This window comes from Gobio gobio (assembly GCF_949357685.1).
Source record: "Gobio gobio genome assembly, chromosome: 25".
NCBI lineage: Eukaryota > Metazoa > Chordata > Actinopteri > Cypriniformes > Gobionidae > Gobio > Gobio gobio.
In genome coordinates, this window is record NC_137121.1 from 37,465,199 (window position 1) to 37,537,287 (window position 72,089).

At 38.3% G+C, this 72,089-nt stretch overlaps 10 protein-coding genes and 1 pseudogene across 11 annotated transcripts; 10 read left to right on the forward strand and 1 right to left on the reverse strand.

Annotated features, from left to right (window-relative positions):
• Nucleotides 1-9,459: 9,459 nt before the first annotated feature.
• Nucleotides 9,460-14,233, reverse strand: LOC307121845 (uncharacterized protein; the record flags this gene model as incomplete). The annotated part of the gene is made up of 7 exons (XM_079809603.1): nt 9,460-9,599; nt 10,294-10,337; nt 10,942-11,009; nt 11,609-11,670; nt 12,890-13,055; nt 13,327-13,461; nt 14,156-14,233. 7 exons carry the CDS (start codon nt 14,231-14,233, stop codon nt 9,595-9,597), a joined length of 558 nt encoding a protein of 185 aa, XP_079665729.1. The 3' UTR covers nt 9,460-9,594.
• Nucleotides 14,234-23,377: 9,144 nt separating this feature from the next.
• On the forward strand, nt 23,378-24,004 carry LOC307121842 (histone H1-like; the record flags this gene model as incomplete). Its single annotated transcript, XM_079809601.1, has 1 exon — nt 23,378-24,004. The coding sequence occupies one exon, from the start codon at nt 23,378-23,380 to the stop codon at nt 24,002-24,004; it is 627 nt and encodes a 208-aa protein (XP_079665727.1).
• A 1,052-nt stretch (nt 24,005-25,056) lies between these two features.
• On the forward strand, nt 25,057-25,587 carry LOC307121850 (histone H2A; the record flags this gene model as incomplete). Its single annotated transcript, XM_079809608.1, has 1 exon — nt 25,057-25,587. The coding sequence occupies one exon, from the start codon at nt 25,057-25,059 to the stop codon at nt 25,441-25,443; it is 387 nt and encodes a 128-aa protein (XP_079665734.1). The 3' UTR covers nt 25,444-25,587.
• A 731-nt stretch (nt 25,588-26,318) lies between these two features.
• Nucleotides 26,319-26,630, forward strand: LOC307121865 (histone H4; the record flags this gene model as incomplete). Its single annotated transcript, XM_079809622.1, has 1 exon — nt 26,319-26,630. One exon carries the CDS (start codon nt 26,319-26,321, stop codon nt 26,628-26,630), a length of 312 nt encoding a protein of 103 aa, XP_079665748.1.
• Nucleotides 26,631-38,895: 12,265 nt separating this feature from the next.
• On the forward strand, nt 38,896-39,270 carry LOC307121859 (histone H2B-like; annotated as a pseudogene). Its single transcript has one exon. The product of its transcript is annotated as a histone H2B-like (transcript).
• A 9,220-nt stretch (nt 39,271-48,490) lies between these two features.
• LOC307121854 (histone H2A) lies at nt 48,491-48,877 on the forward strand (the record flags this gene model as incomplete). Its single annotated transcript, XM_079809612.1, has 1 exon — nt 48,491-48,877. One exon carries the CDS (start codon nt 48,491-48,493, stop codon nt 48,875-48,877), a length of 387 nt encoding a protein of 128 aa, XP_079665738.1.
• Nucleotides 48,878-49,737: 860 nt separating this feature from the next.
• LOC307121849 (histone H3.2) lies at nt 49,738-50,148 on the forward strand (the record flags this gene model as incomplete). Its single annotated transcript, XM_079809607.1, has 1 exon — nt 49,738-50,148. One exon carries the CDS (start codon nt 49,738-49,740, stop codon nt 50,146-50,148), a length of 411 nt encoding a protein of 136 aa, XP_079665733.1.
• Nucleotides 50,149-51,028: 880 nt separating this feature from the next.
• LOC307121860 (histone H2B-like) lies at nt 51,029-51,403 on the forward strand (the record flags this gene model as incomplete). The annotated part of the gene is made up of 1 exon (XM_079809617.1): nt 51,029-51,403. The coding sequence occupies one exon, from the start codon at nt 51,029-51,031 to the stop codon at nt 51,401-51,403; it is 375 nt and encodes a 124-aa protein (XP_079665743.1).
• Nucleotides 51,404-60,993: 9,590 nt separating this feature from the next.
• On the forward strand, nt 60,994-61,380 carry LOC307121855 (histone H2A; the record flags this gene model as incomplete). The annotated part of the gene is made up of 1 exon (XM_079809613.1): nt 60,994-61,380. The coding sequence occupies one exon, from the start codon at nt 60,994-60,996 to the stop codon at nt 61,378-61,380; it is 387 nt and encodes a 128-aa protein (XP_079665739.1).
• Nucleotides 61,381-66,078: 4,698 nt separating this feature from the next.
• LOC307121847 (histone H3.2) lies at nt 66,079-66,489 on the forward strand (the record flags this gene model as incomplete). Its single annotated transcript, XM_079809605.1, has 1 exon — nt 66,079-66,489. One exon carries the CDS (start codon nt 66,079-66,081, stop codon nt 66,487-66,489), a length of 411 nt encoding a protein of 136 aa, XP_079665731.1.
• An 885-nt stretch (nt 66,490-67,374) lies between these two features.
• Nucleotides 67,375-67,749, forward strand: LOC307121862 (histone H2B-like; the record flags this gene model as incomplete). Its single annotated transcript, XM_079809619.1, has 1 exon — nt 67,375-67,749. The coding sequence occupies one exon, from the start codon at nt 67,375-67,377 to the stop codon at nt 67,747-67,749; it is 375 nt and encodes a 124-aa protein (XP_079665745.1).
• Between the last annotated feature and the right edge of the window lie 4,340 nt (nt 67,750-72,089).

Below are 72,089 nucleotides of genomic sequence, written 5' to 3' on the forward strand. Positions count from 1 at the left end.
AGAACAAATTAGAAGCTGTTCTTCTGCTCGGGGATGCATTTGTTGAAGGGATACAGGTAAGTTTCATTCTTGTTATACAGAAATGTGTAAAAAATTAACTTCAGTTAGTTAATACCTATGTTTCACCCATCTATGTTTCATTACATGCTATGTCCATAAAGAAACGTAACACAGAGTCACAAACTCCGAAGCCTGAAGTCACAGGACGGTCCAAAGTGACCTGGTGGAAGAGGGACAGTGATGGGCTGCGTGTGACCACCAGCAAACGGAGGAAAAAAGCTTCCTCTCCTGGTTAGTGTCCATCTTATAAAATTAATTAAAGAAAATGGTAGTGGAGAGTGATGACGTGTGATTTGGTTTGACAGTACTGTTGGTACTTAATATTCTGTATACTTATAATGATTATAACATTATAATGCCAAATAAATTTAGGTTTGATAGTTTCCATGTTGAAAGTTTGCCAAAGGTTTCAGTGTTTATTTTTGTATATCTGGCAAAGAGTTCGAAAGAATTGTTCTAATCTGTTTTTGTTTTTTTTCTTCCAAACAGTTGGTACTTCTCCATGTGCTAGTTCCTCCATCCCAACTTCACCATGTACTAGCTACCAATATCCTGGTAAGTAGAAAACTACTAGAGTTAAGTTAAAAGGAAGCCTCTCATTGTACCTGCACTTTTGCTATGTTTAGTAACCAGCCAGCTAACAATGTTCCTTCCAAAATGCTACTGACAGCCAGCACATACACATAATCTTAAGGGTCATGAGTTTGATTGCCCATTTCCAACTATCCTTTCACTCTCTGCTATCACTGGACTGTCCCTGTATTAAAAGCAATGGAAATTCCACAAAAGAAGTCAGTGATAGTGGAATTGCAATGTTGGATTTCTGTTATGTTTGTATTTTTCTATTTCTCTTTTTGAAGATTGCAATATGCAGAGGCTTAAGGATCTTCTACAGGATTCAGAGAGCATTGATGGGCAAGATTTTTCTCAGCAGACACCATTGTCCAGTTGGTCTCAAAGACAGAAAGAGGCCCAACAATGTTGGCAACAGGCGAGGCCACAAAACATTGACAACTTGTTGTCTGCTGAGAACATCTTCCAGATGACCTGCAATCACTGTCACGTGAAAGAAGCCATCATCCGTTGTGGGGAATGTTTGCCCTCAGAGTGGTTTTGTGCTGAGTGTGATCAATTGGTACATAAACACCACACTCTGCACAGTAGGCAAACCAGCATGTTTGGATTTTATCAATACATTCCTCCAACAGAGTTTGTGAAACTCCATGATGGCAAGTACATCGTCTGTGAACAAGGTTGGTGTCTCTTCTTCAATTGATTTGCCTTTTTTCCCCATAGCAGACAACATAAGTAAATCATGCATTATATTTTCGAAGTATTTGCACACAATCCAAACATTCTTTAATGTCATCCTGATGGTCTTTTGCTCTTGCAGAGTGTTTGCTGCCAACAGCCTTTCCTCAAATTATATGCTCCTGTGACACTCGTGATGTTGACATCTCTGTTGGTAGATCCGTCATACTGGTTTGCATAAATGGTAGGATTGCGTAAAAAATATTGTTTATCTAACACATTAGTTCCTTGTTATTTATTTGTCTTTCATGTGCTCTCAGGCCGTTACAATCTTCACGTTCCGGTGCTAACATGTAAACATTGCAATAAGCAATGGGCTCCAGAAGTTGGTGACTTTGTAAGGAGTGGTTACTGGCCCGCTACCATGCAAGCACAGACATTGTTCCACCAAGATCTGTTCCATTCCTTTGAGGCTATGAAGACAACGGCTCCAGGAATGTCAGTGAAAGCCTTCACAGCAATGTTGGACCAGAGAACAAAGCAGTTTGGAAGAGTGAGTTAAAATGTGAAGATGAAAGACAAAATGCCTTTATTTTTATTATTAATATTATTATTAAAGTAGCTATAAGGCTGGACAGTATGGCAAAAATGGTGGTTGAGTCTGTGCAGGGCGTAAATTTAAATATACCTACATATGTAGTTCAAGGTCCACAAGTGGCTAAAGTATTTCAGATTTCTGAAATTAACTGAATTGAAGACCATACTAGACAGCATTGTCTTTTGCATCCTTATTAGATTTGAAAAGTTACATTGACAAAACATAAATAGGTTATATTGTAGTCTATTGTCATTGAAAGCTGTACTAAATTTGTTTATTTCAGACTGGCAATGTGAATGCAGACACTTTTCAGAGGAGCTTTCTGCAATATGTGTACTGCAACTCTGAAGTGAATCAACTTCTGGGAAAGGAGCCATTTGTCTGTCCAGCCTGTAGCCCTGAAATGGTGGCTGTTTCAGTGGATGGCAACAGAAAACTCTACAGGTTCCAGAAAACAAACCAGTGAGTTTTGTGTGCACATTAAAAACAGCCAATGTAGTTAATGTATGTACTTGCTATTAACATTATCATCATAATATAGTTCTAATTTTGTTATTTCACAATAAGCTGTTGATACTGTAGCTGCTGTATATATCTATGTTAGGCTTTGTAACCTTGTTTTTAAGTGCCATATAAATACAATAATTTCTTACTACAGTGGTTATCCAGAATTCATTTTCTTGTAGGAGTGAAGAGCCCGGGTTCTTTGATGGAGTGTTTTTAGCCCAAGACTCTGAGGTGTCCAATTTTGTTGAGGAAGTTCGGGGCGCTGTCAAGAGTGTAAGTTTTCAATCAGGCTGGGCAAAGGGTATCTCATGCCTTCTTAGATGTTTGGAGTCTTTGATTTTGTGTTGAGATGGCAATGGCAGGGTGCTGAGGTTAGCGATGCAATCAAACTTTCACAAAGAGTGAAGTTGTAGCTGCATGGGGAGAAAAAAAGCTAGATTCTAATCTAGGGAGTTACAGATGGAAGATGGGTCAGGCAATTAAAGAAAAAATCTTGACTGTAATTGTTGGTGTGTTTGATCGTACATCCCTGCTAGTTAATGTTCTTGAATGAACTACTCTGATATGTTGAGACAATTTACTTTGATAGACATCAGGAAAGGCGATGTGTGGGGAATCCCACTGGACAGCAGCAAGAGAAACATCAAAGCAGGCCAACAAGTTGGATGAAGAAGGTGTAGAAATTGCTGTGTGTAGGCATGGATTCCTCCTCAAAGGTTGGTAATGATCTTGATAAATTGCATTTAAAAAATATTTGTAGATAATGATGATCTGTAGCCTTTACTTCAGTGTCCAATGTGCTCTTCTTATTTCTATTTTCCAAAAGGTCTGAATATGTATAGAGGAGAAATCTTTGCATATCCAATGTTTCTCCAAAAAGAGTTCCAGGGTGCTACATTTTTGGCCATGGATGTGACCTGTCGTTATGTGCCATACCTGGAGAAGGTGTCAGAGGCTCTGACTCATCTTGAACCTCTTCAGAAAATGAGACATTGCTTGTCCGTGATGCATGCCAAAGCCCACAATACAAAATGCGAGGTAATGCATTTAACTATATGAATTTTATATTTCAGAGAATGATGTAGCCAACAATTAATGTAAAGTGCCACAATGAATTACATTGTGACCCAAACAACAACCCAGGAGTATGTTAACATGAGCCCCTATGTGCTCTCCTCTACACCTGGTGACCTCGGGATATGTATCAATCTTGGTAACCCTGTTGTCCACACTGTTTAACAACTTCACTGCTTCCTGTAGATTTTGTGGAATGCAAGGAACCAGGAAGGTGCTGGAACCACTCTTGGTGAAGAAGTAGAACAAGTGAATAGTTTTCTCTCCAGATGTGCCCTGACCACAAAGTATATGGCCAAGTCAGGTTTGTAAGCTTCTTTGCCCCCTGTTAGCCTGCAAACGTACCATTAAAATTTTACAATTTATTATGAATTTCTTTTGTTCTTTACAGTAAGAACTGATATGCTTACTGTCCATGCTATTGGGTGGAATCAGCGTAAAGATAATGGCCTCCACATTGCCTTGTCTTCCAGATTCAAAAAGGTATGCTTTGTTATGTTTAAAATAGTGTATACTTTTTCAATACAAAACTTAAACAGTTACATTTGAACTTAAAGTCCACTCAAAATGCATCACACTGTTACCCACAAGTAGATATTGTAAGGGTGCAGGACCTCAGCTATGTATATGTAGTTGAATATGTTGTTGTATTAAATCAGGCAGGGACATATACTTTTTTGATTCTTTTAAAGGATTCTTTTATGAAATGACAATGAATGAACAATGATTTTGTATTGCTGTTTTGCAGACAGTAGAAAAGACCTTAGATGTAACAGAGAGCCTGAAGAAGATGCAGGAACAGTTTCATTGCTGTGATGACATGCTAAAACAGTGGGTTGTTGATGTCAAGCAGTGGGCCAGTAGAGGTAAGGACAATGTTTTTTATACATAAACACTGTCGGAGTAATTTAATATATGTTTTTAATGTATGTAGCCAAACCTCAACACACACCTTGACAATAGGATCGCCATTGGTTAGTCATTTTTTTGGTTTACTCACCAGACTGATTTCTGCCCTATTGCACTATGCCCGTTAACGTCATCTTTTGTGTGTGTGTGTGTGTGTGTGTGTGTGTATATGTGTATGTATATATATATATATATATATGTATGTATATGTATGTTTCTGTAAAAAAAAAACAGATAATAGTAATAGATCATAGTAATTATTATTAAAAGATAATAACACTACTACCAATTCTACTACCAAACAATATAATTTGAGGTGGAAAATGAGAGGCTAAGCACAATGGTCCAATAGGACCCAATATCCAGGGCTCCATGTCGGTCTGTAGCTGCTTTACAATGTGTAATTAACAGAACTTAAGTGTGTTTGAAACATTTTTCTTTCTTCATATCTTTAATGTAGGAAATGCAGCAAGCAGTCCTGTTGATGCTCATGGTTTGCAGATCTCCATCGAAGCACTCTTTGTGAGCATTTGTCAGAAGAAGCACTACCTTTATAGACAGAATGGTATGGATTAGTAAATGGAAGTGATGTAGATGGAAGATATATTGGTTCTGTTCATCAAATGCCATAGCAGCTCTTTTGTAATAGCATTGTTTTTGCTCTTATTACAGATCGCAACAAAAGGCGTCAGAAGATAAGTCAGAAGATTGCCCAAGAAAAGAAACGCTTGCTAGAAGAGATCCAGCGATACAACCAGCAACCTGATGGTGATCTTGTGGACACAATTTCAGTTGTGCAGAAACTCTCCAACAAGGCTGCAGAGAGCATGATCTGGCCTTGGCAGGAACAGAACACAGGTGTTGTATGAAGATTTAACTTTTAGTATTTATTTAAAATGTATCCTCATCAAATTTGTTTATTAATGTATGATGTTTTCATTCCTGCAGATGGTGTCGACATTATCACCAAGAAGAAGCTCTTTGACCAACTAATGCTTGTCTCACGACTGACAGAAGAAAAACAGATCCTTGTGAAGGAGATGATGCAGCACTGTCAGTACCTTAAGGACTCAGTAGAGAAGGTTCAGTCACTGATGGCCACCGTTTCAGTGAGCACACAAACAGGAAGTAAGTCAAACTACCTGACTTCATGCATTTTAACATTCATAGGTCTAACTATTTTCAAGTGAAAAGCAATCATGCTAGTATTGGCTCAAAAACTAAGGATACATAACCTTCAAAGTTTATTTTAATTTGATTTTGTAATTAAGATTTGTCTTAACATAAATCAGCTCTCTCTGATTAAATGTTTAGTGTGATGGTAATTACATTATTCTTTATGTGTGGACTTATAGGATATACGAATGGATTCACAGAGGAGGGGTCCAAGGGCCTCATCAGTCTACTTAAGAGAAGACTGCAAGACCTCAGACAAAAACAGCAGACTGTAGCATGCACATACAGAGGCATTCTCCAACCAACTCCTAGGCTGGTGGAAGAGGAGGAAGGGGAAATGGATGAAGAATTGGATTGGCTACGTGACATCAGCTCTGATGATGATGATGATGATGATGATAATGATGATGATGATAATGAGGATGCACAGGTGGGGACTCAAGTCACTTGACTTGGGACTCAAGTCAGACTCAGGTCACAGTTATAATTGCTTTTGCTTTTACTTGTACTTTGATTTGAAAAGGTTTATAAAGTCTTGACTTTTATTTTCATGGAATTGTGATACTCATGGTTATGCAACTGATAATGTATGTAAATAATTGCTGACACCTGTATATATGTAAACAGAAATACAAATGTGATTTGTCATCTGACTGTTGAGTTGACTTTGGCTCATCAACCCTTAGGATAAGAGAGAACTGGGAACTTTCAGATTCAACCTGAACTACCAACATTTTGGAACATTTGAGGTCACAGTCACAGCAGGTCCCATATTAAGATGTACAAAACTTACATACTGTACACAGATAGATACTGGCAGTGTAACATACTACAAAACTGACTATGTAGAACTATTGTAGAGGCTTAGTTAACCACGTTATACTGAGGAATGGTTGGCAGGGTTGGGTCTGATTACTTTGAAATGCACTGAATACAAACATGACAATAATAGTAGTAATCAGTTATGGCAATAATAGTAATCAGTTATGCAATATACATTTTAGCAACAACCCAAGTTGGAATATTATTTTAATGAGTTAATGTATGACTCATGACATGAGGAACTAAACCATGTATTAATGATCACTGCATCAGCAACTAATGAACATTCTATATGATTAATAGGTTAAGTAATATATTAATTGCTATTAATTAAATATATCAAGTGTTAATTCCCTAATAACATTATATTAACTAATAATGTAAATGAATGCGTTAATTATCACAATGGGTCAAAGCCATGCATTTCAACTTCCAGTTGTCTGCTTTAATTAATTATTAACTAACGATTTGCAAAATCATGTTACGAATTGTTGAGGCACATGACTATTTACTAATTTAAAATTAACTCAAAAGCCATAACCACAATGGCATATTACTTAACAATTAGCTAATGACCAGTGCAATTGTATTTTGTAAATATAAACAAAGTTATAATTTCATGCCTGCAACACTCAACAAAAGTTGGGACAGAGGCATGTTTACCATTGTGTTACATCACCTTTCCTATTAATAACACTTTCTAATCGTTTGGGAAGCCACGCTTTTGTAGCCTGTGCAGAATGAGGCCTGGAATTGTCCTGCTGAAATAAGCATAGAAGAGACATTGCCTTGATGGCAACATATGTCTTTCTAAAATCCCAAAATATGCCTCTGTGTCAATGGTACCTTCACACACATGTAGCTCACCCATTCCATGGGTACTGGTGCACAAATATCCCAACTTTTCTGGAAATGGGGTTTGTAGTTTCTCACAGTGACAGGTGTTGGAAGGAGGAAAATGTTAACGGAAAAACTATTTGCCCTTTTTTGTACACATACAAACTAAATCTTTAAACAGAGAAATAAATACAGAGGATGCAACAGGGCCTACATTACCTATGTGTATTGTACTCTTGGTTTTGAATACCAATAATAATACTACAAGTACAAGAGGAGATGACTATCCATTCTAGACCATGGTCTTTTGGTGTATTTTTTACCATCACAGCAGCATTAACATAAATAGTTATGCATATAAGCCATGTGTGTCCCAAACAGAAATACACATATTTTGTGTGTGGCGTGTGTTTGTGTCTGGACCAGGTATTCCTCATGTTTTGGGGTCATAAATCTGTTTATAAAGTCAGAAACAAACAAACATCTTCACTTTATATATTGACACTTCAAAGTGCTCTCTGAAACTAGACCTGAGATGGCCTTGTGTCCATGAAATAAGAAAATTAAAACTTTGTTGTACAGCTAAACCAAATATATTTTTGGAAAGGTCTTGTCCTAGAGAGTAACATTTGTTAGTATGAAAATTCTATATGTCTCCTGGTTTGAAATACTGACCGTTGAAACTTCACCTTGGTGCATGTTTGAAGGCTTATAATTCAGCAACAAAAGGGGCTACAGGTATGGGACAAATTGTTATAGAGAGCTCTTGACCTCAGCTATCATACTGAGGTATATACAGTATAGTCAACAACTGGGGGCGCTGTCAAAAATGGTTAAAATTGATTTAAACCCACATAACAATTATATATTTAAAATCTGATTACATAGATGTGTTTACCATACCCCTAAACCCCTTCCTATACTTTCAACTAACTATTTACAACCTCAAATTCTAAGGAAAACACAAATGTTCTAAAAACTACAATTCCCAATAGCCACACTTTGCAGCTTGATACAAATGAGCACTAAAGTTGTAGTTCTTCCGGTTTGCAAATTAGGGTTGTAAACTAGGGTTGCAAAAAGATATATCTACGGAATATATCAAATATCTAGTACAGTCAAACTAGTAGTTACACTGCATTTAGATAATCTATGTTAACAAAAATGAAATATGTTGGTTTATTTCAGATATGTTAGCCAAAACAGTAGAACGCGCAAACTCCGCCCACAACACGAGGCACTTCCATAACCTTCAGCTACAAAAAATAAATTTCTCAGAATCGAAGGAGAAATTATTAAATGTGCTAGCAGTAACATGAACATATCGTATTGTTGAGTTACCAAATTGCTTTTTTTTCCTGTGGAGAAATTTAAAAAAAATATATCTTTTTTTTTCTTTCTAAAAGTGAAGAAAATACTTCCGGGCGGAAGCAAGTAATGCCAGCTACGTGGTTTCAGCTATAGATGCGTCAATAGCAACCGCCATAGCAACGAACTAAAGATAATCTTCGTTCAGTGAATGTATATTATCTGTATCTTTAGTTTTGTCTAAATAAACTGCACATTTGTCATTAGAAAGCATCCAATGGGAAGAGAAAACTACGAGAAAAGCTGTTCATCTAACGTTACATAGGCCTGAATCTGGGGCATTTCAAGCCAATAACGCCTAACGTTAACTTACCTGTTATGTCAGAACCTGACACACTGTCTGGCTGATAATAACAACAGTAAAATCATTGTATTATTAATCATTTATTAAGTGAATTACTTTTTTTATTGACTTCTCAGGTGTGCTGTGAATAATTGCTATGGCAATGGTTGAAAACATGGCTATAATAACAGTAAGGTTATTCATAACACCAAAGCTGGCTATACCTTGAGTACTACAAGACTTTAAAAGGTTACTTAGACAGAAGCTTCTACGAAAACAGTGTTTATTGTCCAAAAACATCATGTTCAATGTTTTTTTGTTTTGATTACATTGGCAGGACAGATCACAGCACATGTTGAGGTTAGATTAATCAACTGATCAGCAACGCAGCATCCAGTAGATCCTGACCAGTTACAATGAAAACACACAGAACCTAAACTGTCTGACTTTGATGAATTTTGATTGGCACTGAATTAATAAGGCATTTTGAATAATGAAGCAGAGATTTATAAACAAATCATTTTTATTTTGTGTACTCAATTCATTAGAAGAACAGTAGAACTTTATTGTTGTCCACATGGCCACATTTTTTTGTTTGTTTCTTGGAAGTTGGAACCAGCAATGGGACAACAGTCATTTTAGCAGACCTTCCTTTATGACACAGTCATTCCTATGTTCTCCTGCGGTTCCCAAGATGGGGGCCAGGTCTTTAGGCTGAAAGAAATGGCAAAATAAAACATACAGAAATCATGTATTTAATTTCTGAAATATGTTAAATATAAGAATGGCCTCTGTTAAGTTTCTACATATTTCCCTGACAGAATGTGGTGGAGAAAGCGGAACGCTGAAGAGATTTTATATTAATATCCAAATTATATAATTGTCACTTTGTAATGACATTTTAAACTGTTTACATTACAAAGATTTGTCAGAAATAAACAATTCTGTACAGGTATAATTTAGTTGTCATTGACGATTTATTTATAACATTGTATTGTGTTTGTATTTAATTGTGAACCTCATATTGTGTATCCAATCATATTGTGTGATAAGGAGATCACCCCATTCCTACTGAATATGAAATTGTGATGACTGTAATTCCTTACCCTCAAAGTTTTGTATAGTAATTATGGCTGTTACAAAACACCACCAAAAACAGCAGTACATGCAAGTTGCAGTTGTGACAAAACTTAATCTCCATGTAGGCAAAAACAGATGCCACATGTGGAGATATCTAATTAAGCAGCCCGTCTGACTTCTCAAAAAGAAATGTAACACTGGTCGAGGTGCTTATTACATAAACTTAAATAACTTCCAAGTCATGGTAAATCAGACTGGCTTCTTAATTAGGACTAGAATTTCTTTAAGGACAACTCAAAAATCGGTTAAACAAGAAAGCTGACATTACCATGACGGACACGGGAGCCAATGGACCAGTACTTCTTTACAGCCCTTTGGGAAAAGGGTCAAAGACAAACCAAAGTCATACTTTTATATCATAATTAAATATTTAATTTCCTTCCTCCTCCCAGTCTCTAAAAATCAGTCACAATATAATCACCAAACAAGACCCACCCATTTTTTACGATCAATGATATTGGACCCACTCACTTTTATCGTCTCTAATCCAGCACATGTCTGTTTACCTACCCCTAACCAATATATACTTATTATTAAACACATGTTAGACACTTTATTTCCACTTTTCTAATATTTTCTCAATTTTTATTGAAAATAAATGCCTTTCCGGTCTGATATGCGATTGGAAAAGGGAGTAGAGTTAGCTCGGCCTAAGGCGGATTCGAACCCATGCGTCTTACCCCTACACTATAGCCGCTGTCAAAGACATGGTGATTTCCGTAAACTTGTCTTGTCCAACCAGATGTTTAGCAAACAAGGCGATATATTTGTACTTAATGTAAATGGCATCTACTCCAGTAAGATTTTCTGAGAGAGGACCCACCCACAATGTTTTTTGCTTCCGACGCCCATGTGTAGTATAGTAACAATTTATGCACTAACAGTTGTACAGAATGTTCTCCGTATAGCTACTAACCTTTCTTTCACGTGTCTTGGACACATATTGTACTGGATAAATGTCCAATGTGCTGTGATACTGGCAGGCTGTAATACAAATAAATAAATAAAGTAAATACAAACCATTGCATCTTAATGTAACAGTAGTAAAACAAAATAAACAGAAAAGGTGGCAATCACCAGAGAGATCCTGATTGTCACCATACTGGCTAGATAATGTAATAATACTAAAGAATAACTACGCTGTCAGTAAAACTATTGAAAATCTTTTCTCTGTACTTTTTGTCAGTTAAGTAAAGGTTCATGTTAATTAACAAATCACAGATTTTTGTATTTATGCATTTTAAAAAATATCCCAACTTTTCTGGAAACTGGATTTGTAATAACTCACTGACACGGTTGCCTTTTGGGGGGTTTGGGATACTTTGTTAAATTTTGTGTTAAAGTGGTATACCTTGTGTAATATAGACATTCAAATTCTTTGGTTTGCTTTGTGGGACTTTGTTGTACATCACCCACCGTATGCTTTATGATCCTTTGGGGCCTTTTGATGTCACCGTGGTATGCTTTGGGATACTTTCGTGTGCATTTTATGATAGGCTGGTGTTTGTGTATTGCCAACATTTTTTAATATACTTTGTGTGTTTAATTTTGAATTATAAATACTTTATAGCATTTTTTCCTACCATCATCCTTGTTTTGGCTTCCTTTTCTTTTCTTTTTTGCTGAAATCTTGACAGCTGACTTCCTGTATAGAGAAACAAAAAACCTGTGTAAATTGCAATAGAGGTGTTTGCCTTGCAAGCCAGGTGAATATTTGGAATGCAGGAAAATCTGTTGACACTTTCTTTTTTACTTATATGAACACAATAAGTACATTGTACTTATTTTTGGATACAAGTACATAGTAGTTGAGGCCACTTAATAAAAAGTGGGGCCCACTTTCTTTTCCATTTTGTATCATATTCTACAGCTCTGCATCTTATATTCTGTATTGCCACTTACCTGTCTGCTTTCTTCTTTGCCTCAATCTCTTTTTTTCCTACTTCCTCTGTCTGTTCTCTATCCTTGTCTGCCTCTATCTCTTCTGTCGCCATCAGTCCCAGCTCTAAGTCTTTCTGTCCCTCCATCTCTCCTCTCTCCACTCTGTCTTTCTGTGCCTCTATCTCCATCTCCTGCATGTTACTCCTCTCAGTCTCTCCTAATTCACTTTGCTCCCCCTGTCCTCTCTGGTCTTCATCCTCTATTTCTCTTTCTGCTTCATCTTTTTCTCCTGTCCTCTCGTGCTGCCCCACCTTCTCTCCTTCAGGATCACATGCTTCAGTAAAAAAAATAAAACAAGACATTTAAGATGCAGTGTATGGTTAAAAATATGAGTAACTAAAGAAATATAAAAAGTTATATAACAAAAGATATAAAAAAACATAAAAAGAACAGAATTATACACCACCAGCAATCTATATATTGTGTGAAAAAGGATCTGCAATGACATTTCAATCTGATTCATCTGGATAGGTACACAATACAATTTGTTTAGCTCCTGTGTATTTAACTGATCTTCTATCCCCCTACAATCCATCATGCTTTTTAAGATCACTAAACTCTGGGCTTCTGGTAGTATCTAGGATATCTAAAGTCCACTAAAGGAGTAAGGACGTTTTCATATTTGGCACCTAAACTCTGGAATAGCCTTCCTGATAATGTTCGGGGCTCAGACTCACTCCTCCAGTTTAAATCTAGACTAAAGACGCTTTTTAGCCAAGCATTCACAAAATGAACATTTCTGAAATATATTACTTAGACAAAGTCACCTCTTAAATTGTAATGTAGACACATTATTTTTTGTGAAGCTGCTTTGAAACTATATGTATTGTTAAAAGTGCTATACAAATAAATGTTACTTTAAATAAACAATGCAGAATCAATCTTAATAGTCATGAATGTACTGATGTTGTGATGTGACCTACCTTCTAACAAACCTTCAAACAGAAGCAACATCTTCTCCAGGACCGCATGCGCTACCTCTGGCAGCTCAAAGGGGCACTGGAGCTGGGCCATCCACTTTTTATTTTGTGGTCGGTACTTTCCCCACAGCAGGAGGGGAAAGTACCCAAGAGCTTTCAGTTTCTCCACCTTAACATAGAAAAGCATATAAGCAAATACAGAGATTTCCAAGGCAGGGTTACAATGGCATTATTATTATTATAAGGCACCACCAGGAAATTCTGTGTATTGTTTTGATATTTATATGTAGACAAGCTCATTATTATCTGAAATGTTAAATGCAGTTGGGTTGATGAGTTCTTGCTTCCCTGCACAATGTAAATACAATTCAGTATTTGTGTAATGTTGACAGGAACCTGCAATGCCTGACCAAAATACAAAGACAGAAAATGTTTATTACCAGCAGGGCACTATTGTCGAAAATCTTTGCTTGATTGCGAGATTTTTTGACTTGTTGTGCCCATTCCTTGGCCTTAGTGCGAAATTTTTTCATGCGGGCCGTCTGCCTGGACTTCATGTCCAGCAGTTTCCCACACTGAGTAAGGGAGAGAGACAGAGCAAGTGATGGGGAGACGGTATGACAAAAAAAGGTTCCAAACTGCTGTCCAGTTGATCAAGCATTGTTGATTTTCTAGCTTTCTGTTAACAAGGGCCTTAATAATGACTTGGATGCCAAGTGAATGCAACTAATTGAACAGACAGACTAAATATGCAGTTGAGTCAATGCACCGGAAAATATGATTGTCCATTATGTGGCCACAGACATTATACCTTAATATATGGATAATATATGGATAAAATAAAATATAGATAATCTCAATGAACTGAGTGACCACAGTTGAGAACCACCACAATAGAAGTCTGTAATAGAAAGATTCAATGTTAAATAGTCTTGTAAGAGGATGTAACTAAAAGAACCAACAGTCAAACATTCAATATCAACAGGTACCTTTCCATCAGGTTGGAAATTAAACATTTTGAAAAATACCTACTATGATGAAAATTCATAGTGTATCAAAACAAAACTCTTTCTGTCTTTTGTATGACGAACATAATGTATCCACTGCAAACTCCAGTTTAATTGTCACTGTATTGCTTGGCCAACAAATACTGAGATATTTGATGAAAATAAAGTTTATTTGAATTGGACTTAATGACTCTGGCTTTAATGCATAAAAATGGGGATTAGCAGTTAGACAGTACAATAGCATTATTTGTACATTATTTACCTTGGAGCATCTTCTATTTGCACAGTTGATCCTCTTCAGGCAGTGGGCGCATTGCCGAAAAGTGGATCCACCTGGCATTTTTACTACAGACGAAACAAAAATAAATTATAATTATCGACATGCCACGTACATTTTTTTAAAATGATGTGTACGTTATTGTCAACCATGGATAAAGTTTGTTGGAATGCATATTAAGTAATCTAATTGATAAACATTATATTGAACTGCAAGGTAATGTAAGTGTGTTATATCAGAGTAAGTATGGGTAGCACTTTTGTGGATATCACAAAGTAACTTTTATTTTATGGTAATAATTAGTAACTATTTTGTAATATTAATGTGTAATTTATTGGTTAAATATTAGTCCTTTTTGGTAAAAGTAAATATTAGCATTATAAAAGTACTACATTAATGTAGTAATTTGATCACTCATTGAATAATTATTATGTAATACTTTGGAAACATTGGCTTACTAGTCCTTTCCGTCTCTCTTTAATAGAACTGCCATTTTCTAGAGAACAGATTAAATTGTCTCAGTACTGTAACCAAATAACTATTAAGTACTAACACAGTAAATTCAGGCTTGATACCTTAATGTTGTTGTTTTTTTTTCTGCTTGAGACAATTTTTCTTTAGGTAAAATGCTAAAATGCACTATATATGATGACATTACAAGTCAAAAATCCCGGGAATAGGAGCCTAATCCAACCCTTACCCTACTGTATCATGCATCTGCAAGCAACTAGTAATGCCTGCTTGAATTATACCAACGTGCCCGTTATTCTATCAGATCTCAGATCGGCTTGTATAGTGAATGTAGGCCGTATGATCCGAAATACTGATCTGGCGTCAGCTAAGGTTACCTCTCGGGGTCCGCACCCACGTGTAATGTGTTCACGGCCCGCGAATGTATAGATGCAGCAAGCATTAATGCCTTTTCTGCAGGCGCGGAAGACAGTAACGTTAAATAGTTTTTTTTGCCCACAATTTGGAAATAAATAAATAAAATAAATCCGTTTTTTTGCGCGCCAAAAATTCGTTTTTTTTGTTGTTGTAGTGCTGTCCTCAGCCATGTATAAAAGCTGAAGACAGCATAAATATTATTTTTATTATTATTATTTTTTACAGATTTATTTATTTAAAAATCTGCAACAGGTACAGGTTAGCTTAGGCTAATGTCAATGTTAGGCTACCCGCTGGGATAACTGTGCAGCCCACTATTCCACTAACAACTCATTTGAACGCATACCCCATGTAACGTGATGTAGGCCTACAAACACTGAAATAATTAAAATAATACCGTTAACACCATGATCTCATTACAAAAGAATACTCTTGCCCTTACTTACCTGTTTGAAGATGTTCGCGCATCAGGTGAACTGGGCGAATGAGCCTCGCTGGTGACGTCATTGTCGTTAAAGATGATGCGTGGTATTTGGACGCATCAGCTCTCCACTGAAGTTAATGGGAAAGATTGGCGTATCATATGCACGCAAAATTGGACTTTGGCGTATGCATTACACGCACTTGGAAAGTGTAAAGTCGTGTCATTTATACGCAGACTGATGAGAACGGGTTGGTATTCCTGTCGACGTCGTGTTTGCTGTTAGTTGTGGCGAAAGCATTTTGTGAGAGAAATAGCACTGCAATAACGAGATCACTGCATTCACTGATCAACAGACTGTCTGTAATAATAATAATAATAATACGTTTAATTTATATAGCGCCTTTCCCAAGCTCAAGGACACTTCACAATAACAGTAAATAACAAGCAGTTTACACATAGACGGACAGTGGACATTTGCCCAGTCCAAGTAATGAGCGGTTGCAGTTGCAAATCGCACTACATTTGCAATACAACATGAAAAACAAAGGCAACAAACATTAATTACAGACAGCATGGTGGGCAGTTAGAGTAAAGATGCAACAGATTATTGGTAGTGAGTTAACATTGTGACTGTGTTATGTCAAGTTAACATTGTCATGACTGATAATACTGATTAAACAAATTTGTTTTGAGTTTACATTTAAATTAATTTAACGTAGTTGTTGTCCTGAGAGCCAGGGGGAGAGAGTTCCATAGCTTAGGGGCTGTAACAAAGAAAGACCTGTACTCAATGCGCATCACTGAGTTCATGTGATTGAACGGCTGCCCCTTGAAAAAGAGCATTCAAGCCAGACGGCTAATATCAGGATAGAAAAAATGCCTTTTATGTCTAAATTATGACATATTTTAATGTAAAAACCAACAATATAAGTACACCTCAGGAAAAATTATAAAATAATAAAAAAATCCATTCATAAAATCAGTCTAGGACTATATAAAAGGAATAAATACACAAAATATATTTTACTTAAATAACAGATAAACAAAAAGAACGAAAAAACTGCGACTGAGCTGGTGAGTCTGGTTCATTATCGTGAGGCGCGGCGCTCCTCAAACAAGTTCAGTGGAAACCAGACGACTGAAAGCACATCTTGTTTTCTTTATTTTACAATAGCACAATGTAAGTAAACACTTTGTAATTTTGAACGATGTCCAACTCTTATTAATGAAAAGACAATGCAGGAAATCTGAACGCATGTGGCGAAAGACAAAACTTGTGGTCCATTACAACATTTATAAAAACAGTCTTCGTGCTTTCAATGTGGAACTAGGCAAAGCTAGACAGACCTTCTTTTCAAATATTATAAATAGAAACATAAACAACACACGCACTCTTTTTGCTACTGTAGAGAGACTAACAACCCCCCCGAGTCACATTCCCAGTGAAATGCTCTCAGACAGCAAATGTAGTGAGTTTGCTTCCTTCTTCTCCGAGAAAATCATTAATATCAGAAATGCGATCAGCACATCCTTGAGTTGCTCTGAGGTGAATCAGATCAGACCACAACCTCAGAAAATTATTATGACTGATTTTGAAGCAATTGATGGTAAAATTTTAGAAGAAACGGTACAGCACCTTATAACATCAACTTGCGCCCTTGACACACTCCCCACTTCTTTTTTCAAAAGTGTGTTTAACTGTTTAGAAGCAGATCTCCTAGAAGTGGTAAACTCCTCACTTCTTTCTAGGACTTTTCCAAACTCCCTTAAAACTGCAGTAGTAAAGCCTCTCCTGAAAAAGAGAAATCTGGATAACTCCATATTGAGCAACTACAGACCAATCTCAAATCTCCCCTTCATAGGCAAGATCATTGAAAAAGTTGTTTTCAGTCAGCTGAACAAATTCTTAAGCTCAAACGGATACTTTGACAATTTTCAATCTGGTTTCCGACCGCATCACAGCACAGAGACAGCGCTCATAAAGATTATAAATGATATTCGCCTAAATACAGATACAGGCAAAACATCGATTCTGGTACTACTGGACCTCAGTGCTGCATTCGACACTGTTGACCACAACATACTTCTTGACAGGCTAGAAAATTGGGTTGGGCTTTCTGGAATGGTCCTCAAATGGTTCAGGTCATACTTAGAAGGGAGAGGTTATTATGTGAGTATAGGTGACCATAAGTCTGAGTGGACATCCATGACCCACAAGGGTCAATTCTTGCACCACTCCTATTCAACCTGTATATGCTGCCACTCAGCCATATAATGAAAAATAACAAAATGGCTGACCACAGCTATGCTGACGACACCCAGATCTACTTAGCCCTATCACCAAATGACTACAGCCCCATTGACTCTCTATGTAAATGCATTGATGAAGTTAACAGTTGGATGTGCCAAAACTTTCTTCAGTTAAACAAAGACAAAACTGAAATCACTACATTAGGAAACAAAGATGAAATTCTCAAGGTGAACGCATATCTTGAGGCTAAAGGTCTAAAATAAAAAAATCAAGTCAGGAATCTTGGTGTGATTTTGGAGTCAGACCTGAGTTTCAGTAGTCATGTCAAAGCAATAAATAAATCAGCTTACTATCATCTGAAAAATATTGCAAGAATTAGAAGCTTTATTTCCAGACAAGAATTAGAGAAACTCGTTCATGCTTTTATCACCAGCAGGGTGGATTATTGTAATGGTCTTCTCACTGGCCTTCCCAAAAAGACCATTAGACAGCTGCAGCTCATACAGAACGCTGCTGCCAGGATCCTGAGCAGAACCAGAAAATATGACCACATCACACCAGTCCTCAGGTCTTTACACTGGCTTCCAGTTACATTTAGGATCGATTTTAAAGTACTATTACTTGTATATAAATCACTAAATGACCTAGGACCTCAATACATTGCAGATATGCTGATTAAATACAAACCCAACAGATCACTCAGATCATCAGGATCAAGTCAATTAGAAATACCAAGGGTTCACTCAAAGCAAGGAGAGTCTACGTTTAGCTATTATGCCAGCCGTAGCTGGAACCAGCTTCCTGAACAGATCAGATGTGCTCCAACAGTAGCCACTTTCAAATCCAGACTCAAAACACATCTGTTCAGCTGTGCATTTACTGAATGAGCCACCGTACGTCTGACTGATTGCACCTTATCTTATGCATTTACTCAATGAGCTCTGTGCTTTGTCCGAACTGCTTGCACTTTAATTATGTTTCATTTTAACCCTGTTTTATTTTTAGTTTTTAATTATACTTTTATTTTTAATTATTTTTTATTTTGTTAAGGCTGTCTGGGTGGAAGAGGTTGAGAGACGGGGGAGCGATCTGTAAGGGTACTGTCTAAACGCACAGTTACCTGACAAATATTTTTAAAGTAAACCTGACTCTCCATTTTCTTCCACCCCAGATAGGGGATTTCATCTTTATTTTTATTTCCTTTTAATTTCCTTTTAATTCCTATTATAACTATTATACTATTTTAACTTCATTTCTGTGTAAAGCACTTTGAATTGCCACTGTGTATGAAATGTGCTATACAAATAAACTTGCCTTGCCTTGCCTTGCCTATTATCTGTATGACCAAAATGGCGAAGTATTTTATGTTTCCTCTGTTCGATCGTGCGGGCGCCATACGCGCACACACAACATATTGCAGCATTGCACACTTGATATCGCAGCCTGTTCATTATCAGCGTAAAATAATCAACCTAACATATGAAAAGTTACACAGCTCAGTCAGTAGTAGCCTACAATTCGTGCCATTCAGCGTGAGCTCCGCCGCTGTGGAGTTTCCAAGCACATTTGTGCTCATGTGAAGAGGAAGATTTTTCCATCAGTATTGGGACGAGAGTGAAGTACAAAGGCTATAATAAATAATGGTTTAGCATCCAAATACATTGCAAATATGGAAACTTTTGGATTCCATTGAGAGAGGCTACGTGAGCCCAACGCTGGTTACTTTGAGTTTCTCATTATATTATTTTGTTTCGGCTTTATAGTTATAGCCTAAATATATTTTTATTTCTTGATCTGTTCTGTTCTAGGCCTATATGGTCGCGACTCGTGAAAAAAAAAAAAAGGTCGCTCTTAAAAAAGTTTGAAAACCATTCTAGTCGTCACAATCTAGCCCTTGTCAAACTCGCTCAAATCCTTACGCTTGCCCATTTTTCCTGCTTCTAACACATCAACTCTGGGGACAAAATGTTCACTTGCTGCCTAATATATCCCACCCACTAACAGGAGATGAAGAGATCATCAGTGTTATCACCTGTCATAATGTTATGCCTGATCTGTGTACAACAATTACTGTAAGTGATTTTGTTTTTCATTTTTGTAGGGTATCAGTAAAGACTCTCTCTAATGTATATATTCACTTTTCAATTATGAAATTTATTTTAGCAATCCTAATCAAGGTTTTTATCCTTAGGCCTTGTTGTTTTTGACTTTCCCTTTGAACGAAAGTTGGAAAAATGAAATGGCATCATATAATAAAGCCCTCATCCACTTCTTTAGAGGGAAAACCCACTCTAGTGTCACCTGATATATCAGAAGAGTGGACATTGAGAGTAGATGTGATTGTTAAAGTAATGTTTAAAGTTGAAGAATTAGCTTGAAGAATTAGCTCTCTGCAATGTTTTACATCTAAACCCATCACTGTAAAAAAATCGCTGTAAAAATACGGGACATTTTGTACAGTAATTTACTGTTCTTCAAAAATACAGCTCAATACTGTAAATGAGGCAGAATTTGACGAGCAAATTAATAACGGTAAGCTACCGGATAATACAGTATTTTTTTTATTATAGTCACATGCTTGAGCCTGCTCACAACCCATAGGAAAATCACAAAGCATCAAATCCCATCAACAGGCGTGCAACCAAAAAGGATTTGCATTACATTTAACTTTTAACATTATATTACTTGAATAGTTTATTGTGAGAAAGAAGAATAAGACGACGATTAAATGAAGGAAGGCTATTTTCCCTCCGACTGTGACCCTGCCAGCACAGACCAGTGGACGGCGCTTCATCTGCATGTGGCTTCACCAATTTATCAAGGTAAATGCAAACTGAAAAAAAGTGTAATTTTGTGATATTGACTTGATTTATTATCAAATCGACGTCTTTATTTTAAAATGTGCACTAAAGCAATGAGGCTAACAGTTACTTCTGGCAGTTTCTTCTCTGTTTTACACAATACCATTCCTTGAGAGATTTTAGCTTAAAATAATTGTCTGTTAAAATGGTAAGATTATTTTGATGTGGTGGTCTGTGGATTGTAGTATAAAAATGATAACCTGCAACATATGTGCTAAGACCTGCAGCAATGCAGCCTATGCTAGTTACAAAGTGTTTTGCCAAATGCTAAGTGTGATTTCCATGACTGCACACTAACTTTTTCTACGTTTTCAGCCATCAAGTGTCACACATACACTCACCTAAAGGATTCTTAGGAACACCATACTAATACTGTGTTTGACCCTATTTTGCCTTCAGAACTGCCTTAATTCTATGTGGCATTGATAGCGCAAAGACCGCCACAACCAACCGACGCGGAGCTAACGTTAGTTGATAGATTAAACTTCGAACACATCTTCCTTTCTTACGAATGACTTCAGTGCCGTTCTTTGTTCTTTCCTCAAAGAAAAGCTTAACTCCAAGTCTTCCAGAGTAGCGGCCAAAACCGATTTGAAAGACCTGTAGCACGCAGAACCTCCGCAACTCCGCTCCGTCAGTATGTTAAGCCCGCCCATCGACTCTACACACGCTGTGATTGGCCTGACCAGAGTTTGGTTTTTCCAGCTCTGAGGTCTACCGAGAGTTGCTAGACTACACTCGCGGCAAAATAAAAGTTCTGCCGCTAGGGTGCGTCTAGATTTCTAGGCTAGATGTTGAGTACACCCTGCAAGTCCACAACTGATACTGCTGGGTAAGTGTCACATAAGCCAGGCATGGGGTATAAAACAATAAAACAGTATAGAACAGACTGTTGGGGACACAGTTTTAGACCCAGAGACCAGATATGTTGAATGAAGACCAGGAGTCAAGAGTTCGATTAATTAAAGAAATTTACTGAAGAATAGTTTGCAGTTTCATCAGCAGAAGCCAGCGTCAGAGTCTCTAGTGGAATCGCAGGCCAGACTCTAACTCACAGAGAATTTTTCCCCACCAGTTATACTGGTTACAAGGACATTGATTACATCAACAATAACAGATGGCCTAAGCCTTAATTCGCTACGGAGACCTAAAAGTCTAAACATTTGTCACACATGTATAGATATGCCGGAATGGCGTAGTTTAGTCGGGATGCTCGTCACAACATCAATCCCACAAGGGTAAGATTGGCCTCGGACATCGTAAAGGGCGCCTGCCTGTCGTGAGGGGGGTCAGACCCCTATCAGAGAGCTCCAACAAACCTGCACAGAACTTGTAAAGATGCACACACATACAAGCACTAGGGCATCACACTCTAGTTAATGTCAGGGGATTATGACCGCTTATCAAGAGAACACTCAATACCCAAACAACGACTCCGTCATAACTATCGCGAGAGGGAGCCATGCATGGAGGTCAACCCAGAGCATCTGGGGAGACTAGTTTTAATACTACAAAATCATCCTCAACCTAAATATATAAAGGTATGAAATCACACAGAATTACAATAATCTCTAGATTACATATGAAAGCAGAGAAAGAGATATTTATTTTGATTATCCTTGATTATTCAGGTTATGGATATAATAAAAGAATCATTGAACGTTTATTTAAAAAAAAAAAATTAGTTTGATTTTCTACATTTTATGAAGGCAAAAGGCACCAAATCCCAGGAATGAGCCGCCAATCCCAGCGGTGTAACCCTGAACACACTCATTCTCTTGATCTGTGTGTTTGTTCAGGGTTAGAGCTGAACTATATTCTGACTAAACCACAACATCTGAGCAAAAATATCAAACATATACTGCAAATGATACGACGATATTTATTATTTATATTTCTTCATTTAGAAGACACTTTTATCCAAAGAGACGTACAAATGATCAGGATGCAATGACATAAGAAATGCTAGTAAGTTTCAAACATTGTCCAGAAAAGTACAAGTTAGCACAAGGAGGGAAATAGGAAAGCGTGAGAAAAATAAGTTCTTGCTGTAAGTGCATGAACAACTCATTCACATGAGCTTTAACACAATCCTCATTCACATGCCGAAAACTGAGATGAATGAGAGATGAGGAGAAACAAATATGATGATTTAGTTCAAACATTAACACTTGAGTGATCATGTGTATTTATTATTATGATTATTGTTATTATAAGGACAGATCATCTGCTGGCCAGACGTGAGAGTCCCAGAGAGACTCGGATCCTCCAGATGTTCGTGTGCTTCAAGCCGCCCAAAACAGCAGCTGTATGAAAGCCTCCTCACGCCCTCACTGAGGCTGATTTCATTAAAGTCTCTTTCAGACTGTCTGCTGAACACACAGAGACGCGTTTGGGCTTTTATCCGCATTTACACTTAAACTATCCATCAGATTCACACGCGGCTTTCCCCCGTGGCTGATGCTCGCCTTGGGTTTGATCTGATGGAGGCGAAAGAAACTTTTCCTCTTCGCGTGTTTTAGTCTCTAATGAAAGCTCAGAGCCTCTGCTCGGTGTTCACTTTGTTTTGACGGTGACAAACTATTTTACCGCTTCAGTTTTGCCCCAAATGTGAGAGAAGAAAACACACGCGTGAGGGGCTCGTGGACGCGCACAGACACCGAGCGGGCAGGTTGAGTCTATAAGGTTCTCATGTGTTATTGAAGAGCGCAGCGCCGCGCGAGCGCCAGTCATTGCTGAACCCAGACAGCGCTTTTACAGACTTTAGATCCGATCAGAGAGAGATGGCAGAAACCGCCCCAGCCCCGGCTGCTGCCGCCCCGGCCAAAGCGCCCAAGAAGAAGTCCGCGGCGAAAGCCAAGAAAGCGGGTCCAGGCGTCGGCGAGCTCATCGTCAAAGCTGTGTCCGCATCCAAGGAGAGGAGCGGCGTGTCCCTCGCCGCCCTGAAGAAAGCGATCGCCGCCGGCGGCTACGACGTGGAGAAGAACAACTCCCGCGTCAAGATCGCCATCAAGAGCCTGGTGACTAAAGGCACCTTGGTGCAGGTCAAAGGGACCGGCGCCTCGGGCTCATTCAAGCTCAACAAGCAGCAAGCCGAGACCAAGAAGAAGCCCGTGGCCAAGAAAGCGGCTCCTAAAGTGAAGAAGCCCGCGGTCAAGAAACCCGCCGCCGCCAAGAAGGCGACGAAGAGCCCAAAGAAGCCCAAAGCCGCCGCCAAGAAATCGCCCAAGAAGGCCAAGAAACCCGCCGCCACAGCCGCTAAGAAGGCGACGAAGAGCCCCAAGAAGGCAAAGAAGCCAGCAGCCGCTAAGAAAGCCGCCAAGAGCCCCAAAAAAGCCAAGGCAGCGAAACCCAAGACGGCGAAGCCTAAAGCCGCCAAGCCTAAAAGGGCAGCTCCCAAAAAGAGGTAAATCTTTAGAAGTACAAACAAATTAAGTTTGTTCCCCAACGGCTCTTTTAAGAGCCACCCACCAACTCTGAGAAAGAGCAAATCTTGTGTATTTAAATGATTTCTGTGAATTGTGAAAATAAACAGCCTAGATGTGACTTGCAGCCACTTATACTCGTGCATATATAAACTATAAAATACTGAAATAAATGACCAGATTAAATATGTCTTGTATCACTAAAACATTTTATCCATAAAACAACACAGAACAGACACACTTGACACAAACAACACCACACACAATAAATGCAGTGATAAAACTGATATTACAATAGAATTTACAACTACAGTATCAGAATATATATAATAATAATAATAGATATCATATTCCATGTTAAAGTGTGCCCGTCAAACCCCAGTAACACTGATAGTGAAGTACATTATTCCAAAAGCTTGTTTCAATTATTTCAATCATCATTGATGATTACAGTCCAAATGGGATGTTTTATAACTCAGTACAGACAGAATATATTCACTCGACACTGCTGGAGGATTGTGACTCAATCACACACAATAAAGGCAGTGATAAAACTACAATATTACAAAAGGACTATAAAACTACAGTATCAGGAGATGAATATGTCCAAAATATACAGTGTGTGAAAGGTGTAGCACTAGAAACAGCGATTAATATCCATATCCCATGTTAAAGTGTGCGTGTCGAACCCCAGTAACACATCGAGAGTGAAGTAAATTATTTGAAAAGCTTGTTTAAATTTCACCATTTTGGTTCAAATGTGTTTACACATATTAACTGCACACAGAATTAATAATATTATTAATATTATATTAATATAATAAATTTATATTAAAGGATATAATTCCCTTACCATCTGTAATGCACTTATATACATTTATTTATAAATGTTGCGCTTTGGAGGGAAGTTCAGTGATTGGTTGAAATCTCTTCAGACTCTAAACCAATGAGCGACTGGCACTCTCGTATAAAGACGGTGTGTGGAGGCACATACTTTTATTCTCTTAGTTTCAACTGAGGTGATTGAAAAAAAAAAAATGAGCGGAAGAGGCAAAACTGGCGGCAAAGCCCGAGCAAAGGCTAAGACTCGCTCCTCCAGGGCGGGACTGCAGTTCCCCGTCGGCCGTGTCCACAGGCTTCTCCGCAAAGGAAACTACGCTCAGCGCGTCGGTGCCGGTGCTCCGGTTTATCTGGCCGCTGTGCTCGAGTATCTCACCGCTGAGATCCTGGAGCTGGCTGGAAACGCCGCTCGGGACAACAAGAAGACCCGCATCATCCCCCGTCACCTGCAGCTGGCGGTGCGCAACGACGAGGAGCTGAACAAACTTCTGGGCGGAGTGACCATCGCTCAGGGCGGCGTGCTGCCCAACATCCAGGCGGTGCTGCTGCCCAAGAAGACGGAGAAGGCCGCCAAATCCAAATAACGGATGAAATGCTGTTTTAGCAACCCAAAGGCTCTCTTTAGAGCCACCCACTTTATCTGATCAAGAGCACTTTTCTGTTATTTATAAAGTCATTTTGCTGAGAGTGGAAATAATCTATCAAACCAGTAAAATGTAACGTTATCATTGTCCTTCATGTATCACCCCCTTCTTCTTGACGCTTTTTCATGATGGTTTATAGAATTATTACTCCGTGTCGCCCTCTGTCGTTTCAAAGAATAGCACAGCGGTAGGCGCCTCAAGTATAAACGCATCGTCCGGTTGGGGCGGAGCGCGCGGAGCCAGGCGAAAGTATAAACAAGGCTTTAAACGTCGGCGATAAACGCATGCGAAAATCGTCCCGGTGTGAACAGGCATTAAAAGTGCATGGGCTGTTCTGAAACTTTTATGGGATGATTAAGGTCAAAGAAAAGATGACTTTTATGGAGCAAGTTCAGCTAAAGGGAGACATACAGTGTAGATCAAAGAGACCTGGAATCATTCTTACTCTATAAATATACCTGACATGTCACATACAAATATACTGTTATATACAATTAATGCATTGAGTATATTAATTTTCACTCAGTATCTCTATATATAAAATAATTATCTTCGACTAATATCATCTTCCTTAAATAAATCTTATAAAAACTTGTTTTATATATATTATTAAACAAAGGACAGGCCTCGTGAGATCAGTGTTAAGAGTTAAATCACATGTTTTGTGGTGAACTATATCGAGGGGCGGGGCGGGGCGTGTTGAGCGGCGCTGGTTTCCTTCAGGTCCTGTAGACCAATATAAAAAGCCTCCTTGCAGCGTTTTTGCTCTATATTTTCTGTTTTTTCTCGACAGACTGAAGTGGTCATAGTTAATCATGTCTGGAAGAGGCAAAGGCGGGAAAGGGCTCGGTAAAGGAGGCGCTAAGCGTCACCGTAAAGTTTTGCGCGATAACATCCAAGGAATCACCAAACCCGCCATCCGTCGTCTGGCTCGCCGCGGCGGGGTCAAGCGCATCTCCGGTCTGATCTACGAGGAGACCCGCGGAGTGTTGAAGGTGTTTCTGGAGAACGTGATCCGCGATGCCGTGACCTACACCGAGCACGCCAAGAGAAAGACCGTCACCGCCATGGATGTTGTGTACGCGCTGAAGCGGCAGGGACGCACCCTGTACGGCTTCGGCGGATAAACGCCAGAGAAACCACAAACCCAACGGCTCTTTTAAGAGCCACACACTCCCTCACTCAAAGAGTCATGTCACAACAATGTTGGTAATATGGATTTTTTTTTCAAAAAGGGAAATAAATGCCCTATGTACAATTACCGATCTTTCACACCGAGGGGTTGTTTTTCATAAACAACTGCAGATGATACAAGTGGTCCACTAAATCTTTTATATACGCCCCATAGTTATATAAGGAGAAATTGGTCCGGATTCCTATGGTTATATTTTAAATAAACAATCTGAATAAATAACATAAATGTGATATTCCTGCAAAGAAAATATTGGCGTTTCATCAAATAACTTAATGTTCTAAGGTGTTTTAATGCTGAATAATTGCATTGAAATCAGCTCTTTGCTTTTGAGTTCTAACGTGTATTTCAGAGAAAAAACTATTGCAATTCAGTAATTTACAGAATCAAGAAAAACGTTAAAATTGGGGAAAAATTAAATGTTACAAAATCTATTTTTAAAAGGGATCTTATTACTTTATTCTAAAATGAGTTTTCAAAATACACTATCCTACAGAATATTAGTCTTTTCAAACTTGTATTAAAGCAAAAAGAGCGGGACATGAACAAAGGAAACAAGATCGAGTGGGTTTCCTTCAAACATAAAGCGGTAGGCGGGGCTTATATTTGCCTGCCCGTGATTGGCCCTCGTTCCTTTCATGTTGCTTTGAGTTGAACAATGAAATATGAGTTTATGGGTTCAGCCTATGAAAACAGCCAATCATCACCCAGATAGCAAACTGACATTGAATCAACATAGAATCGACGTTTCTCGTGACATCGAAACGACGTTGATCTCCGACGTCGATCCGGCATCGTTTTGCTCATCGAAGTAATGTTGAACCAACGTCAGAAACGCCATTCAAAACTAACATAAAATCGATGCAACTGGTTTGCTTACCTAACGTTGAAACGATGTTGATTTCCATTAGTTGAAACGACGTAATAGAATTAACACATATTCAACATAAAATATATATAATTGATTTGCCTACCTACCATTGAAATGACGTTATAGATTACAAAAACACATTTTCTACTAGATGATTTAAAAATCTCATAGTACTTAATTACAATAAATAAAGTCTGTATAGGTAATAATTTATTAAACACATCACATTCAGTAAAAATTGCTTTATTATTCATACAAAATACATTTACGAATACCATTTTAGATTATACAAACACACAGAAAGTATAAAAGTAAATTATAGTAATATATAATCGAATGTCTCAAGTTACAATTTAAAAGCGATATTTACTCGTGTTATTTTGAAAATAGGTGTGAAGCCATCATGAATATGTCCCCCGCACTGTTAATAAAAAGTACATTCGTCCCCCGCACTTTTACCGGGTCGCACCGGTCCTAGTCGACCCGCTCCGGGCGGGATTCGAACCGGCGTCTAGTCGCACCGCTCTTAGGCTGCGTTCACACTGCAGGCTGAAACGACCCAATTCCGATTTTTTTGCCCTTATGCGACCTGTATCTGATCTTTTCATGACAGTCTGAACGACACAGATCCCATCTTTTCAAATGCGACCCAGGCCACTTGGGTATGTGGTCCAAATCCGATACATATCCGATCTTTTGAAATGCGTCTTCAGTCTGAACTGCCAGGTCACATGTATCCGACCCGCACGCCGATGATACGCGACAAACGTCATCATTGTAACTCCCGTTCCTTACTCCAGTCCAGTGGTGGCGGTAATGCACAAGAAATAGTTGCTAACCGCCAATAAAAGAAGAAGTACGCACCTGTTGCTAGCCAATACACTCCAACTCCAGCGCGTTTCTGCACTGTTATGGGCCGCCGCAGACGTGTCTCTTCCCGTGACAAAGTTAGTTGAAGGCGCTCGCAAACATAATTGAAGGTGGATCTGGTCATTCTGAAGTTACTGACGAATTCGGTATCAGTAAAGCCACTCACATCAGTCTCCCACCACTCCTGGCTGCGACTCCGCACACACACGTTTCTCTGTACCGACGTTGCTACAACTGCTCCACAAAACGCCATGGCCAAAAACCTTGCTCTCCTCCTCTTTTTTAATTTTCTTCTTAACATGAGAAGGTTGTAATGGTGCTGGCTCCGTTGCGAAAATAACTTTAATAAAGCTAAACGAACTCCAATGCTGACACCCATATTTGGCTACTTCCGTAAACAACAAGTGACGTCGTTGACCGTTGAGTTCTCTTCTGCGCATGCGGGTCACTTCTGGGTCATTTCACGTCCACACAGGAGATCACAAAAGGTCGCATTTAATTGGAAATGTGAACGGCCTTGCAAAAAAAATCGCATTTTTTTCAAAAAATCGGAATTGAGCATTAAGCCCTGCAGTGTGAACACAGCCTTACTGGCCTACTTCTGTTACACAAGCAAGTTCGTTCACGTAGAAGACAACGTAAATACATGTAGATTTAAATTCAAAGACACAAAATAATCTATACATGACCTGACATTTTATTCGTATCCAAAAATGAGGCGATCTGAACACTATGCTAACACTCTCGTGCAACACTCCAATTCATACTCGAAGCCGGAGGGTGCGCTCTCACAGAAAACACAAAACTGATTCGTAGAAGTAAAACCCTGTCACGTTCCAAAGGCATTCAGCGCTGTAGCAGTATAGTTGCAAAGTCCGCGTATAACACGCGACTTTGGGCTTCTTTTTTTGGCAAGTCGCGTTCAAAAATCACGGGTTGCGGTTTTTTGGGCTTATTTAAAAAAATGTGGTTGCTTGTTAGGAAAATATAAGCAACTTCGTTTCTTTACATTTATGGTCACTGTTTTGTCCAAAACATTGCCTGACACTGTCTTCTCACAGCTAAAAGCCATTCAGTGCAAAGATACAAGTGCTGTAGTAATCCGTCCCAGGGCCGTGCAGAGAGTTCGTCAGGGGCAGGGGCTCAAATGTAAAAAAGGAGCAATATATATATATATACATTATATATATATATATATATATATATATATATATGTATGTGTGTGTGTGTATATATATATATATGTGTGTGTGTGTATATCGCTCATCAAGCCTGCATTTATCACAGTTTCCATCATTGACATTAAATCCTCATATTAGAATTTCTGAATGATCATGTGACACTAAAGAGTGGAGTAATGATGCTGAAAATACAGCTGTGATCACAGGAATAAATTATATTTTAAATTATTTTAAAATAGAAAACCATTATTTAATATATTTCGCAATATTGCTGTTTTTTATCAAATAAATGCAGGCTTGATGAACATAAGAGACTTATTTCATAATGCTGCATAATATTCAAAAATGGTAATATAATAAAGTCCTTTCACGTAACCATTTCGCCACACTTCACTTAATAGGCCTGTAGGTGCCGGTGGCACTTGGGTTTTGTTAACTTTGATAGTTTCATGAAATAGTAAACGATGTATCAATATAGGCTACATAAACACAAGTGAATTTAACACTACTTACCATTAATGCGACTTTTGCTGCTGTGGTTTTGTGCAGGGATTTGTTTGTTGTCTGTTAAAATCCATTTTGTCAGTGATGCAATTTATAAAATGAGCCAAACCGCAGGAAATTGTTCCACAAACGTTAGTTCGTCTGTCCATGTAATTTTCAGCCGATTTATGAATAAGAACAGAAAATTACCGCTTCACATCGCCCAATGGAATTTGAACTTGCTTTGCCAGATCACGATTGGTTGGTGTATATACATGACAAACGGGCATTGGTGAATTGTGTAATACTTTAAAATAAATAGCTCATATATAGCTTTGTAATTAAATCAACACATTAGCTCTGATTATGGATGAAAAAAAAATATTGGTTTACTTTTTCCCCTGAGGCCACACACTCTCTGAAAGGACCATATTTGGCTTGAGAGCCGCTTCCGAACAGAGGAAAATCAGCTGTCAATCAAAACGCACGCAACCCATAGCAACGCGTTATGGCAACGCCTCAACAGAAATTGTCCGACTTTTGAGCCGTTCGTTACTATTGTATGCATTGTCATGTTATAATAATCACATTTATTTAGTTTTATTGACCACAATAGTATCATTGATATTTGTCTGAGAGGGGCACTTTTGATTCATTTTGAAAAAGGGCAGGGGCTCGAGCACCCAAAGCCCCCCCCCCCCCCCCCCCCCCCGCACGTGCCTGATCCGTCCTCATACATCCTGCCTCCTTCTCCCCCTCATTGAAGAGAAATCGCGTTCAACGTGCAGGCATGTGACGTTATAAATGCACGTAATGATAGTTAGTAGACTTAAATAGACGTATACATTTTTACACACCATGCCACCAGCAGAGATGTACAGAGATGGAGAGGAAACAGGGAGGAGAGGCAGCTAATTTAATTAAAAAATATATTTTTGTAATGCATTTAAAATTACAGGCTATTATTAAAAAAAAGTAAACTAATAATAACAGTAGGTTGCCTATATGGTTCGAATTTATTTTATTATAAATATGTGGCTATATTGCAGCGCTCCCTTAGTGCTTGTCTGTGTCCCAGTGTGCATACTATCAATCGTATAATAATAAATAGTATGTGACATTAGTAATTTTCAATACTATTTAGGGCAGATAGTATATGCACATTGAGATGTAGGGCTTATCTTTTACAAGGTTTTGCAGTGTGTGTTCACTACTCACTGCCCATAATATGTGTGCATTAACTCCGACTATGGGTTACCATAATTGGCCTTCTTGTCACTTTTTCTCTTTTTCCATCTCCAAACCTCTTCTGTTCACAGCTGATCGGAGGATATTGAGTGTCCTTATTATTGCAATTTGATAATTTTTGTAAAATAACATCTGTTTTTGCTTTTCAAACTCCGAAAGGTTTCAGTGTAATATGTTGCAGGCCCATTTATTGAAAAATAAAAAATATTTATTATAAATAATATTGATGATAATAAATAATGTAATAATATTGGGCTTGTTTTTGAAGCTGCGGTTGCTAATTTGTCTCGCGAGAGTTGGCAACACTGTGTAGCAGCAGCTGAATAAAAATAATCGCTATGACTGACGAAACGTGACAACAAACACGATTGCGACAATATATGGTTTGTGTTTTTCCAGCCATTTCAAGGTATTTATTGACAATAAAGAATATGAATAATGCAGTGTTAACTGACAGGCTTTTTAATGTTTAGTATCTTCTGCTTGTCAAGGCTGCATTTATTTAATAAACATTAATATTGCGAAATATATTCACATATATATTATATTCAGTTGTTTTAATTTGTAATGATATAGTAAAGTGTAATTTATTCCAGTGATCAAAGTTGAATTTTCAGCATCATTACTCCAGTCTTCAGTGTCACATGATCCTTCTGAAATCATTCTAATATGATCATTTGATGAAAAGGAAACATTTAGGATTATAATCATTGTTGAAAACAGCTGTGCAAACCATGAAGCATTTTATTTTTCAGGATTTTTTAATGAATAGAAAGTTAAATAAACAGCTTTTATTTGCATTGAATAAAGCATGTATAAATCTTTTGTTATATTATAAATGCCACTTGATCAATTTAATGCATGTTTGATAAATAAAAGTATTAATTTCTCTTTTTATATCTTACCACAAATGTTTGAATAGTTTCATGATTTCCACAAAAATGAAGCAGCACAACTGTTTTCAACATTGATAATAATCATAAATGTTTCTTTAGCATCAAATGAACATATTAGAATGATTTCTGAAAGATCATGTGACACTGAAGACTGGAGTAATGATGATAAATTCAGCTTTGATCACAGGAATACATTACAAAGATTTTTTTCTTTTTTACTATATATATTCACACAGCTGCTTTACATTGGGATAATATTTCACTGTATTACTTTTTTACTGCATTTTTTATTAAATAAATGCAGCCTTGGTGAGCAGAAAACTTCTTCAAAAACATTTAACAATTGTCATGTTTCCAAACTTTTGATAGGTACTGTATATTTTCTGCCTTATTCAGTGATATTTTTTTTTTTTACAAAGCATAAAATCCATGGGGACTTAATGCACAAGTGTTTGTAGTACATAAACTAATCATAAAATTGGCATAACATATAGAGAAAACATTATAGATGTTAGTGGTTATTGTTCAGCAGTGTATTTGATATATTACTGAATTAAAAGCAAGAGATGAGATCAATTAAATCTGTCAATTAGACAAAGGTCAGAAAAAAACTGGTATTACACCTGACATTTCTGTCCCCCTGATCGTCTTTGTATAGCCATTCACTATTTCATAGATGTCACGTTTATAAACGCACTACATTGGCTGGAACTTTACTTGATAAAGTTTTAAATATAGATATTTTTCTTACACAAATGCGCCGATTCGCTTCAGAAGGCCTTTATTAACCCCCCAGAGCCGCGTGGAGCAGTTATATGATGGACAGATGCACTTTTTATGGACTTCAAAAACAGAGCAATTATTACTGCTATAATAATGCTTGGATTAGCCAGGACTTTTGTAATATAACTTTTTAGATTTCATTTGTCTGAAAGAAGAATGTCATATAGACCTTTTGGGTTTGGAACGACATGAGGGAGAGGAATTAATGACAGGATTTACATTTTTGGGTGAACTATCCCTTTAATCTAGTACCGGACTAAAATGCATGTTTGAGCTGTCTTAAAGGGATAGTTCAGACAAATACAATCAGAGTTATATTAAAACATATCCTGGTTTTTCTAAGCTTTATAATGGCAGTGAATGGCAGCCCAAAACTTGAAGCTCAAAGAAGTGCATCTATCCATTATGAAAGTGCTCCACACGGCTCCAGGGGTTAATCAAGGCCTTCTAAAGCGAATCAATGGGTTTGTGTAAGAAAAATGTCCAGATCTAACATGTTATAAAGTAAAATATCTAGCTTCCGGCAGACCGCCCAGAGCCGTGTTTTATGATGGATAGATGCACTTTTATGGACTTCAAAACAGAAACAGCCATTCACTACCATTATAAAGTTTGGAAGAGCCAGGACATTTTTAATATGACTCTGATTGGGTTTGGCTTAAAGGGTTAGTTCACCCAAAAATGAAATTTCTTCCATTAATGACTCAGCCCAATGTTGTTCCACACCTGTAAGACCTGCGTTCATCCTCGGAACACAGTTTAAGATATTTTAGATTTAGTCCGAGGGCTTTCAGTCCTTTGAATGTAAGTGTATGCACACTTTGCTGTCCACGTCCAGAAAGGTAATGAAAACATCATCAAAGTAGTCCATATGTGACATCATTTGGTTAGTTAGACTCTTTTGAAGCGTCGACAATACATTTTGGTCCAAAAATAACAAAAACTAAGACTTTATTAAGCATTGTCTTCTCTTCCAGTTTTGTTTGAATCCGCGTTACGACGCCACAGTGACGTCAGTCACAGTCTTACGTCGTCGTGTTCTTTTTTGGCGATTAGGACATCCGGGACATGCACACTTACGCATCATTTTAAAAAAAAAAATAGCAATACAAACAATGTAGAACAGCTTGATTACAGCGTGCGTCTCCCTCAGACTACAAACCTCACTCACAAAGACTTCAGATGATTGCAACTATAGATGGAAATGCAAAACTGCCAGATATTGTCAGTCACATTCTTACGTCGTCGTGTTCTTTTTTGGCGATTAGGACATCCGGGACATGCACACTTACGCATCATTTTAAAAAAAAGAACACGACGACGTAAGACTGTGACTGACGTCACTGTGGAAGAAATTTCATTTTTGGGTGAACTAACCCTTTAACTGAAAGCAACTTGACCTGATATATCTTAAAATATGCCAGTGTCATTGTTTTGTCTCAAGATTCACACCAGTAATGTTTTTTTTTTTCTAAGGCACATTTTAAAAAAAGCTACTTACATTGTCCTATTTGAACTAAGCCCTAACCTTGGCTTAATCTAAGAGCTGTCTGTATAACCGGGCCAACGATTACAATATAAGGACAATATCTGGCAGTTTTGCATTTCCATCTATAGTTGCAATCATCTGAAGTCTTCGTGAGTGAGGCTGGATCAAACTGGAGCTGGCGTGATCTCTAGTAACCTTGCTGTGCATCCTGAGATAGAAACAGGGAAGTAACAGGAGAAAGATTAGCATTAGTTCATATTTCAGGCAAAAGATGATAATGTGCACTTTTTACTATTTAATCTCATATAACTGTAGCAGTTTTTTTTTTTTGTTGTTGTCGTCAAACAGATCCCAAACCTATAAATGGTAGTGTACACTACTGTTCAAAAGTTTGGGTTCAATAAGATTTTCTTTTTAAAGAAATTCATATTTTTATTTAGCAAGGACGCATTAAATGATCAAAACAAAGTGACAGTAAAGACGTTTGTAAAAGACATATAGACATTTATAATCTTTACAAAAGTTTATATCTCAAATAAATGCTGTTCTTTTGAACTTTCTATTCATCAAAGAATCCTGAAAAATAAAATGTATCACGGCTTCTACAAAATATGAAGCTGTTTTCAACACTGATAATACTCATAATAATGTGTGTTGATCATCAGATCCTCATATGAGAATGATTAGTGATGGGTCATGTGACACTGAAGACTGGAAAAATGATGATAAATTCAGCTTTGATCACAGGAATAAATTACACTTTACTATATATTCACATAGAGAACAGCTTATCTACATTGTAACAATATTACTGTTTTTAATGTATTTTTAATCAAATAAATGCAGTATTGGTAAGCACAAAAGAGACATCCCCCACACTTTTGACCTTTAGTGTATGTTAGAGATTGTACTTACTAGTCGTATGAGTATTGGAGATTTTCTTCGACAGGAGATCCGCTCCAACTCTGCTGGGCTGCAGAACATCAGGATGGAAGAATCTAGGAACATAAGCACCAAGCCAACAATATTTAGTATATAAATGCCAGTTTATTAGAAGGAAAGAAGCTAAAGAAGAGGAGAAAAGCAAAAAAGGGAAAGAAGAATATACAGAAAATAATTTATTAAAAGTTTATGTTTTAGGTTTACTTGTTAATTATTACACATACAGTGTCACTTACGTTTGGATGTCAAAGCCTTTTATAAATTTATACATTTGGAAAAGAAAATAATGTAAAATCATGGTGATATTACTTGAAATATACTGTAAAATAAATGCATATTAAGTTATTTAATGAATAGGGTTGGGAATCGTGAGAAATTTTCCGGTTCCGGTTCCGGTTTCGGTTCCGCCTAACGATTCCGGTTCCGATTCCGGTTCCATTAAAATTATTACACAAATAGTGGTAAAGGAAAAAGGCACAATACGCAACTCAAACAATCCATTTTGTGTTTATTACTTGCTCTAAAATTAATTTACAGGTTGGCAATGTCAAAAAAGTCCTGAACTGTACATATATTACAGTATTAATTAAGCCATTCTTGCAACACATTGTTTTTCAAATGAACACCTCTGAAATTGTCTTATTACATTTTATCTCTCTGTCTCTGAATAAAACCAAGTTATAAATTATATTTATTAGTTATATTTATTAATTAGTTGTATATTAATTTAATAGTAATTCAGTTATTCAGTGAACTTGTAAATAATAAATTGCAATTCAGCATTACAAAGGTAATTGTGCCTAAACGCTTACCTAAACCATGGTGACTCAACGGTTGACATACATATATATATATATATATATATATATATATATATATATATATATATATATATATATATATATATATATATATATATATATATATATATATATATATATATATATATATATATAGGCCTTACACTATAAATCTGGTATAAGCCCTGAGGCACTCTGTGTTGTAGCAAATGTTTTGTCAAATTGCTAGTGCAGCCTCCTTTGCATGTTATTAACTTTTCACATTTTGCTTCATTATCATTCATTCTTTGGAAATGAATCCATACTTGTGACTTTCTCTTCGCCATGCTGGTGGTCAACAAGAAAATATCTGACGCAAAACCGTAAATGTGTAGCGCGAGGGCTTTCAGGCTGAACTGCTGCACTCCTGGAAGCGGCAGGCAACGTGATTAATATTCATAAGGAGGTGAGCCAGGGTTGCCAGGTTTTCACAACAAAACCCGCAAAATTGCACAATCGCTTCAACCCGCGGACATGAAACACAGCCCGCGGCAACAGTGGAAAGCGGGAAAACCACGGACTTGGCAACACTGGCTGTCACTCGCTATGAAAGGATTCGCTTCCAGCGCTTCGCACACACATTGCACCAGAACCGTTTTCGGAACCGAAACTTAGGAATTTCGCGCGGTTCTGGTATTTTTCAAAAATCAGTTTCGGTTCTGAATAAGAACCGGTTCTCGGTTCCCAACCCTATTAATGAACTTCCTCAGTTCACCTGTTTCTCTGTCAGGAGCTTCCTTCAGGAATGTTGGGATCTTAGGATCTTCAACTCTGTTGTAGAGGGGTTATTTTGTCCCTCCTAAAATCACAGAACATTTTTTTACAATTTTTGTTTACCAATTTGCAGCTAATTTTCACGCTCCATGTATTTGACGTCACCGATTAACGTTACAGTTTATACTTTTAGGTTTTTGACACATACCGTTGACAAATTGCCAGCAAAACCTTTACAAAACGATCAAACCCTCTCATTTTCACATAAAGATTTGATTAAAAGCTCAAACTTTCATAAACAAGAGCTCAATCGATAGTTAGCCGAGATGCTAACGGTCTTTTTCCGAAGACACTAAACCATTTAAAGTAAATATTCAACAGAAGTGTGTCAATTTCACGTAAGAAGGTGTCAGGAACAGTTGTGTGTATTATTTGTGTGATTTTAGAGACTAAACTCACCTGAAAGTAGTGAAAACAACAGCGACAGAAGGAGTTGTGCTGCTTGTCAGTTGAGTCGTATCCCCGTTTCCACGGCAACTCTCCCGCTCCAGTGATTCGAATGTTCAACGCGCACGCGCAATAAAGTCACAGTCACGCATCATTTACATAAATACATTAGAATTAAAACATTACATACATACAAACCTCATTAATATTAAATCATGAATTTAAAATTAATTTATATGTAATTCATAGGTGCAAAAGCCACCCCTGCACTTGATAGTGAGAAAAAGTGGCACTTTTATATTAGTTTTATAATATATTAGTTTAATATTTTGTATTATTTTGTTTAGGAACACTCAACCTAATTATTTCATGTGATTGCATGCAGACAGTATTTTTCTATACAAATGCTTTGCTTGGTTATATGACTAGCAATATTAAGACAGTCTCACTATTTTTTATTAAGTGCTTTCAGATTCTTTTTAACTGTAAAAAATAAATTAAAAAAATATACATATAAAATAAATGTACTTTTATAAAATAAAGGTGTCACAACAGACAGTGACCGACAATCGGCTTGCCACCATAAAAAATATTTAAAACAATCTCATAACATTGTTTAATGCAGTTGTAATTTTTACAGCTGACTTTGTGCCGCCCAAAAAAAGCTGGTGGACCGCCAGGTCATTGTTAGCTGGGCATTTACGCACCGATCTTTCGCTTTCCATGTTTTCATTTAGTAATTGTAATACTAGCATCGGAAAAAAAACCCGGAAACTTCAAAGACTGCCCCTTTTAATATCAGCGACTTCTATACATTTGTGAAGGTACTTACTTTCCCCCCATAATGAATTAAAATACATGTACATCCCATTTCCGTCGAATTTAGTTCAGGCCATGTCATTCCTCTAACCAAGTTTCAACATATATTAGACGTTGTGATTTTGACCATATGCGTCGGCCATATCGTTGATGAATCAACATAATTTCAACGTGGAATCGACGTTATATTTTCAACATAATAACGTTCTGATGTACCGACCAAATAGTGAACGTTGATTCAACATTGAAATTTGATCGACGACTGATACTGACCTTTACAACCAAAAATCAACGTTGAAACGACGTCTGTTTGCTATCTACAGAATATTAGTCTTTTCAAACTTTTATTAAAGCAAAAAGAGCGGGACATGAACAAAGGAAACAAGATCGAGTGGGTTTCCTTCAAACATAAAGCGGTAGGCGGGGCTTATATTTGCCTGCCCGTGATTGGCCCTCGTTCCTTTCATGTTGCTTTGAGTTGACCAATGGAATATGAGTTTATGGGTTCAGCCTATGAAAACAGCCAATCATCAGAAAGCGCAGCTCTTAGTAAATTAGCATACAGCGGTGAATAAAAGCCTCTGTCTCGCTCCTGAGCTCACATTGATCTTCGACATCATGCCTGAACCAGCAAAGCCCGCGCCGAAGAAAGGCTCCAAGAAGGCCGTCACCAAGACCGCCGGTAAGGGAGGATAGAAGCGCAGAAAGTCCAGGAAGGAGAGCTACGCTATCTATGTGTACAAAGTCCTGAAGCAGGTCCATCCCGACACCGGCATCTCCTCCAAGGCGATGGGCATCATGAACTCTTTCGTCAACGACATCTTCGAGCGCATCGGCGGCGAGGCGTCGCGTCTGGCGCACTACAACAAGCGCTCCACCATCACCTCTAGAGAGATCCAGACCGCCGTGCGTCTGCTGCTGCCCGGAGAGCTGGCCAAACACGCCGTGTCCGAGGGCACAAAGGCTGTGACCAAATACACCAGCTCAAAGTGAGGCGACCTCTGACCTTACACACCCCAAAGGCTCTTTTAAGAGCCACACATCCTCTCAGTTAAAGAGCTTATAACACTTGTGCATTAAGATAAACCTCTAGTAAATTAGTTTATATTAAAGGTGTAAACCTTGTCAGGCTCTGTTTCAAAAAGGTCAAAATGCCATCTCTATACAGCAGTACGGCACAATTATTAAAAAAGTGACATTATAGAAAACCGTAAGGTAATTATAAACATAAAGGGAAATGAAACAATTGTACAGCTATAGAGATAAAACTGTAAAACAGAACTAGATTGTTAAGTCACCTTTATTTATATAGCTCTCTTTATAATACAGATTGTTTCAAAGCAGCTTTACAGTCGGAACAGGAAAATAATGCAACAGAATTTGATTTGGCTGGACAGCCGCTCTGGAGAAAACAGTGATATAATCGTCCAGCTCAGTTCAATTATCATACAATAAGTGTCAATGCAAGCGGATCAGTAATGTAGTTGAATATTTAGTGTCCCCAACTAACCTACATTTTTACTTTTGCTAGATTTTGTATTAAAGCCCTTCTTTTAGTCTCATATTTCTGACAGTATAACATGTTCCACTGCTTCTTCTTGCTCACACAATTCACACTTTCCTGTATCGTTTTTACTCATTTTATAAAGTGTACTATTTAGACTTGTGTGTCCAAATGTCATTCTTGATATTCTCATCTCTCCTGTTTTTCCCTGCACTTCTCATCTCTCTCACTTTCCTTTGAATCCTGTAAAACCATTGACCTTTCTTCTCCTGATCCATTTTTTTGCCACCTTTCCTTCAACCTTTTCTTAATAATACTCTTGATTTCATTCTTGCTCTGATTAAAGCTGCAGTCCGGCGTAACTTTTAGCGTTCTAGCGGTTAATAAACAGAACTGCATGCGTCTTGCGGAAGAACATTGCAGCCGGAGCTACTTCTCTCTGTTTATGTCTATGGCGAGTCACGCAGGGACTGTGCTCCTCCGCCACGGTTCCTACCAGTCCGATCTGAAATAGTCCCAATATAAACACTTATTATAAGTGCACCATAATGATTCAGGGTAAGACAAAAACACGGTTTGGAAAATGGATTCATGTTGTACATTCTCATTATATAATTTTTGTAAAGATTGAACAAAAAAAAAAAAGGACTACAGCTATAACTGATAAATGAATGTATTTATTTTTAATGGCTTCCTTTGCTTCCTTGTCTGCCATTTAATCTACTCAGACACCAATATGTGCAGACAAAAACACTGTAAGGCCCATTGTAAGGCCGCTTCCAAGGAAGGTAACGAGCTGCGACTGAATTTCGTTTGCATGTTTGTGTTTCAGCAGGGCAAAATCGATTTAATTATAATATTCTTTATCTGACTCCATTTATCATATTGTCGAATTTAGGTTAGAATGCCAATTGGTTGTTTGGTCATTTATATTTAAAGGTCCCATGGCATGACATTTTCATTTTATGAGGTATTTCAACATTAATATGAGTTCCCCTAGCCTGAATATTGTCCCCAAGTGGATAGAAATGTTGATCGGTGTAAAACCCAGTTCTGGCTGTCTTTCTCTGCCTTTGAGAAAATGACAGGCCAGACTAGCCAATCCTGAAGTCTCCTGGTTTGACGTCCAAGCAGGAACGGTTACCTCCCTTTCCTCCGCCCAGAGAATCTGGCACGCCCAAGCAAACGCTCGAGAGATCATGGGTTGTGAACGAGTGAATGCTGGCAGTTTCTCAGTGTTTGGGTGTACAAATGAAAACAGAAGTCTTTCTTCAGTTCCTTCTGATCTGTGATCAGTGATTTCTGATGTGTAGCTAATTATTTATTATTCGTGCACACAATGCGGCTTCTCTCTCTCCCGACAGAACAGTGTTTTCGTGTTTTCTATCTTGTGAGTCAGTGTTTTTGTACGTCCTTGTCGCGTCTATCTGTTCTAAAATGTGCATACAGTCATGAATTTCTGCTCAACATCGGCAGACTCACATCTCTTTAGAGATAAACATCACGCACGCCGAGGCTCGGCCTTCAACATCCCCGACCCCCAGTACTGCATCTGGCCCACAGCGGAGGCACCAATCGCGGCGTGAGATTAAGCAGAAGGGGGTAAGCGTGAGGGTATCCGGCTAGGCTAGCCAGCTATTCCCATAATAAACTGGATTACATTCGATTACTGCTGTTGTGTCTTTGTTTGCGCTGTGTACTCAATGCGCGTCAGTGACGCTTTTCATATGATTGGAACATATCTAGAAATAATGCTATAATCAACACTTACTAACTCGTTCATCTCGCTGTAATGCTACATTGCATGTGTTACAAAGTTGGTAGAATAATGATGAAGACGGACTCTGTGTGACTGGGACTCGTGTTTATTCAGAACTCTCAGATACAAACACAATAAACTCGCTCTGACAGACAGCGCTCTCACAACTCAGTAGTTACTATAAATAACTTTGTTAGCAATCGCTCCGTCTCCGTGATGTCCAGTTCGCGAACAAATCATTCTTTTGAATCGGTTCTTTTTAGTGAACCGAACCAGTTCACCAAATCGGACTGAATCGTTCTAAACGGTTTGCGGCTCGAGTCAGCGCTGATCCATAATTTACTAAAGTTACTAACTTTCTGACATGAGTGACAGCCCCTCCGACTAGAAATAAACTAATAACCTGAAGTATATTCTAGTAACTACAACAGTTCACTGAACTGAAACGTGCTGAGAACTGATGTGAAAAACTGAAATCGTTTATTTCTAGTCGGAGGGACTGTCACTCATGTCAGAAAGTTAGTAACTTCAGTAAATGATGGATCGGTGCTGACTCGAGACTATACTACAATATCACAGCTATAATTATAGCACACCAACTCCCTGTAAACCGTGTGTGTGCGCGCGCGCGCGGATCCTAGACATACTGTCAGTCAGTCGCTAACAAAGCATCAAAAGGAGCCACTGACATTCAACTTTGAATCGGTCTGGATAATCCCGCAGCTCCTTGATAAGGAGGTGGAAAACGGCATTTTGTGTTTGTTTTGCATTTTAGCATTATTTTTTAGATATTTTCCTATCATATGAAAAGCGTCAGTGACGCGCATTGAGTACACAGCACAAACAAAGACACAACAGCAGTAATCGTAATGTAATCCAGTTTATTGTGGGAATAGCTGGCTAGCCTAGCCCGGATATGCTCACGCTTAACCCCCTTCTGCTTAATCTTGCGGCACGTTTGGTGCCTCCGCTGTGGGCCAGATGAAGTACTGGGGGTCAGGGATGTTGAAGGCCGACCGGTCAGTGAAGCCCGAGCCTCGGCGTGTGTGAGGTTTATCTCTAAAGAGATGTGAGTCTGCTGATGTTGAGCAGAAACTCAAGACTGTTTGCACATTTTAGAACAGATAGACGCGTCGAGGACGTACAAAAACACTGACTAACAGGATAGAAAACACGAAAACACCGTTCTGTCGGGAGAGAAAGAAGCCGCACACGAATAATAAAGTTCTGTGTGAACTTGAATAATTAGCTACACATCAGAAATCAATGATCACAGATCAGAAGGAACTGAAAAAAGACTTCTGTTTTCATTTGTACATCCAAACACTGAGAAACTGCCAGCATTCACTCGTTCACTAGCCATGATCTCTCGAGGACATACAAAAATGGGAATATACAAAAAACTGTTTTCATGAGTATAGGAGAGGAAGTAGAGAAAGTGCAAAGGTTTTACTCATTTAAAGAAGAAGACCACTTGAAAATTTTAGGGGTTTGGATTGGGAAAAATGAAAAAGTAGAGAGAGATTTGATGTCGGAAGAAGTGGTTGGGAAAATGGAAAGGATTCTAAATTATTGGAAATGAAGAGAATTAACAATAAAAGGGAAGATATTGGCTTTTAATGCGTTAGTACTGTCAAAAATGTGGTATGTTTTAGGCGTGGTGCCAATGCCCACATGGATTATTAGAAGGGTCAAAACTGCAGCATTAAATTATATATGGGATTCTAAGCCAGCGAAAATCGCATATAATACTATAATAGGAGCAGTGGGAGATGGTGGATTGGGTTTGCAAGATCCTGAGATAAAGAAAAAGAGTTTCAGAATTAAAACAGTAAAAAAGTTTTTTAATTAAGAAATGGTGGTTGAATGGAAGAAAACTATGAGTTTTTATTTAAACAAGTGTGGGAATATGGGAATAGGGAATAATATTTTGTGCATGAAATTAAAATAAGATATGTTAAAAGGGATCCCGGAGTTCTATAAAGAAGTTTTGGAAGCATGGAAGGAGTTTATACCCAATGTATGTTTTAAACCAGAAAAGAGGGAATAAGTTTTAAACCAGCCATTGTTTCTAAATGAAAACATCTTATACAAGGGAAAATAATTATATTTTAAACTTTGGATTGAAGCGGGGTTTAAAATAGTAAGAGATGTTCTATATGAAGTGATAGAAGGCTTTTTACCATTACAAGCTATTATTGATGGTGTGGAAGAAACAAAAGAGGATTTTAATGTTAAAACTTTAAAGCAACAGTATGATCAGGTAAAAGAGGCGATACCAAAAGAATGGTTAAAGAAAATAGAGAAGAATGAGGAAGAGAAAGAAGGTAACACAATGCAAGTGCTTGTAAGAGGACTTAAAAATATGGAAAAGTTATGTTTCAAATCTGTTAAGGATTTTTATAAATGTTTAAGAAAAAGGGTGTTTAAAGAACCAATAGCTAATCATTTTTTGAAAAGTGTTTTTATTGATTTTGATGAAAATAGATTATGGAAAAACCTATCCAAATGGTATATGGATGTTAAAATGGAAATTCTGGACATCAAGATAAGATACAATATAATTTTTACTAGGTTAAAATTGCACAAAATAGGAATAGCTGAGGATTCATTGTGCAAAGTGTGTAATGAAAGAAATGAAGGAATTTTGCACATGTTTGTATTATGCAAAGAATTACAAACGTTTAAAGGAAAAATTAAAAATTTAATAAAAGGCTTCTTGGGGGACAAATATGGTGAAGTTGAGGATGAACAAGAATGGAATTGTGTTTTCCTATTTGGTGTTGATGAAAAATGTGAAAATCAAAATATTGTTAATGTGTTGTTAACTGTTGCTAGATATACTATTTGGGTAAGGAGAAACATGGCTGGAGAGGGAAAAGGAAGCATGGATTTATGGTTGTATTTTAATAAAAGGTTAAATATGTACTTTAAAGCTTTAGAAATGTACTGTCTGGAAGAAAGAAAGGTACCTATTTTTGAAAAGATATTTCTAAAAAACAATCCGTATATAGTTAAGACTGAGAATGGACTGCAAATACAATTATAAATTATAAGGTTGTATGTTGACAGTGAATGTTAAACAAATTGTTTTGGTGTAAGAATGTTTAATTTTTGTGAGAATAATGCTTGAAAAATGATTTAATGTGCAATTGTATTTTTGCTATATGTGTTTTAAAGTTTTTTATAAAAAAAAATAAAAAAAAATCTCTCGAGGACAACCAATATGGCGCTTGCATGGGCGTGCTAAATTCTCTGGGCGGAGGAAAGGGAGGTAACCGTTCCTGTTATGATGTCATAACAGGAAAATTCAAGATCTGCTAGTTTCTCAAAGGCAGAGAGAAACACCCAGAACTCGGTTTACACCGATCAAAATTTCTAGCTACTTGGGGACAATATTCAGGCTAGGGGAACTCATATTAATGTTGAAAAACCTCATAAAATGAAAATGTCATGCCATGGGACCTTTAACGTTTCTAGTGTAGGATGCCCTTGACTATGGCCTTGTAAATGAGCTCAATAACTCACTGATAACTGTATCCGTCTCATTTCTAATGACATTTCTCCCATTTCTACCTGTAGTGCTGCAATCGGTGTGTTTGTTTATAGCTCCTGTACATAATCTCAATACCTGAATCCAGATCTAATCAGCCCATTATAGATGGCCTTTAATGCCATCCTATCCGCCCCCCCCATTCACTGCCAACTAAACACCTCATTATATTTATTACTTTCTTACATTTATCCACTATTTTCTGGATATGCATCGCCCATTTAACTCTTTCATCAAACCACAACCCTAAAAACTTAAGATGTTGAACTCTTTCCAGTTCTTGATTATAGAATTTTAATTTTACCTCACGTCCAATTTTTGCCCCATCATCAGCAAAATGTGAAGAACCCAGCCCATTATCCAAATCCTCAAATACATAATGTATCATTATAGAAAGTAATAAAGGGCTTACAATACAGCCTTGTGGATTTTCATTTTCAATCCTATTCTAACCTTCGTTGCTCTCCCTAATAAAAAAGCCTTGATCCATCTATACATATGACCTTTGAGACCTAACTTGCATAATTAGATTAACAGCCCTTCTCGTGTATGCTTTCTCTATGTCAAAGACAGCCACTACTCTCTGTTTATTTGTGCTTTTCTTATTTTGTGTTCTAAACACACTTGCTGGATCCATAGTATTTCTCCCTCTTCTAAAACCACTCTGATACCTGGAGAGATATTCTTTATTTTCCACATAATACATTAACCTTCCATTAACCATTTTTTCCATTATTTTACAGATGTTAGATGTTAAAGCAATTGGTCTGTAATTCCCTGGATTTGTACAATCTTTCCCTGGTGTGCGTATTTAAACTATCACCGCATCCTTCCAACTTTGTGGTAATTTTCCTTTCGTCCCAGAATTTATTATACATTTTTATTAAAACATCCTTGGATGATTCACTAAGATGATTTATCATTATATAGCAAATCTGATCATGCCTGGTGCTGATTTCTTGGTTTTTCTGAGAGGTCCGTTCAACTCTGTCTTGGTAAATGCCATTTTTAACTGGTCATTAGTGTATACCTTATTCTGTGTTAACTCTTTATACTGCTCTAACATTCTTTCCCGTCCTCTTTTCCCTTCTTCACTTATATTGTTTGATTTATGATTTTTTTTTTGCCAGCATTTCTACTTTCTCCTCATCTCTTACAGCTATTGTTTCTCCATCACTTAAAATTGGATAACCATATTCCCTTTTTATCCAATTTATTATTTAATCATTCCCCATATTTGATCAATTTCTGTTTCCATTCCCAGTTACAAAACTTCCTCCAAAAATCCTTCTTCGTATTTTTAATAATTCTCCTTACATTTGCTCGCTTCCTTTTATATTCAATACAATTCTGAAAACTGTATATATATGGAATATTTTCAATCAAATATTTTAGTAGTTTACTTACTTATCTTATTCATCAAATTCTTGTGCATAATAGACCCTTTTCAGACTGTGATGACACCTTTTAGCGGTCATCAATATCGTAAATCCTGTAACGTTTTTTGTATTTTCATTTTTTTTTTTAATATATGTACATTTATAACACTAATACTTTGTATTATATTACTTTTGCATCAAGTTACAATAAACAAGTTACCGCTGCTGTGAGGGTGTTTAGTAATAGCGTCTGTGGGAGTGATGGGAAACATTAACATATTTCCCTCTTTTCACTGCCGTTATCAATCTCGCTCTATTTTTTCCCTCTTTTTGAAAGTTGTGAAATCACTATTGTGGCGTTTTTACTTTGCTATGTGAGCAAATAAGTACACAAAAAAATATTTAATGTTCTTTTTCTTCTTCTTCTTTGGTGTTTATTGGCGGTTGGCAACCTAACTTATTGGTGCATTACCGCCACCGACTGGAATGGAGTATGGATAAGGATATTATTTGTATACGTCATATAAATAAACAAACAAACAAACAAAAAACCAATCAAAATAAATAAACAAACTGGAAAATAAAACATAACAAATAAACAAACAAACAATCAAAACGTTATATTCTTTTGTATAATTTACTTACTTTCAAAAATGTAATAATATCATCATACAACTTGCTATCTGTTTTCCCTAATAAACCTGGCAATGTAAAGTCATGATGTTTTGCTATCTTAAGTGACTGAATAAGGTGATGTCTCTCATTATTATATTTCATACAATGAAAAAGTACATGCTCAACTGTTTCTTGTTGACAACAGTATGTGCATTCCCCAGTTGGATGCTTTCCAATCTTATATAGTGTACTATTAAGTCCTGTGTGACCTATTCTCATCCGAGTTATAATACTTCCTTCTCTTCGATTCCTGCTCTCCCTCCTCCCAGAACCAACTTGATTTTGTATATTATACAAGTGTCTGCCTAATTCAGTATCATCCCAATGTATCTGCCATACTGAATACGCATATTTCCTAATGTGTGCTTTAGCTTCCATTTTGCTTAATGGAACTTGTAGATCTATCCGTTTTAATTTTAGAGTTTGTTTTGCCAGAATATCCACCTTCTCATTCCCTTCCACACCAACATGAGCAGGAACCCAAATGAATTGTATTTCTTTGCCTTTAACCTTCAAATTATATACCTTATGGAAAATTTCATTAATTATGTCCATTCTAAAAGATGACCTGCCAGACTTTATACTTTCCAGTGCAGAATACCTATCAGATGCAATGACTGTGTTATTTAGTTCTTTCTCCTCTAACCACTGCAAGGCCAATAATATTGCTAATAACTCTGTTGTATAAACTGACAAATGATTGGTAACTCTTTTCTTGATATAAAAATCATATGTTGGAATATATACAGCTGCCCCTGCATATCCTGTATCCGGATCTTTTGATCCATCTGTAAATAAAACCACTGAATCTTGGAAATGCATCTCAAAATAATTCCTCACTATATGACACACTGGAGTTTGTTTAGATGTATTATTTATTTCCTGCTTTATATTGAGGTCAACAGCAGGGGAGGGGAATAACCATGGAGGGATGGAGGATATTGACACTGTATTGCTGTACTGTAATTGACATAAACCTATATTCCTAGCCTTTGCATCACCTATCCACCCAAAACTTACAAAGTTTGTTTCATTATGTTCCCAGCACTCTTTCAATACACTTTTGACAGGATGCAAAACATTTTGTCCCTGATATATTTAATGTATTCTCTCATTCACAGCTATAATATTTAACCCAACTATGACGACTTCCGCTCTGAGAAACCCGGAATCCCGCTTGAAAGGGGGGTTGGGCTTTGGAGGAAAGTTCAGTGATTGGTTGAAATCTCTTCAGACTCTAAACCAATGAGCGACTGGCACTCTCGTATAAAGACAGTGTGTGGAGACACGAAATTCATTCTCTTTTGATTTATAACAGAATATCTCTGTCAGTGTTTTTAATAATGAGTGGAAGAGGTAAAACCGGCGGCAAAGCCCGAGCAAAGGCTAAGACTCGCTCCTCCAGGGCGGGACTGCAGTTCCCCGTCGGCCGTGTCCACAGGCTTCTCCGCAAAGGAAACTACGCTCAGCGCGTCGGTGCCGGTGCTCCGGTTTATCTGGCCGCTGTGCTCGAGTATCTCACCGCTGAGATCCTGGAGCTGGCTGGAAACGCCGCTCGGGACAACAAGAAGACCCGCATCATCCCCCGTCACCTGCAGCTGGCGGTGCGCAACGACGAGGAGCTGAACAAACTTCTGGGCGGAGTGACCATCGCTCAGGGCGGCGTGCTGCCCAACATCCAGGCGGTGCTGCTGCCCAAGAAGACCGAGAAGGCCGCCAAATCCAAATAAACCCCCTCGAGTAACACACAACGGCTCTTTTAAGAGCCACACACTTTATCTGATAAAGAGCTTCTCTTTGGTGATGTTTATAAACACTAAGGTCATTTGACTGAGTGTGGAATATATTTATCAAACCCGTCCAAAGTGATTGTTTAGCATCGACACACAATAATAAGAGACACAAGCTGTGCGTGTTTGTTATAATCTCATGATGACCCCATAATGTCTGTTTGCCCCCCAATCTATAATATTAATCTAATTATGTCTATTAAGCTCTGATAATGCATTGAATATTGTAATGGAGTATCTGAAATAAAAATCAATATGCAGAAATTATAGAAATTGATTAATGTTATTCTGGGGACACTAAATATTCAACTATACCCCTGATCAGCTTATTTCAATGATCATAATGTCATAATTAAGAGAAAATGTTGAAAATATGATTTGAAATTCATCTATTATTAGATACAAAGTCAAACATGTCATGCTGAGTCATTGTGAGACTAACAGTTAAAATTAGGACATAAAAAAATCTGAGATAAAAAAATGGATTTAAAGTCAAATTTATGATTTAAAAAGTCTAAATTATGATTTAAAGTCCTAATATGAGATAAAGCTGAAATTACATTTTAAAATAAATTATGACCAACAGAAACCACTTGAGCGGGAAACCCTCCGCGTGTTTGAAAAGAGGAAACGCGCAGTCATTGGCTAGCACTCATGCGCAGCCGTCACACACTAGCCAATCACAAGCCTCGGCCCCTCGCGTCACTGTGAGCTCGCGGCGGTCCAATGCTATAAAACCAGGCGTGTGACGTAAACCATCATTTCCAGCTGAAGCAGGACAGAGAGAAGTAACTCCAGCAATGGCCAGAACTAAGCAGACCGCCCGTAAATCCACCGGTGGTAAAGCCCCGAGGAAGCAGCTCGCGACTAAAGCCGCCCGTAAGAGCGCTCCGGCCACCGGCGGCGTCAAGAAGCCTCACCGCTACAGGCCCGGGACCGTGGCTCTGCGGGAGATCCGCCGTTATCAGAAGTCCACTGAGCTGCTGATCCGCAAACTGCCTTTCCAGCGGCTGGTGAGAGAAATCGCTCAGGACTTTAAGACGGATCTGCGCTTCCAGAGCTCCGCGGTCATGGCCCTGCAGGAGGCCAGCGAGGCTTATCTGGTCGGCCTGTTTGAGGACACCAACCTGTGCGCCATCCACGCCAAGAGGGTCACCATCATGCCCAAAGACATCCAGCTGGCCCGCCGCATCCGCGGAGAGCGTGCCTAGACCCGCAGCAAAACACAAAGGCTCTTTTAAGAGCCACCAAAACTGCACAGAATGAGGCACTTTCCTGTTTAAACACTGATTATGAGCAGAAAGTTGTGATACATTAGCACTTCCTGCCTCGATTATCTAGATAACTTTCATTATCAATTATTTCTCTTATCTTTTATTTTAAATTAATTTTTTTTCACAGTAAATTAGTGTTAAATACTATATATTTGAATCTCGTTCAGCAAAATCAGTTCAGTTCTTTTTTTTCCAAGTCATTTCGTTCATTTCAGCAGAATCAAATTAAAATGCATTTTTTCAACACATTTAGGACATTTGGAATAAAAAATAAACCATAAATAGTATGTAAATTCTGCAAAGAAAATTTGGCATTTCTGTTATTTTAAGATATTTTAATTTTATTCAAAATAGCAGTTTCAATATTTTATTCAGATAAGATAAGTGTCTATTGTTATGTAAAGTATTACAGGATCAAGAAAAAAAGGTCAAATGTCAGTGGGAAAGGGGCTTTTGTGTGGGAGGGAATTTCTGATACAAAATTACTTAATTCTAAAATGAGTTTTCAGATTACACTATCTTGCAGAATAGTCTTTTTAAACGTTTAAAACAAAAAAGAGCGGGAAAGGAACAAAGGAAATTGACTCGTGCGGGTTGTCCTTCAAACATAAAGCGGTAGGCGGGGCTATCATTTACCAGCCTGTGATTGGCCCTCCTTCCTCTCCTGATGTTTAGAGTGGTCCAATGAAATACGAGTTTTGGGTTCTGCCTATGAAAGCAGCCAATCAGAAGTATCCCGCTTCTCTTAGTAAATTAGCATACGTCGGTGAATAAAAGCCTCTGTCTCGCTGCTGAGCTCACATTGATCATCGACATCATGCCTGAACCAGCAAAGCCCGCGCCGAAGAAAGGCTCCAAGAAGGCCGTCACCAAGACCGCCGGTAAGGGAGGAAAGAAGCGCAGAAAGTCCAGGAAGGAGAGCTACGCTATCTATGTGTACAAAGTCCTGAAGCAGGTCCATCCCGACACCGGCATCTCCTCCAAGGCGATGGGCATCATGAACTCTTTCGTCAACGACATCTTCGAGCGCATCGGCGGCGAGGCGTCGCGTCTGGCGCACTACAACAAGCGCTCCACCATCACCTCTAGAGAGATCCAGACCGCCGTGCGTCTGCTGCTGCCCGGAGAGCTGGCCAAACACGCCGTGTCCGAGGGCACAAAGGCTGTGACCAAATACACTAGCTCAAAGTGAGGCGACCTCTGACCTTACCCACCCCAAAGGCTCTTTTAAGAGCCACACATCCTCTCAGTTAAAGAGCTTATAACACTTGTGAGATAAACTAACCCATTTAATCCCAAACTTTCACCAGGGATGGCATGAATGTGTATGGTTTTGGAAAAGTATAAAATGTTGGTTTACATGTATATTCTTTTTGATTAGTCCATGAACAAAACCGGTTTCATGTTGGGTCAGAATTGTGATGGTAGAACACGAGGAGTCTTAAGTCTGTTGAGTTAATGCATGTACACGATGATAAACCTCTACTAAATTAGTTTATATTAAAGGTGTAAACCTTGTCAGGCTCTGTTTCAAAAAGGTCAAAATGCCATCTCTATACAGCAGTACGGCACAATTATTAAAAAAGTGACATTATAGAAAACCGTAAGGTAATTATAAACATAAAGGGAAATAAAACAATTGTACAGATATAGAGATATAGAGATAAAACTGTAAAACAGAACTAGATCGTCAAGTCACCTTTATTTATATAGCTCTCTTTATAATACAGATTGTTTCAAAGCAGCTTTACAGTCGTAACAGGAAAATAATGCAACAGAATTTGATTTGGCTGGACAGCCGCTCTGGAGAAAACAGTGATATAATCGTCCAGCTCAGTTCAATTATCATACAATAAGTGTCAATGCAGGCGGATCAGTAATGTAGTTGAATATTTAGTGTCCCCAACTGAGCAAGCCAAAAGCCAGAGGCGATAAGGAACCAAAACTCATCAGTTCATCAAAATGACACATTTCCTCCCTTTTTATATCCTCTCCCACAAATTAGCCACTTTAAGATATTTAAAAAATAAAATTATAACATTTATTTCCTAAATTGTTTTGTAAAATCTCCTAATATAACCTAAATTTTTACTTTTGCTAGATTTTGTATTAAAGCCCTTCTTTCAGTCTCATATTTCTAACAGTATAACATGTTCCACTGCTTCTTCTTGCTCACACAATTCACACTTTCATGTATCGTGTTTACTCATTTTAAAAAGTGTACTATTTAGACTTGTGTGTCCAAATGTCATTCTTGATATTCTCATCTCTCCTGTTTTTCCCTGCACTTCTCATCTCTCTCACTTTCCTTTGAATCCTGTAAAACCATTGACCTTTCTTCTCCTGATCCATTTTTTTGCCACCTTTCCTTCAACCTTTTCTTAATAATACTCTTGATTTCATTCTTGCTCTGATTAAAGCTGCAGTCCGGCGTAACTTTTAGCGTTCTAGCGGTTAATAAACAGAACTGCATGCGTCTTGCGGAAGAACATTGCATCCGGATCTACTTCTCTCTGTTTATGTCTATGGCGAGTCACGCAGGGACTGTGCTCCTCCGCCACGGTTCCTACCAGTCCGATCTGAAATAGTCCCAATATAAACACTTATTATAAGTGCACCATAATGATTCAGGGTAAGACAAAAACACGGTTTGGAAAATGGATTCATGTTGTACATTCTCATTATATAATTTTTGTAAAGATTGAACAAAAAAAAAAAAGTTACGGACTACAGCTATAACTGATAAATGAATGTATTTATTTTTAATGGCTTCCTTTGCTTCCTTGTCTGCCATTTAATCTACTCAGACACCAATATGTGCAGACAAAAACACTGTAAGGCCCATTGTAAGGCCGCTTCCAAGGAAGGTAACGAGCTGCGACTGAATTTCGTTTGCATGTTTGTGTTTCAGCAGGGCAAAATCGATTTAATTATAATATTCTTTATCTGACTCCATTTATCATATTGTCGAATTTAGGTTAGAATGCCAATTGGTTGTTTGGTCATTTATATTTAAAGGTCCCATGGCATGACATTTTCATTTTATGAGGTATTTCAACATTAATATGAGTTCCCCTAGCCTGAATATTGTCCCCAAGTGGATAGAAATGTTGATCGGTGTAAAACCCAGTTCTGGCTGTCTTTCTCTGCCTTTGAGAAAATGACAGGCCAGACTAGCCAATCCTGAAGTCTCCTGGTTTGACGTCCAAGCAGGAACGGTTACCTCCCTTTCCTCCGCCCAGAGAATCTGGCTCGCCCATGCAAACGCTCGAGAGATCATGGGTTGTGAACGAGTGAATGCTGACAGTTTCTCAGTGTTTGGATGTACAAATGAAAACAGAAGTCTTTTTTCAGTTCCTTCTGATCTGTGATCAGTGATTTCTTATGTGTAGCTAATTATTTATTATTCGTGCACACAATGCGGCTTCTCTCTCTCCCGACAGAACGGTGTTTTCGTGTTTTCTATCTTGTGAGTCAGTGTTTTTGTACGTCCTTGTCGCGTCTATCTGTTCTAAAATGTGCATACAGTCATGAGTTTCTGCTCAACATCGGCAGACTCACATCTCTTTAGAGATAAACCTCACGCACGCCGAAGCTCGGCCTTCAACATCCCCGACCCCCAGTACTGCACCTGGCCCACAGCGGAGGCACCAAACGCGGCGTGAGATTAAGCAGAAGGGGGTAAACGTGAGGGTATCCGGCTAGGCTAGCCAGCTATTCCCATAATAAACTGGATTACATTCGATTACTGCTGTTGTGTCTTTGTTTGCGCTGTGTACTCAATGCGCGTCAGTGACGCTTTTCATATGATTGGAACATATCTAGAAATAATGCTATAATCAACACTTACTAACTCGTTCATCTCGCTGTAATGCTACATTGCATGTGTTACAAAGTTGGTAATAATGATGAAGACGGACTCGGCGTGACTGGGACTCGTGTTTATTCAGAACTCTCAGATACAAACACAATAAACTTGCGCTGACAGACAGTGCTCTCACAACTCAGTAGTTACTATAAATAACTTTGTTAGCAATCGCTCCGTCTCCGTGATGTCCAGTTCGCGAACAAATCATTCTTTTGAATCGGTTCTTTTTAGTGAACCGAACCAGTTCACCAAATCGGACTGAATCGTTCTAAACGGTTTGCGGCTCGAGTCAGCGCTGATCCATAATTTACTAAAGTTACTAACTTTCTGACATGAGTGACAGCCCCTCCGACTAGAAATAAACTAATAACCTGAAGTATATTCTAGTAACTACAACAGTTCACTGAACTGAAACGTGCTGAGAACTGATGTGAAAAACTGAAATCGTTTATTTCTAGTCGGAGGGACTGTCACTCATGTCAGAAAGTTAGTAACTTCAGTAAATGATGGATCGGTGCTGACTCGAGACTATACTACAATATCACAGCTATAATTATAGCACACCAACTCCCTGTAAACCGTGTGTGTGCGCGCGCGCGCGGATCCTAGACATACTGTCAGTCAGTCGCTAACAAAGCATCAAAAGGAGCCACTGACATTCAACTTTGAATCGGTCTGGATAATCCCGCAGCTCCTTGATAAGGAGGTGGAAAACGGCATTTTGTGTTTGTTTTGCATTTTAGCATTATTTTTTAGATATTTTCCTATCATATGAAAAGCGTCAGTGACGCGCATTGAGTACACAGCACAAACAAAGACACAACAGCAGTAATCATAATGTAATCCAGTTTATTGTGGGAATAGCTGGCTAGCCTAGCCCGGATTTGCTCACGCTTACCCCCCTTCTGCTTAATCTTGCGCCACGTTTGGTGCCTCCGCTGTGGGCCAGATGAAGTACTGGGGGTCAGGGATGTTGAAGGCCGACCGGTCAGTGAAGCCCGAGCCTCGGCGTGTGTGAGGTTTATCTCTAAAGAGATGTGAGTCTGCTGATGTTGAGCAGAAACTCAAGACTGTTTGCACATTTTAGAATAGATAGACGCGTCGAGGACGTACAAAAACACTGACTAACAGGATAGAAAACACGAAAACACCGTTCTGTCGGGAGAGAGAGAAGCCGCACACGAATAATAAAGTTCTGTGTGAACTTGAATAATTAGCTACACATCAGAAATCAATGATCACAGATCAGAAGGAACTGAAAAAAGACTTCTGTTTTCATTTGTACATCCAAACACTGAGAAACTGCCAGCATTCACTCGTTCACTAGCCATGATCTCTCGAGGACATACAAAAATGGGAATATACAAAAAACTGTTTTCATGAGTATAGGAGAGGAAGGAGAGAAAGTGCAAAGGTTTTACTCATTTAAAGAAGAAGACCACTTGAAAATTTTAGGGGTTTGGATTGGGAAAAATGAAAAAGTAGAGAGAGATTTGATGTCGGAAGAAGTGGTTGGGAAAATGGAAAGGATTCTAAATTATTGGAAATGAAGAGAATTAACAATAAAAGGGAAGATATTGGCTTTTAATGCGTTAGTACTGTCAAAAATGTGGTATGTTTTAGGCGTGGTGCCAATGCCCACATGGATTATTAGAAGGGTCAAAACTGCAGCATTAAATTATATATGGGATTCTAAGCCAGCGAAAATCGCATATAATACTATAATAGGAGCAGTGGGAGATGGTGGATTGGGTTTGCAAGATCCTGAGATAAAGAAAAAGAGTTTCAGAATTAAAACAGTAAAAAAGTTTTTTAATGAAGAAATGGTGGTTGAATGGAAGAAAACTATGAGTTTTTATTTAAACAAGTGTGGGAATATGGGAATAGGGAATAATATTTTGTGCATGAAATTAAAATAAGATATGTTAAAAGGGATCCCGGAGTTCTATAAAGAAGTTTTGGAAGCATGGAAGGAGTTTATACCCAATGTATGTTTTAAACCAGAAAAGAGGGAATAAGTTTTAAACCAGCCATTGTTTCTAAATGAAAACATCTTATACAAGGGAAAATAATTATATTTTAAACTTTGGATTGAAGCGGGGTTTAAAATAGTAAGAGATGTTCTATATGAAGTGATAGAAGGCTTTTTACCATTACAAGCTATTATTGATGGTGTGGAAGAAACAAAAGAGGATTTTAATGTTAAAACTTTAAAGCAACAGTATAATCAGGTAAAAGAGGCGATACCAAAAGAATGGTTAAAGAAAATAGAGAAGAATGAGGAAGAGAAAGAAGGTAACACAATGCAAGTGCTTGTAAGAGGACTTAAAAATATGGAAAAGTTATGTTTCAAATCTGTTAAGGATTTTTATAAATGTTTAAGAAAAAGGGTGTTTAAAGAACCAATAGCCAATCATTTTTTGAAAAGTGTTTTTATTGATTTTGATAGATTATGGAAAAACCTATCCAAATGGTATATGGATGTTAAAATGGAAATTCTGGACATCAAGATAAGATACAATATAATTTTTACTAGGTTAAAATTGCACAAAATAGGAATAGCTGAGGATTCATTGTGCAAAGTGTGTAATGAAAGAAATGAAGGAATTTTGCACATGTTTGTATTATGCAAAGAATTACAAACGTTTAAAGGAAAAATTTAAAATTTAATAAAAGGCTTCTTGGGGGACAAATATGGTGAAGTTGAGGATGAACAAGAATGGAATTGTGTTTTCCTATTTGGTGTTGATGAAAAATGTGAAAATCAAAATATTGTTAATGTGTTGTTAACTGTTGCTAGATATACTATTTGGGTAAGGAGAAACATGGCTGGAGAGGGAAAAGGAAGCATGGATTTATGGTTGTATTTTAATAAAAGGTTAAATATGTACTTTAAAGCTTTAGAAATGTACTGTCTGGAAGAAAGAAAGGTACCTATTTTTGAAAAGATATTTCTAAAAAACAATCCGTATATAGTTAAGACTGAGAATGGACTGCAAATACAATTATAAATTATAAGGTTGTATGTTGACAGTGAATGTTAAACAAATTGTTTTGGTGTAAGAATGTTTAATTTTTGTGAGAATAATGCTTGAAAAATGATTTAATGTGCAATTGTATTTTTGCTATATGTGTTTTAAAGTTTTTTATAAAAAAAAATTTAAAAAAATCTCTCGAGGACAACAAATATGGCGCTTGCATGGGCGTGCTAAATTCTCTGGGCGGAGGAAAGGGAGGTAACCGTTCCTGTTATGATGTCATAACAGGAAAATTCAAGATCTGCTAGTTTCTCAAAGGCAGAGAGAAACACCCAGAACTCGGTTTACACCGATCAAAATTTCTAGCTACTTGGGGACAATATTCAGGCTAGGGGAACTCATATTAATGTTGAAAAACCTCATAAAATGAAAATGTCATGCCATGGGACCTTTAACGTTTCTAGTGTAGGATGCTCTTAACTATGGCCTTGTAAATGAGCTCAATAACTCACTGATAACTGTATCCGTCTCATTTCTAATGACATTTCTCCCATTTCTACCTGTAGTGCTGCAATCGGTGTGTTTGTTTATAGCTCCTGTACACAATCTCAATACCTGAATCCAGATCTAATCAGCCCATTATAGATGGCCTTTAATGCCATCCTATCCGCCCCCCCCCCATTCCCTGCCAACTAAACACCTCATTATATTTATTACTTTCTTACATTTATCCACTATTTTCTGGATATGCATCGCCCATTTAACTCTTTCATCAAACCACAACCCTAAAAACTTAAAATGTTTAACTCTTTCCAGTTCTTGATTATAGAATTTTAATTTTACCTCACGTCCAATTTTTGCCCCATCATCAGCAAAAAGTGAAGACCCCAGCCCATTATCCAAATCCTCAAATACATAATGTATCATTATAGAAAGTAATAAAGGGCTTACAATACAGCCTTGTGGATTTCCATTTTCAATCCTATTCTAACCTTCATTGCTCTCCCTAATAAAAAAGCCTTGATCCATCTATACATATGACCTTTGAGACCTAACTTGCATAATTAGATTAACAGCCCTTCTCATGTATGCTTTCTCTATGTCAAAGACAGCCACTACTCTCTGTTTATTTGTGCTTTTCTTATTTTGTGTTCTAAACACACTTGCTGGATCCATAGTATTTCTCCCTCTTCTAAAACCACTCTGATACCTGGAGAGATATTCTTTATTTTCCACATAATACATTAACCTTCCATTAACCATTTTTTCCAATATTTTACAGATGTTAGATGTCAAAGCAATTGGTCTATAATTCCCTGGATTTGTGCAATTTTTCCCTGGTGTGCGTATTTAAACTATCACCGCATCCTTCCAACTTTGTGGTAATTTTCCTTTCGTCCCAGAATTTATTATACATTTTTATTAAAACATCCTTGGATGATTCACTAAGATGATTTATCATTATATAGCAAATCTGATCATGCCTGGTGCTGATTTCTTGGTTTTTCTGAGAGGTCAGTTCAACTCTGTCTTGGTAAATGCCATTTTTAACTGGTCATTAGTGTATACCTTATTCTGTGTTAACTCTTTATACTGCTCTAAAGTACTTTCCCGTCCTCTTTTCCCTTCTTCACTTATATTGTTTGATTTATGATTTTTTTTTTTGCCAGCATTTCTACTTTCTCCTCATCTCTTACAGCTATTGTTTCTCCATCACTTAAAATTGGATAACCATATTCCCTTTTTATCCAATTTATTATTTAATCATTCCCCATATTTGATAAATTTCTGTTTCCATTCCCAGTTACAAAACTTCCTCCAAAAATCCTTCTTCGTATTTTTAATAATTCTCCTTACATTTGCTCGCTTCCTTTTATATTCAATACAATTCTGAAAACTGTATATATATGGAATATTTTCAATCAAATATTTTAGTAGTTTACTTACTTATCTTATTCATCAAATTCTTGTGCATAATAGACCCTTTTCAGACTGTGATGACACCTTTTAGCGGTCATCAATATCGTAAATCCTGTAACGTTTTTTGTATTTTCATTTTTTTTTTAAATATATGTACATTTATAACACTAATACTTTGTATTATATTACTTTTGCATCAAGTTACAATAAACAAGTTACCGCTGCTGTGAGGGTGTTTAGTAATAGCGTCTGTGGGAGTGATGGGAAACATTAACATATTTCCCTCTTTTCACTGCCGTTATCAATCTCGCTCTATTTTTTCCCTCTTTTTGAAAGTTGTGAAATCACTATTGTGGCGTTTTTACTTTGCTATGTGAGCAAATAAGTACACAAAAAAATATTTAATGTTCTTTTTCTTCTTCTTCTTTGGTGTTTATTGGCGGTTGGCAACCTAACTTATTGGTGCATTACCGCCACCGACTGGAATGGAGTATGGATGAGGATATTATTTGTATACGTCATATAAATAAACAAACAAACAAACAAAAAACCAATCAAAATAAATAAACAAACTGGAAAATAAAACATAACAAATAAACAAACAAACAATCAAAACGTTATATTCTTTTGTATAATTTACTTACTTTCAAAAATGTAATAATATCATCATACAACTTGCTATCTGTTTTCCCTAATAAACCTGGCAATGTAAAGTCATGATGTTTTGCTATCTTAAGTGACTGAATAAGGTGATGTCTCTCATTATTATATTTCATACAATGAAAAAGTACATGCTCAACTGTTTCTTGTTGACAACAGTATGTGCATTCCCCAGTTGGATGCTTTCCAATCTTATATAGTGTACTATTAAGTCCTGTGTGACCTATTCTCATCCGAGTTATAATACTTCCTTCTCTTCGATTCCTGCTCTCCCTCCTCCCAGAACCAACTTGATTTTGTATATTATACAAGTGTCTGCCTAATTCAGTATCATCCCAATGTATCTGCCATACTGAATACGCATATTTCCTAATGTGTGCTTTAGCTTCCATTTTGCTTAATGGAACTTGTAGATCTATCCGTTTTAATTTTAGAGTTTGTTTTGCCAGAATATGCACCTTCTCATTCCCTTCCACACCAACATGAGCAGGAACCCAAATGAATTGTATTTCTTTGCCTTTAACCTTCAAATTATATACCTTATGGAAAATTTCATTAATTATGTCCATTCTAAAAGATGACCTGCCAGACTTTATACTTTCCAGTGCAGAATACCTATCAGATGCAATGACTGTGTTATTTAGTTCTTTCTCCTCTAACCACTGCAAGGCCAATAATATTGCTAATAACTCTGTTGTATAAACTGACAAATGATTGGTAACTCTTTTCTTGATATAAAAATCATATGTTGGAATATATACAGCTGCCCCTGCATATCCTGTATCCGGATCTTTTGATCCATCTGTAAATAAAACCACTGAATCTTGGAAATGCATCTCAAAATAATTCCTCACTATATGACACACTGGAAATTGGTTAGATGTATTATTTATTTCCTGCTTTATATTGAGGTCAACAGCAGGGGAGGGGAATAACCATGGAGGGATGGAGGATATTGATACTGTATTGCTGTACTGTAATTGACATAAACCTATATTCCTAGCCTTTGCATCACCTATCCACCCAAAACTTACAAAGTTTGTTTCATTATGTTCCCAGCACTCTTTCAATACACTTTTGACAGGATGCGAAACATTTTGTCCCTGATATATTTAATGTATTCTCTCATTCACAGCTATAATATTTAACCCAACTATGACGACTTCCGCTCTGAGAAACCCGGAATCCCGCTAGAAAAGGGGGTTGGGCTTTGGAGGGAAGTTCAGTGATTGGTTGAAATCTCTTCAGACTCTAAACCAATGAGCGACTGGCACTCTCGTATAAAGACAGTGTGTGGAGACACGAAATTCATTCTCTTTGATTTGTAACAGAATATCTCTGTCAGCGTTTTTAATAATGAGTGGAAGAGGTAAAACCGGCGGCAAAGCCCGAGCAAAGGCTAAGACTCGCTCCTCCAGGGCGGGACTGCAGTTCCCCGTCGGCCGTGTCCACAGGCTTCTCCGCAAAGGAAACTACGCTCAGCGCGTCGGTGCCGGTGCTCCGGTTTATCTGGCCGCTGTGCTCGAGTATCTCACCGCTGAGATCCTGGAGCTGGCTGGAAACGCCGCTCGGGACAACAAGAAGACCCGCATCATCCCCCGTCACCTGCAGCTGGCGGTGCGCAACGACGAGGAGCTGAACAAACTTCTGGGCGGAGTGACCATCGCTCAGGGCGGCGTGCTGCCCAACATCCAGGCGGTGCTGCTGCCCAAGAAGACGGAGAAGGCCGCCAAATCCAAATAAACTGATTAAACACGGTTTTAGCAACCCAAAGGCTCTTTTTAGAGCCACCCACTTTATCTGATAAAGAGCACTTTTCTGTTATTTTTTTATAAACCCTGTAAAGTAATTTGGCTGAGAGTGGAAATGATCTATCAAACCAGTAAAATGTATCCTTGTTTTTAATCGACAAAAGTGAGTCACACACGGTGTGCATTTTTCTGAAAGCACATGATGATCCCCTAATGTGTTTACTGCCCAAACTATTAAAATAATAGTTATGTCTAAGTTCTGATAATGTATTGAATATTTTATGGATTGAAAATCTATATTTTAGCTTCGGGATAACAAATTGATGAATGTTATTCTGGGTCTTTTGCCCTTTAGTAGCGGCTGCTCTACAGAAAAACTGTCATACGGGCGGATGGCAACCCTAGTGTGTCTTTTCTGGCTGCGGTGCTTTTATTTAGACTGTAATGTGATTGTGTTCTAATCCAAGATCTGCACAACCACTGGGAATTAAGGTCAGTATTTCAGAACAAATAAATACAACGATCCGGGAGGTGTAATTTACTCTTTGTTTAATGTAGTCAACAGATGCTAGAGGTGGGCAGATCGATACTAATATCGATAATATTGATACCAACGTTGGTATCGGTATTGATTGATACCAACGTGAACATATCGATACTTAAGTTTCAGTTGCTCTCGTTTTGCGACCTGGCCGTGTTTGTCATAATGCTGCTGCTGTCACAGAGCAGAGCAAGCTCTCAAGAGTGCTGCTCGTGCTCGACGCTGCTCTCCTCCCCCTCTCCTGTGTTGTACCGTCACGTGACTCACCACTAGCGCTACCACCAGCAGTCAGTCAGAGGCGGAGAATGGCAGCAGAGAGAAAGAGGAGCGTTGTATGTAAAACTTTGTGACTTTATTTATTTAAGAAAAAAATCCTGAAAAGTGCACTAAAGAGGAGAGACATTTTTTGTTAACATGCTACTTGAAAAGAGAATTTGTTTTTACATTTTTTGTATTTGTGAAGTAATCATTTTGTAACTTTGTTTATTTAAATAAAACAGAAGTAACCAAAAAATGTTTCTGAACAAAAGCTTTTGTAGTACTGATTAATAACCCAAAATGCAAATCACAAAAACAAATTAAAAGTCAAGAAAATTCATTTAGATTTAGGTTGAAGACGCATCCACCTTAATTATTAAAAAGTATCGATATTGGTATCGGTATCGGCGATACTGGCCCTGTATTTACTTGGTATCGGATCGATACCAAATCTAGCGGTATCGCACACTAGGGATGGTTCGATACCACAATTTTGGCTTCGGTACGATACCAGACTCTAATACCTCGGTTTCGATACTAAAACGATACCACAGATGACAAATAACCCACCTCAAAAGATAAGTGAATTCAAAACAATTTTATTAAAGACACTGCTTGAGCTCTGCAGTAACAAATGTGCAAACAAAAAGTATCAGAATGTAACAAAAAAAACCTACTGTCAGTGAAAATACAGTAGGTTCAATTTTGATTTTGGAAAACAAAACTAAAATGTAAAATAGGTTAAACCTATTAAAATAGGTTCATATCTTCATATTTTTTTCAGTCTTTATCGCATGGTGCAAACTAAATGTATCGAAATGTAACAAAAACTACAGGGAACATTTGTTAAATTTTGATTTTGGAAAAATAAAAAGGGTTCATATCTTCAAATCTTTTCAGCCTTTATTTGTTGGACAGCTCCTTTGCTAGCTGCAGATTTTTGGACAGGAAAACCAATGTGTCAATATTGTCACTTGATAGTCTGGATCTTAGTGGGCTACAGATGAGGCCAGAGGTACTGAAAACTCTCTCAGAGGCTGAGCTTGATGCTGGAATGCAAAAGTAATATTTGGCAAACATCGAAAGAATGGGGAGGCTTGATTCATGCCTTTTCCACCAAGAAAGTGGGTTTTCTGTGGCATTGGTCTCTTCCATGGCCTTGTACGTTTGGAGTTCTTTCTTTAGTCTGTCAGGAGGCATCTCTAGATATTCTCTACTGGCTTGACATTCATCTCCTTGTCCCACCTCTTTTCTTTTTTTCTCTGATACAATAGTAGACAGGAGGCTACCCAAGTCTTGTTTTTGTTTTTTGGCAGCAGTTTGTTCCTCCTGCTCTGCCTGAGTTGATTCCATCAAAAATGGTTGACTGGAGAGATCAGCTGTGGCAGCTTTTTGCATAAGTACTTCGGTCACTTCCTTCTCCTTAGTTACAAATGTGTTCTTAAATCTAGGATCAAAGAAGGTAGCTGCATTAAGAAGGATTTGTAACTCCTCATTGCTGTATCTCATCTCCAGATCTTTCCTGATCTCTGTTTTCATGTTGCAGGTTAGCACACTGTCTGTATCACTGTCCTGCAGATGTGACAGTATCTTCCACATCACGGGGATCACAGAAGAAAGTGTTGTCTCTTTTTCTCCACACAGGGCATCAGTGAAGGTCCGTAGTGGGCCCAGTACCTCTCGTACGGTCTCCAGTGTGGAGATGTCTGTGTCAGTAGGCATTAGGCACCACTTATTCCGGTTTTCTGCTAAAGCAGCACAGATGGCTTGCTGCTGTTCACAGAAACGGTCCACCATATCAAATGCTGAACCCCAGCGGGTAGGTTCATCGTGAACCAGCTTGTGATCTGGGAGGTGAAGGAGCCGTTGCTTTTCCTTTAAAAGCCTAGTCATTTTGTTAGATCTAGAAAATGCACATATAGTCTTTCTGAGCCTGGACAGACATGATGCCACACGGTCCAGGCTTGTAGCCTTGTTCACTGCCAGATGTAGGTTGTGGCCAAAGCAAGGAACCCAGTGGTAAGAATTCCCCTTAAATGCTTTGATGTTTGAGGATGCATTATCTGTTGTGATTCCACTCAGGCGTGTCATATCCAGTTTCCATGTTTGAGTTATTGTTTCTTCAAGGACCTCCCTGATGTTCTCTCCTGTGTGATCTGAATGCATTGCTGCACATCCAAGACACCAGGACTGCATTTCCCAAGAGTCAGTAATGAACTGAATTGTAACCGCCATATACGTGTCTACAGTTCGACTCGTCCAAAGGTCTGTTGTACAAGCAAAGTAAGGCTGGTTGGATAGCTGTGATTCAAGAACAGACCTTGTTTCATTGTACAAAGTGGGAATCTCTTTCTCAGAAAAGTATTTTCTCCTTGGCATCTCATACCTTCTGTCAAGCTGTTCCACAAGGTTTCTGAACCCCCTTTTATCAACAACAGAAATGGGAATTTGGTCCATGCAAATAAACTCTGCAACAGCTCTGTTAAATCTTTTTGCTTCTTTGGAGTGGCTTTCATATTTTCTTGTTGCTGCTAGCACTTCTGAAATAGTAGGCTGGCTACCGGAAGCCGAAGGAGCTTTTTTTGTTCCTTTCTGTGGGTGTCAAAATGAGCAATAATGAAATTACATGTAATACATTAGCTGTAATGCATCAAAAGAGAATGATCAACATTTATTCATCTTGGTTTGGTCATTGTTTGGTTTGTGTTCATATTAGTTTAATGCATTGCATAAAGTAATGTTAACATGCTAAACATGTATTTGTATTTTATAAATAATTTCTGATTGACCTAGATTAATAAATTATATAATACTGTTAGGTCAGGTTACCTAATAAATGTTGACGAATGTAGCTTTAATATAAAGTGTTATTCTAACTTTCATATCAGCAATGTTCATATTACTCATATTCTCTCTCTCTCTCTCTCTCTCTCTCTCTCTCTCTCTCTCTCTCTCTCTCTCTCTCTCTCTCGACAGCAGCAGTAATATGCCATTCATATTACTATCACTAACACTTAAATAAATATTACTAATCTCTTTATTCATTCAAATTCAATTAGTATATGTTTTTTGTAAGTAATTGCAAATAATATGAGACCTAAACTTCATTAGTTCCAGCGTCATTTGAGATTGTGTTTACAGTATCATATTTAATTGATAAGCTTGTATGCGCGCTGACCACGCTAACCAGTGTTGTGATTAAAATTCGAAATTATATCAGTTGATTGAAGGACTCACCTGTCGATCTCTGAACTCTCTGAACAAGTCAGGATGAGCAAGTGACAAGTGCTTAGCAAGATTGGATGTGTTGCCTCCCGTGGCAACGCATGATTTAAAGCAGCGTTTGCAGAGTGGTGCATTGAGGTCTGTTGCTTCACCTTTCTCATCACTTTTGTAGGCAAAGTAATGCCAAATTTCACTCCTACTGCTCTCTTTATTTGTTAATTTCGGGCATGTAGAATGAGCTTCATCTGTTTGATCCATCGTGTTCCTCCGTTGTCACATTTGCCGGTTTCGCGTCAGTTTGGGTAGCGCACTGCCATCTAGCGGTGAACTTCGGAACAGCAGCATATACCGAAATGAGCAAAATCATGATATCGTACCGTTTTAAATAAAATATATACCGGTATTTTCTCAGTACCGGTATACCGCGCATCCCTATCGCACACCTCTAACAGATGCAGCTCGAGCGGGAAACCCTCCGCGTGTTTGAAAAGAGGAAACGCGCAGTCATTGGCTAGCACTCATGCGCAGCCGTCACATATTAGCCAATCACAACTCTGCTCACGTTGCGTCACTGTGAGCTCGCAGCGGTCGAATGCTATAAATGCAGGCGTGTGCCATAAAGCAGCATTTCCAGCTCCACCAGGACAGAGAGAAGTAACTCCAGCAATGGCCAGAACTAAGCAGACCGCCCGTAAATCCACCGGTGGTAAAGCCCCGAGGAAGCAGCTTGCGACTAAAGCCGCCCGTAAGAGCGCTCCAGCCACAGGCGGTGTCAAGAAGCCTCACCGTTACAGGCCCGGGACCGTGGCTCTGCGGGAGATCCGCCGTTATCAGAAGTCCACCGAGCTGCTGATCCGCAAACTGCCTTTCCAGCGGCTGGTGAGAGAAATCGCCCAGGACTTCAAGACGGATCTGCGCTTCCAGAGCTCCGCGGTCATGGCCCTGCAGGAGGCCAGCGAGGCTTATCTGGTCGGCCTGTTTGAGGACACCAACCTGTGCGCCATCCACGCCAAGAGGGTCACCATCATGCCCAAAGACATCCAGCTGGCCCGCCGCATCCGCGGAGAGCGCGCCTAGACCCGCAGCAAAACACAAAGGCTCTTTTAAGAGCCACCAAAACTGCACAGAATGAGGCACTTTCCTGTTTAAACGCTGATTATGAGCAGAAAGTTGTGATACATTAGCACTTCCTGCCTCGATTATCTAGATAACTTTCATTATCAATTGTTTCTCTTATCTTTTATTTTAAATTAATTTTTTTTCCACAGTAATTAGTGTTAAATACTATATCTTTGAATCTCGTTCAGCAAAATCAGTTCAGTTCTTTTTTTTCCCCAAGTCATTTCGTTCATTTCAGCAGAATCAAATTAAAATGCATTTTTTCAACACATTTAGGACATTTGGAATAAAAAATAAACCATAAATAGTATGTAAATTCTGCAAAGAAAATTTGGCATTTCTGTTATTTTAAGATATTTTAATTTTATTCAAAATAGCAGTTTCAATATTTTATTCAGATAAGATAAGTGTCTATTGTTATGTAAAGTATTACAGGATCAAGAAAAAAAGGTCAAATGTCAGTGGGAAAGGGGCTTTTGTGTGGGAGGGAATTTCTGATACAAAATTACTTAATTCTAAAATGAGTTTTCAGATTACACTATCTTGCAGAATATTAGTCATTTTAAACGTTTAAAACAAAAAAGAGCGGGAAAGGAACAAAGGAAATTGACTCGTGCGGGTTGTCCTTCAAACATAAAGCGGTAGGCGGGGCTATCATTTACCAGCCTGTGATTGGCCCTCCTTCCTCTCCTGATGTTTAGAGTGGCCCAATGAAATACGAGTTTTGGGTTCTGCCTATGAAAGCAGCCAATCAGAAGTATCCCGCTTCTCTTAGTGAATTAGCATCTGGCGGTGAATAAAAGCCTCTGTCTCGCTGCTGAGCTCACATTGATCATCGACATCATGCCTGAACCAGCAAAGCCCGCGCCGAAGAAAGGCTCCAAGAAGGCCGTCACCAAGACCGCCGGTAAGGGAGGAAAGAAGCGCAGAAAGTCCAGGAAGGAGAGCTACGCTATCTATGTGTACAAAGTCCTGAAGCAGGTCCATCCCGACACCGGCATCTCCTCCAAGGCGATGGGCATCATGAACTCTTTCGTCAACGACATCTTCGAGCGCATCGGCGGCGAGGCGTCGCGTCTGGCGCACTACAACAAGCGCTCCACCATCACCTCTAGAGAGATCCAGACCGCCGTGCGTCTGCTGCTGCCCGGAGAGCTGGCCAAACACGCCGTGTCCGAGGGCACAAAGGCTGTGACCAAATACACCAGCTCAAAGTGAGGCGACCTCTGACCTTACACACCCCAAAGGCTCTTTTAAGAGCCACACATCCTCTCAATTAAAGAGCTTCTACTGTCTTTGAGATGAATCAATAGTTTGTTCTATTAACAATCTGTTTCAAAAATAATTTCTGAGAACAAAAACATTGTTGCATATCTCAAATTAATGTAAAATGTTAAGAGTTTTAGTTTTATTTGCACAGATGTTCGGTTCACTCACATATATATATATATATATATATATATATATTAGTGACTGCTTGATTGTTTGTCTTATGAACTTTATCATAGCTCAAACATGATTGACACCGGTTTATACAAACCTCACGTCAAAGTCAAATATTTCAGTGCAATTATTTTTAACGCATTAAACTCAACATTTGTTGTTAGACTATGTAAACATTTAAGTAAAGTAGTGTATGAGACTAGCGAAACGTAATTCAATCATAATTATGATTAGAAAGTCTGTTATTGCACACATTTTTAATGTAAAATATCTTCTGCTTTGAGGCGATGTAGTTTTCCGGCCCTTCCCATCATTCAGCACATCCATCTGTTTAATGACATGACAAAACTGTTGGGTTGACAAATCACACATTTACATTAAAATATGCATTTTCATGCATAAAAATGTTTGAGAAAGAATCAATAACACAAGTCGTTTACATAAAAAAAAAAGGGCATCTAATGAATTTAGGCATTGATGAATGATGAATGATGAATCATCATTTAAGGCTGGTCATGGGCTCAACAATGCTTAGGTAGGTGGTGTGTGTCAAAGTCACATCCACATGATGGAGGACCCAAGGTTTCCCAGCAGAACATTGCCCAAAGCATCACTGCCTCCGCCGCCACGCCTTCTTCCCACAGTGCAGGGAATCCGTGGTCCAGATCTGATGCTCACGTGCCACTGTTGGTGCTCTGGGCGGGGTCAGGGGTCAGCATGGGCACTGGTCAGAGGCCGTGCCGCCCCATACACAACAAACTGAGATGCTCTGTGTATTCTGACCCCTTTCTATCAGAACCAGCATTAACTTCTTGAGCAGTTTGAGCTCCAGTAGCTCGTCTGTTTGATCACACGGGTATCAATGAGCCTCGGCCGCCCATGACCCTGTGGCCGGTTCTCCACTGGTCCTTCATGACCCTGTGGCCGGTTCTCCACTGGTCCTTCATGACCCTGTGGCCGGTTCTCCACTGGTCCTCCATGACCCTGTGGCCGGTTCTCCACTGGTCCTCCATGACCCTGTGGCCGGTTCTCCACTGGTCCTACATGACCCTGTGGCCGGTTCTCCACTGGTCCTCCATGACCCTGTGGCCGGTTCTCCACTGGTCCTCCATGACCCTGTGGCCGGTTCTCCACTGGTCAGACCGGGAACACCCCACAAGAGCTGCAGTTCTGGAGATGCTCTGACCCAGTCGTCTAGCCCAGTGGTTTTCAAACCCTGGGTCACGACCCAAATGGGTCGCCAGGATGACTTAAAGGTCCCATGGCATGAAATGTTCATTTTATGAGGTTTTTTGACATTAATATGAGTTCCCCTAGCCTGTATATGGTCCCCAAGTGGCTAGAAATGTTGATAGGTGTAAACCGAGTTCTGGCTGTCTTTCTCTGCTTTTGAGAAAATGAAAGCTCAGACGAGCTGATCTGGAATCTTCCCTGTATGTCGTCATACGGGGAACAATCACCTCCCCTTCCTCTGCTTTACCCTCCTAGAGAATTCAGAGAAAATGGATTCAGTTTATCAGTTGCGTTGTCAGCACAGGCTTTACAAACAGACTTTACCATATGGATTCGACTGCACCGCCACAAACAGTGAGTAAATGTGTTCATTAATGCCTGATCTGTAATCAGTGATTTCTGATGTGTTGCTAATCATTCAAGTTCACTCAGACTTTATTTCTAGATCGTTTAATGATCGCCGTCTTGATGCCCTAAGCGTAATGCATCAGTGAATCAAGCCAGTGACTAAACCATCAACTTCACATCGTTTCTGTTCATAGTATGAAACAAATCCGTTATTTAAATGATTAAACTACAGAGAGCGATCAGAGAACACTCTTTATAATGTTCGGAGCTGTCAATCACACGTCGTGAGTGTATCTGCACACTTGCCCAAACTGCCGTTATAATGGATGACGCTGTTATGCTGCACAGCGAAGCTCTTACTGTATTCCTGTTGACGTCGTGTTTGCTTTTAGTTGTGGCGAAAGCATTTTGTGAGAGAAATAGCACTGCAATAACGAGATCACTGCATTCACTGATCAACAGACTGTCTGTAATAATAATAATAATAATACGTTTAATTTATATAGCGCCTTTCCCAAGCTCAAGGACGCTTCACAATAACAGTAAATAACAAGCAGTTTACACATAGACGGACAGTGGACATTTGCCCAGTCCAAGTAATGAGCGATTGCAGTTGCAAATCGCACTACATTTGCAATACAACATGAAAAACAAAGGCAACAAACATTAATTACAGACAGCATGGTGGGCAGTTAGAGTAAAGATGCAACAGATTATTGGTAGTGAGTTAACATTGTGACTGTGTTATGTCAAGTTAACATTGTCATGACTGAAAATACTGATTAAACAAATGTGTTTTGAGTTTACATTTAAATTCATTTAACGTAGTTGTTGTCCTGAGAGCCAGGGGGAGAGAGTTCCATAGCTTAGGGGCTGTAACAAAGAAAGACCTGTACTCAATGCGCATCACTGAGTTCATGTGATTGAACGGCTGCCCCTTGAAAAAGAGCATTCAAGCCAGACGGCTAATATCAGGATAGAAAAAATGCCTTTTATTTCTAAATTATGACATTTTTTAATGTAAAAACCAACAATATAAGTACACCTCAGGAAAAATTATAAATTCATAAAATCAGTCTAGGACTATATAAAAGGAATAAATACATAAAATATATCTTACTTAAATAACAGATAAACAAAAAGAACGAAAAAACTGCGTCTGAGCTGGTGAGTTTGGTTCATTATCGTGAGGCGCGGCGCTCCTCAAACAAGTTCAGTGGAAACCAGACGACTGAAAGCACATCTTGTTTTCTTTATTTTACAATAGCACAATGTAAGTAAACACTTTGTAATTTTTAACGATGTCCAACTCTTATTATCTGTATGACCAAAATGGCGAAGTATTTTATGTTTCCTCTGTTCGATCGTGCGGGCGCCATACGCGCACACACAACATATTCCAGCATTGCACACTTGATATCGCAGCCTGTTCATTATCAGCGTAAAATAATCAACCTAACATATAAAAAGTTACACAGCTCAGTTAAATAGTCAGTAGTAGCCTACAATTCGTGCCATTCAGCGTGAGCTCCGCCGCTGTGGTGTTTCCAAGCACGTGTGCGCATGTGAAGAGGAAGATTTTTCCATCAGTATTGGGACGAGAGTGAAGTACAAAGGCTATAATAAATAATGGTTTAGCATACAAATACATTGCAAATATGGAAACTTTGGATTCCAATGAGAGAGGCTACGTGAGCCCAACGCTGGTTACTTTGAGTTTCTCATTAAATTATTTTGTTTCGGCTTTATAGTTATAGCCTACATATATTTTTATTTCTTGATCTGTTCTGTTCTAGGCCTATATGGTCGCGACTCGTGAAAAAAAAAAAGGTCGCTCTTAAAAAAGTTTGAAAACCATTCTAGTCGTCACAATCTGGCCCATGTCAAACTCGCTCAAATCCTTACGCTTGCCCATTTTTCCTGCTTCTAACACATCAACTCTGAGGACAAAATGTTCACTTGCTGCCTAATATATCCCACCCACTAACAGGAGATGAAGAGATCATCAGTGTTATCACCTGTCATAATGTTATGCCTGATCTGTGTACAACAATTACTGTAAGTGATTTTGTTTTTCATTTTTGTTGGGTATCAGTAAAGACTCTCTCTAATGTATATATTCACTTTTCAATTATGAAATTTATTTTAGCAATCCCAATCAAGGTTTTTCATCATCCGCCTTGTTGTTTTTGACTTTCCCTTTGAACGAAAGTTGGAAAAATGAAATGGCATCATATAATAAAGCTCTCATCCTCTTATTTAGAGGGAAAACCCACTCTAGTGTCACCTGATATATCAGAAGAGTGGACATTGAGAGTAGATGTGATTGTTAAAGTAATGTTTAAAGTTGAAGAATTAGCTTGAAGAATTAGCTCTCTGCAATGTTTTACATCTAAACCCATCACTGTAAAAAATCACTGTAAAAAATCGCTGTAAAAATACGGGACATTTTGTACAGTAATTTACTGTTCTTCAAAAATACAGCTCAATACTGTAAATGAGGCAGAATTTGACGAGCATATTAATAACGGTAA